Source organism: Equus przewalskii, chromosome 9 (genome assembly GCF_037783145.1).
Source record: "Equus przewalskii isolate Varuska chromosome 9, EquPr2, whole genome shotgun sequence".
In the NCBI taxonomy this organism is placed as follows: Eukaryota; Metazoa; Chordata; class Mammalia; order Perissodactyla; family Equidae; genus Equus; species Equus przewalskii.
Window position 1 is genome coordinate 52839792 of NC_091839.1, and position 72089 is coordinate 52911880.

Here is a 72089-nt window from a genome sequence, read left to right on the forward strand (position 1 = left end):
GTTTAAAATAATGTGTGTTGCAGGACCTGGAGCATTATAATTTCTCAGTAAACACTACAAACAAAATATGTCACCCATAAAACTGTATACCTATTAGGCTGACGGGCTTCCTCAGGAGCATCAGCCGTCACCACTGCAATCGCAGTCACAGTCAAAGCAACCGCAATCAATTCACCCAGAGAGGGTAGGCTATGATTTCAGAAACAGCACAGTGCAGCTGGGAGAGTTCGTGCTTAGCCCCACCACTCTCACTTTTAATCAAACAAAAGAAGTGTTTTGCAGCATACCTATGTTACCACACTTATTCTGTGGAAATTCAGTTTTGACACATATGTTTTGCTTTGCAATGACTTTCTCAAGAACATAAGCTGCCTTAATATGATAACTGTATAATAAACTGTGACTATTCCCAATATGCTAAAAATCCTCAATTATTTACAGATAAATTTGATAAATGTAAAAGTTGGAATATTAAGAGAATAAACTCATTGCCTAGACTTTTAAAGGTTTTAACCACAGATTCTAAGTATCACTACTGATTGTGGTCATCATACACTTAACAGTTTCTTTTCAATCTTTACTTATTCTCTGAAGTGTATTTCAGCCTGAGGTCTCTGAGCATTGATGCTAAGACATGGGCTTGGATGGAAATAGTTTACTTGAGAAATCATTCCAGGAAGGAGTAGTAAGTGGCAGAGGATGTAAAACAAGGAAGGATGGAGAACCTGTTCAACAAGGCTTTATGGTGATTGCCAGCTGCTCTAGACCAGTGCTCCACTCCATGAAACTTTCTGAGCAACCCAATGCCCATCTCAGAATGATACACTCATTGGCCTCCATTCATTGTTGATCAAAGAGGCCTCAGAAGTGGCTGTGAATTTCCAAGTGTTCGTATGTTAGTCCCTAGTGAGTTATCCCAGGTGTCCTAATTCACTATCTCAAAGAAGCACAGGAGCAAAAAGCAAGAGTCACGTGTCTTTGGTCCAAATGTAAAGAACTGTTGGGTGGATTTGAAGCTGGTTGAAGCTGTAGCAAAGGCAGGAGTAGGAAGAGGGAATGAAAGGATTTGAAAAGGGTTATAAGCGCTAATGCAATCAGATTATTGTGCTAATCAAGGATAGTAACCATAATATAGATTATATTATTTAGGTTAATTGAGGAAAACTCTTAATATCAAGGTTAAAACATCTTTCATAATTGGATTTATATAGAAAATTTTTATCTAAATACCAATTTATATTCTTCTTGAAGGACTATAATTCTTCATATTTTTCTACCTATGGGGCAATTTCTAGCATCTCTTATCAGTCACTTTCCATCCTTGCTTTCTAGTTGAAATTCCATAATGTTCTGTTTGGGGTGCAGTACATTCATTTTAACACTTTTAACTACAATGAGACAGCTTCCTTTGTAACTCTGTCCTAGATTTGACTTAGAATCCAATATTCTAATTAAAATTAAATGTTTCAGTTTTGCTTAATATACTACACAGGGGTTGCAAAGAAATGCCTACCCTTGTAGCCAATTTAAGCCTACATCTGAGTACTTTTTCAGTCTTACCAGCAGTGCAAGTTTATAGGCAGTCATCTTTCATCTTGAAAAATGAATCCAGCTGTGTTGCCACTAAGAACTGGTGGTGTGCAGTATGTTAAATAGCATGAAATTCAACTAAATCCTGATTACAATGTGCAAATAATGAGATTACTATAACTATGTTAAGCATGGTAAATTTATGGGATACATTTATTAGAAACATATTTTGTGCATTTTTAAAACAAAGTTTTCTCCATTATGAGATTGTTCGTCAAGATGGAAATTTGAAGAAAACCATAACAGGCCCTTTTAGGAGAGAGATCTCTCGTGTTGAAAAAGTACAGTGAGTTTTGGAGAAGCACAGTCTGTGACCATTGGGCTCATTTTTTAAATTAAGAATTTTTAAAATAGGTGTATGACTGGGATTAAAAAACAGTAGGTGTGTGATCTTGAATTTAGTTTAGATAAAATGATTGTAAAACTCCAGAACAGCATAGAACTAATACTTCAAGTTTTTCCCATCTTACATGAATATCTGGGTTCTGAGCAGCTCCACTTCCATGCACACTATACAGATCTATATAAGCTAATACGAACGTCCAATCGTGTCCACACCGAGAGTCCAATGTGATATGCCGATATGCACAAGACATAGCGACTAACAGAAGAACTGCATTCCCTGTACTCGTCATGCCAGTTGCACTTATAGTGCATTTAAATACCGCACAGAATTGAGTGCCATCAACAGAAATATTGGCAGCACTATGAAGTAGAATAACTGGGCAGTTTGCTCAGATAATCATTCATATTTTTAAGTCAAGATTATGGGAATAAAATCCGTATGTTCAATATGAGTTTAAGGAAACAAATGAACTTTGTCATATGACATTCGATTAATTGACTCTCTGTGAACACAATCTCCATGTCTCTAAACCAATTAAAATTACATTACCCTATATCTATAGTGATGGCCCTGAAGTAAGATGAAATGTGAAATCTGGCAGGTTTAAATTCCATAATATTTTACCAGATATCAACTACGAGTTGGTTTTATCTGTTTATTCATCCTTTATCATAAACAATGCTCTATAGTGTTCATTTTGTTAACGGGGGAAAATATGAGGGTCATAAATAGAAACTTTCCCAAATGTTCATTGTGTCAGAGCAAGTTTTTGAAATCAGATCCTCTTGGATCCACACCTTTTTCCGTTTCCACAGTATCACAACCCCCAGCAAATGATAAAAGTAATAAACTATTTGTTCAAATCATTAGAATAAAATGAATTGAAGAATTACCAAAGAGAATAAAGAAATTGGAGTATAATACAATAGGGGTAGACCTCTGGGAAAGATAAAGGACATTGAGACAAAGCAATCGGGCACTGGGAACATGTAGCTAAATATTTAAGAGAAAGAGCATGAGAGGTGCTTTCTGATCTACTTTGGCAAAAAGCCATATAGGTGGAGCAAAACCTTGTACGTTACAATGGAATTCTGCAGCTTTGGAATTCGAAGTGGCCCAAGTGAGAAGTTTTATAAAATTAACACAGAGTTATTTTATTGTATATTTTCATCCATATTGTCTCCTAGCAGTTTTTCACAGAAATGAGCTAATACTATAGTGATTGTAATTTTATTGTTATATATTTGTGGTGGAATGAAAGTTGGACCATTGTTATAAATTAAAACACTTGGTATTAATGAATTGAAGTTCAAGATATCTCATTACTTTATAATAAAATGATATAGATGAATATATATTTTGAGAATTTTGTATTTAGATATGGACACACTGATAATAAACAAGTGGATTTTTTAGGCAACAACGTGGCGTGTAATTTGATTAAGGGGCTAACTTAATTCAAAACAATTCCTAAATGTCTTAAGAACTATGTAGTACCTGAATGACCTCTTGAGAAATATTTGTTAGTGAGACTAAGGCGTGTGTGTATATGTGTGCGTGCTTGCATGTTTATATGTATGAGTATGTAAAGTTAACTGAAATCTGATTTTATAACATACATTGTATGCAACAGTAACATTTATAAATATACAGAATACATATTGTATTAACCAAAAATCTATATATTTAAAGTATATAATATGAAAATATATTTTTTGAAACATATTTTATTATAAACACACATATCATGTATATATATAAAGAGTGTAATTTTAGTTCTTAAGATTATGAGAACTCAAATTGCACCCTTTAATTATCTTTACATGTTTAAGTACCCAAGCATATGCAACACAATTAGTGACACAAAATTCCTCTTTGCTAAGTTTTTGTTATGGAGTGGGTCTAGCGAAAGGATATAGGATAGAACATAAGGAAGCGTTAAGGATTGCATATCTTAATCCTGTGGTATGGAGGTCCAAATGGAAAGAAGTGTTAGGGGAGAATTTACCGAAAAACAAAAACAAACAAACAAAAATACAAAATTTAATTTGATTTCAGGAGAAAGAACGGGAATTATAAGTGGAACTATAAGATCAACTTCTTGTGGTTATCGCTTCTCACTTAGTGAAGAAGTCTTGTAGTTAGTATATATCTTGCAAAGATTAAAACTTTCTCCAGTCTTGAAAAAAACTGTAACTTTTGGTGGAAATTTTGTCTTAGATATTTTTAAAAATCAATAATTTGGCTAAAGATATTACAAAGGGCAGAATGACATGTTAAGTGTGTTTATAAAAAGTAGCTTTCGCTTTGGGTGGGATGGTGTCAGAAAATAATTCAAAACAAGTACTTCTTGAAACTATGAAGAGACAGAAGAGGATCCTAGGCCCACTCTTTTCTACTTATTACCAAAATATAACATTTAATTATTTCCATTAAATATTTGCATTTTTATATATGCAAATTCAAACAGGGAGAAAGCAAAAAGAACCTTCTGGCTATCATTGAGGATCCCCTGAGCTTTCCCTCCAAACTGATAGGATTCTGTAAAATATCATTAGAGGATAAATAGCAATCTGGAGCTAACAGAAAAGCTTCTGGTGCTCATGTGAAAATTATAAGATAAAGTTCATTTGCCTGTAATCATCCACTAAAATGATACCCCAGGGATAGCTGAAAAATAATATATTCCAAATTGTTTACTTATTTTATTGAAATGATTCCTTTATGCATCATTCAACACACAGTCTAACGCCCTGAAAGAGACCTTTATCATCAGCTTGTACCAATTCCTCACGAATTCTGCTGGAAATAGAGTTTATGAAAATAGATCACACTATAGCACTGCTATAACATATAGCACTTAAGTCTCAAAATTAGGTTATTACTTACCTAGCAGTCATTGACTTCTTAACATGAGCCAGGGCCCTCTCATTATATCCTCACACCACATCTCTGGTGGCAGTACTTTCAACATTCTGTTTTTTTCAGTAAGCGGTGCACCCCACAAAAGACTCAAAGCCTGGGGCAGTATGGGACCACCCAGACCACGGGCTCTATTTTAGATACCAAGATCGAAGCAGCTGTCTCAGTTGCCTGTGGCTTTCTCTCTTCCTTTTAGCCCGTTCATTTTAACCCCAGAGTCACAACACACTGGTCTGAAATTTTGGAAGTCCTAGTTCTAATCTGGCTTTCCCACTTTCTATATGATTTTTGGCAAGTCCTTTGATCTTCATTTAAGACTATCTTGATTTCCCTCCCTGCTGAGAATGAGGTAGTTGGACTAGATGATTTTAACTTACAAAAAGGAAACTGAAAAATTGGTACCATTGTTTGTTGGGATGTAGTCTTTGCTTCTCAGGCAGAGCCATGTCCTAATGGATGAGACAGAAGAGTGAAAATTGAACCAGAGACGGGGTGCCAAGGGGATCTTCACATACCCCCCGGAAGTGGACTGGCAGCCAGCCCTCCCACTCAGAACTTTCCGGAGCCTGAAACCCAGCAGTCTCCTATCATAGACGGTGCCTTTCCCACAACCTTTGCTTAGACAAAGAGAGGCTTCTAATACATCTGCACTTGAGCTTCTTGGCTTTTCTAACAACTGCTCATTCTTGCCAGACTCCAGTAAGTCTTGCTTATTAATTAAACTTTATCTACATCCGTTCCTCCCACACTTACCTGAGGGGGAAAAAAAAAAGACAAGCTTGTGTAACAATGATTTCTGGTAAATATTTCAATTTGGAAGACTTTTTCTAGTTCTGCTTAAATTCCAGTTCTTTTTGGAGATATTTCTTAGGAAAAAAAAGTGAAACAAACAAAGAGCCAGAGGTAGTTGCTTTTGCTATTTTGATTGTGCGTTTCATCTGTTTTGGTAGTATTTGCGTGTTTTTAAGTGAAATAAATGTAGTTTTCTGAATTGGTTCTGATTTTTGTGTCCAAACAACACTGCCTCCTCCATGTAGACACAACAAAAGCTTCATGCAGAGGGACTGCGTGTTTGCTCATCAAGGTTGTCTCTGTCTTAGAAATAATGCTCTCAAATAATACAACCAATGCTGTCTGTGTCATAAGTCCAAGGAGTAGACTTCACTCTCTAGCCTGCTTTACTACAGTCATCTTTAACCACACGCTTCCCTAGTCTGTAGGGACAACACAGGCTCCTGCTTTTTCTCTTACTTCTCTTCATGATCCTCTCATGTCTTTCTTGCCGGCTTTCCTTCCTCAAGATGATCCTCAAATGATAGAATAGCTCATTTTTTTTTTCTTGGTATTCTTTTCTTATCAATCATAGATCTTTTCCCGAGGTGATTGATTCTCCTCCTTGCGTGTTTATTAGAATTCATGTGTGTGTTTACACACAATCCTGTATTTCCAAACTTCACCTCTCTTCCTAGTTTTGGATTTATATCTCTTAAGTGAATATTCCAAATTTCCGTTTGGATGAATCAAAGGACCTCCACGTACTATGTTCAAAACAGCCATCAAATGATTATACGTCAGCTCTTCCCCAACTTACCCTTCTTAATGTTGCCCATTTCAGCACATTCTGTCAGCATTCACTTATCTGTTTGAGCCAGAAAACTGAAAAATTTCATTAACAACTCCTTTTACCTCTCCCTCACCTCTTATCCAATTATATTACTTCCCCATTAACCTATTTGTCTACTTCTTTCTGTTGATATTGCCAGAATGTGGTTTTAAAAAAATTCCTTGTTTGATGTACTGTTTTATCTACTTAATTGTACTCTACACATCCATCCATTCTTACTCACTTCTTGATAGAGGAGTTTAAGTGATATTGGAAAATTAAAATTCACTCATGTGATGCTTGAAGTTTAGGATGATAAAATCATTGATTTCTCACTGACTGAAATAAAAAATCTAAAATTTTTAGAAAAGTCTATAATGATCATCTGATTTCATCCTTACCTCTTCTATATGACTTGTTCCCAGATGTTTATAATCCAGCCTTTCTGGCTACCACATAACATTTCAGACACACCTCTACTCATGGGCTTAGAACATCCTATGCTCGCTGCCCGGAAGAATTTTTAACTCATGTTTTGCACCATTGACTGATATTTTGTCTTATGTCTGCTAAAAACTCAAAGCATCACCTAGTAAAAATAAAATTCTTACCCTCCCAAAACCCAGAAATTTCACATTTTATATATTTGTGTAACAGCAGAATATTCAAGCAGTATTTTCAATAGCAGTTTAGCTGAATTTCCTTTAAATGGCCATAATTAATACTATCAATTTAAATTAAAATATCATCACAAAACAGTCAAAATGAATGAACTAAAACATGTTATAATCTGAATAAGTTCAAAAAGCATAATGTTAAGTTTAAAGTAAAATTACAGATATAAACTTAATTGCCTGATTTCTGCATAAACGCTAAATTAAGCAAACTAAATAAGATACGTATTTAATGATTCATCCATATTTGCTTAAACTATAAATAATCGCTTAATATAATTAACTTTCATTTTGCCAGAGTTAATATTTTGGTACACTGGTTGATGAAAAATAAAAAAATCCTTACTAAAGCTGTCCCAAGAATAATCTTGAAATTTCAAATTTCTGTAATCATTGTCTTTGCTATTTTGTGCCAAAGCCTTAGGAAGAGGATCTGTTAACATTATTACTGTTTTAGAGATAGGTGTTTGGATATATACTTTAAGATAAATAGAATATGTAGCAGATATAAACATAGACAAGCATTAAAGAATACAGCACATTCGTCTACAATTCCATGGCACTTAATACCCACATCTACTGCAGGTCTTCTTACACATAAATGCAATTTTTAAACTCATCTCATCATTATAAAAATTTGAGATCTCACAAGTCATGTTGTGGCTTTCATAATTTTCTTCCAAGTACCTGGTGTCTGGTGCATTGGAATTATAACAATTTGAGTTCCCACAAAATCAGATGAGTGCAAGTAGTTTATTTGGCAAGTGGAGTGGAAAAGTGATTCAGGAAGCAAAAGAAGAAATAAAAGACAAATTAACAAAAAGTTACACTGTGGACAGCTTAAGTCAGCTGATAAACTCTGTGAACCTCTGTGAAACCCATGCTTCAGAGATATCTTGCATGAAAGATTAGAGAACTGGGTTATTTATCTGCTGATTCCTTTTGGTCTTTGATTGGGGGCTTTTCCCTGGTACTTCCATCTGGCCCACAGGAGCAGAGTGGACCCAGAGACCCTACAGGTGCTGGACATTGGAATTGCAGTCTGAATAAACCGTAATGCTACTGTCCAAGGATGTGGGTAGGGACACTGACAGCATCCACTACAGTATTAATACATGAGTTCTCCACCATGCATTGTGGTTGTGCAAATATCAACTGCTATTTAAAACAAAGCACATGAATGGCTCAAATAGTTTTTCTTTTTATAATAAATTCTACTTAACCCTTATGGGTTTATTCTTTAAGAGTAAGAAAGTAACTATATAAATAAACAAAACAAATGAAATAGAAATGCACATGATCACACTCTGAATGTTTTTGGTTGTTTTATGCTGGATAATATTGTAAACAATCCATTTTGTAACCTGAATTTGCACAAAGTTCTTGTATAGTACATAATCTCAACATGTTGTATCCCAAATTTTTCCTGTCCATATTCCATGGATAGAGATGAAGCCACAGCAGTGTTAATAAACGCATTCTGCTACCACAGTTATCGAGCTATACAATCCAATGTAGGGCACTTTGCTGAAACTCAACTAAGTACTTCTGCTAGTGTACAGTTGTCTATTTTAGTGGATTAAGAATTTCTCACTCTCTAGAGTCATTCACATACCCGTGTTGTCCCTACTGTTCTCTGTTCTCTTCCACTGGAAATTTTCCAATTTCTTTGAGAGTTACTTGTGTTCTATTGGCAATTTTCTCTTCTTCCCAATACCATTAATCTTGCCCTAAAGACCTGTTTGTTATCTCTCCATGTATTTCAAATCTCTAAAATATCCCAAAGAGACATAAAAACGTTATTTTTCAACACACAGTATCGTCATGGAAACTCCTCCTCTAATGTTAGTCTTTACTCTCACAACTCCAAAATGTGGAGGAATTCAACATATAAGACCACATGAGGAATCTTCCTAAAGTATTATAAAAGATCAGATTGTCAAAACAAACCAGAAATATTTCTCAAACTTAAACTCTACTGATAAATTTCAACGACACAGTGAATCACAAGGCACAGGCAGAGTAGAAAGAGTTCAGGATCTGCCACGTGATTTCCCACATCCCTTCTTCAAGCAGCAGGTTTGCTCTGGGACCAAAATAACATGAAATCTATAAGCGTTACTAAAATAAAGACCTTTCTTCTAGAAAATACCATTGGCTTATTCGTCAAGAGGTCTGCCATTAGTTTATTAACAAGGAGATTTGATAGAATCATCAGCTGTCTTTCTCATGGGGGTCCTTCCAAAAAGAGGAAATGGAGTCAAGTCCTGCTGCTTAACCTCTTCCTTCAAGTACATTCTTTGCCCTTTGTCAATATAGCCTTTCCGTAAATTTCTTATGTATCTTTTCGTTATTTTTCTTACATATTCTTACATTTCTTCTTTGAGTATTTTCTGCAAAATATTATACAAAAGAGAAAGCCTGCAAAGACTCTGACATGTGCTAGGAGTGAACAACCTAATGTGGACTACGAATGCCTCCACAAAGCACAGTAATCACGAGTTTGTTTCTGCATTGGTCTTTTGCTACTGATTTACTAGGTCATTTACTCCTTTTGTTTTAATCATCCATAATTATTTAAATATTTTTAATATACTTAATGCATACTTCTTTTTACAGACAATGGTTATCCACAGGTATTTGAACAATTGTGAACTTCAAATAAACCTACCCACATATTTGCTTACCTTGAAGACCACATCGGCATGACTTTTTACTTTCCATTTAATTCTATCAGAAAACAACAGAAAATTTATTTAAGTAATGTATATCTGTGGCAGAGAGGATAAAGATTCCCTTCCCATACATTTAACACCAGTTAAAATGTACCACATATTCCCAAGGGCAGATTGTGACGAGAGTTCAGGTTAAGTTTGAATTCTATTTAGTTAGTCATTATGTAGTACCATCTGTTTACTTCCCATAAGGCAATGTGGTTTTGATCTTTGTCTGTCCAATATCAATTAATTGTAGCAAAGAAAAGATAGTAATTTTAGCAGGAATCTGGGATGTTAGAGACAACAATAAAAACCATAATAACCAGTGGTGACCTCCTAAAACTTAGCCTTAACATATTGTGTTATCATAATTTTGCTTTTTAGCTTCGCTCTTAAGTGCTCACAACCACTAACCTTCAAAATCATAATATCCGTGATTTCGTATCTAATAGTCCTTCCTTTGTGTGGATATAGGTCTTCCCCATCATTATTGCTGTATGGTCATCCAGCAGAGCAGGAGTTCTCAATCAGGGGCAATTTTGTTCCCCAGGGGAAATTTGGCAAAGTCTGGAGACATTTTTGTTAGTTACAACTGGGGTCTTGCTATTGACATCCAGTAAGTCAAAGCCAGGGACATTGATAAAATTCTACAGTGCACAGGAAAGTCACTCACCACGAAGAATTACCTGGTCGAAAATTTCAATAATAGGAAGGTTGATAAATCCTATATTAGAGTCATTATTCAGCGTCATTATTAATATCTTCATTTACGGCCTTATTATCCATCCAGACTGATTTTCAGCCCTGGCTGATCTCCCTTATCTTCTAGAATATAGATGCCTCTGATACTCTGAAGAGTGGTATTTTCGTTAATATGGTCGCCTGCCTCCAGGAACATTATTACAGCCTGACACAATACCCCATAAGCAGTTCCTAAAGTCCTCACAAAATATCTGAAACTATTGATTAAGCCTGTACACATAGTGTTGACTTTGAAAATTAATGAGGCATGCAATTTGAGAACATGATCTGGATTACGAAATGTTGTGTGCAGTCTGAGACTGTGTGCACCACAATTTTTCCATAAATGTTTTTGTATACCTCTAAATGGTCACTATAGGTAATATCAAGCCACAAATTCACACCCGAATACATCTGCTTAAAAGCTGTTCAAGTTCCATTTCCACTGTCCTTAAATAAATTTGATCCAAATTCACACTTGATATATTTAAATGAGCATGCTAAATTGTGAAATATCAGGCCAGCAGCTGTAATCTGCTTCTCATCATAGGCTTCTGTCTTAAAAATATGTAATTTTGATTTTTGGTTTTGTATAATGCATAAACTATACTTTTCATTACTGTCTATCCTGTATGATTCCTTGGTAGTACTTCACAGAATCATCTAAAAAATAGTCAGAATGGTAAATATTGGACATTAACTGTGAATCAAGCAATGGCTGAGACCCATAAGTCAAGTCTCTTCTGTATTCCAGAATATGTAAAAGGAATCTTTACCCAGAGCTTATAGATCAATAGTCCAATTTTCCTTTTCTGTAGGAAACAAGTCTGTAGGCTTCTCCCAGCATTGTCACCAGATCCTTAGGGGAGAGCTATGGGCATTATTCTCTGGCTCTGAGTTGCTCTCCTGAAAATAACATGATTGCATCCTTTACTGGGATTGTGACCTACTTTCAAGCATCACTCTCATTTGCTGTGATCTCTACTTATTTCTATTTTTACCTTTTTTCCATCCCCTCTTCCTCCTACCCCCACCCCAATTTTCCTCATGATCTAGCTTTCTAGTTCAGAGAAACAGTTTGCGCATAGAGCCAGCCATGACAACATCCTTGCTAATGCTTCTCCTTGGCTTACTTGCCTGGAAGACTCGGTAGGACTTGACAGATAAAGAATCAAATGACTCTCCCTCCTTCTTGGTAACAGCACTGAATACATATTTGATCCTCATTTGGCTACATGGGTGAAGTTATGACCATCCCAAGATACCTTTAGGAAAATGCACTGTCAATTTTAATGATGTTGATAGTCTATCGACTACATTGGGGGTATGCAAATTTAAACCAGGACCAGGTATCAACAGGTAAGACAACATTATCTTTTGTTAGATGGGAAAATCTGCATAGTTGTAAGAGTCCATCTTTCCTCACTCCCACGTTCCAACCTCCCACATTTACAAATCTTTCCAGTTGAGTCTTGGCCTTACTTCCTTTCATACGCAATCCAAAAGATTTAGATGGGATGCTAATCCTTGAAATATTTTCTATCTTATTATTAATTGGCAATATTTCAATTAAAATGTAATATTTTCAAGTAAGATGAAATTTCCGTAATTAATGTTTCTTTCTCCATTTCCTCATCTGAATGATGTTCACCATTCTAAACATTTCATTTTCTTTTCCAAGCTTGCTTCTGTTATGGGATAAATGAAGTCTCAGGTAGAATAAATCTATTCCAGACAACAGCAGTTTATAACCCACTGGGTTTACTAAGAGAAGTCCAGTGTGATTCCCTTGCCAGATGTGAGTTGGCCTTTGTCCTTGAGGAATTATTCCACAGCCCAGTTTCAAACAATTTCTTTCCTGTTGATATTAGCGCAGTTCCCTTTCACTCACTTGTTGGTGAGTTGTCTGGGTTTCCGTCTGCCCTCGCACGTCCTGAACCCAGATAACTAAGAAGGGACCAGAAAACTGCACCTTAGCCTTCATCACCATCTCTTAAGAGACAGCACTTGTTTATTTTGTTTTCTGCTTTATTTCTGGTGGGTGTCTACATAACCCAAGCTGATACTTCCTCTAAATTTATGTAGAGATTTTTGTAGCTGGCTTCTTTAACTTAGTAATACGTATTTAAGATGTATCTAAGTCTTTTTGCTGCTTGATAGTTCATTTCTTTTTATCTCTATCTGGTTTTGTTATTAATGTTGGCCTCATAAAATGAATTAGGAAGAGTTCCCGCTGCTTCTGTTTTCAGAAAGAGGTTATGGAGAATCTATGTGATTTCTTCCTTCAATTTTGGTAGAATTCACTGGTGAAAGCACATGGGTTGTTTCCTTTTTCAGAAAGGTATTATTTAATGATTCATATTCTTTAATAGAAATAGGTCTATCGAGATTATCTGTTTCTCCTGTGTGAGTTTTTGTAGTTTGTGTCTTTTAAGGAATCCATAGGTTTTATTTAAATTATCAAATTTTGGGGCAGAGAATTGTTCATAGTATTTCTTTATTATCCTTTTAAAGTCCAAAGAATCGCTACTCTCTTCCATTTCTGATATTGGTAAGTTGTGTGCCTTTTCTCTTTTTATCTTGATTAAACTGGCTAGAAGTTTGTCAATTTTACTGATCTTATTAAAGAACCAAGTTTTGGCTTTCTTATCTACTGCCTTCCTCTTTTAGTGTTCATTGATTTTGGCTCTAATTTTATTTCTTTCCTTCTCCTTGTTTTCGGCTTGAATTCTTCTTTCTCAAGTTTCCTGAGGTGGAAGCTTAGGATATTTTTCCATCTTTCTTCTTTTCTAATGCATGCTTTCCATGCTATAAATTTCCCTCCAAGCACTGCTTTTACTGCATCCACATATTTGGATAAGGCCTGTTTTCATTTTCTTTTAGTTTAAATGTTTAGGAAAAATTTTTGGAAACTTCTTCTTTGACCTATAGGTTATTTAGAAGTGTGTTGCTTAATCTCCAGATAATTGAGAATTTTCCCACTATCTTTCTGTTATTGATGACTAATTTAATTCCATAGTAGTCTAATGTTCCTTATATAATACCATCTTTAAAACATTGTTAAAGTGTGCATTATTGCTCAGAATGCACTCTATCTTGATGTATGTTTCATGTGGTCTTTAGAAGACTGTCTATTATGCTGTCATTGGATGGAATATTCTATAAGTGTCAGTTACATTAAGATGATTGATAGGGCTGTTCAGGTCAACTAACTCCTTGCTGACTTTCTATTCACTTGATCAATCATTTACTGAAAGAGAGGTGTTGAATTCTCTAAGAGCAATTTTGAATTTGTCAATTTTTCCTTGAAATTCTATCTGCATCATGTATTTTGATGCTGTCTTGTTAGATTCATACAGTCACTCACTGCATAATGATGTTTCAGTCAACAACGCACCACATATATGATGGTGGTTCCATAAGATTAGCCTTCCATATAGCCTCGGTTTGTAGTAGGCTATACCATCTAGGTTTGTGTAAGTGCACTCTGTGATGTTCACACAAAGATGAAATCACCTAAGGAACATTTCTCAGAACATATCCCCATCATTAAGTGATGCATGACTGTACATGGTTTAGAGGTATAATTACATGTATATATACATGCAGGCATGGATACATTTAAGTATAGTTCTATTTTCTTAAAGACTTGACTCCTTTATCTTTATGTAAAGTCCCTCTGTATCCCTGAGACTTTCCCTTGCTCTGAAGTCTGCTTTGTCTGAAATTAATATAAGTATTTCAGCTTTCTTTTGATTAATGTTAGCAAGGTATATCTTTCTCCATCCCTTTACTTTTAATCTGAGTCTTTATAGTTAGAGTGGGTTTCTTTTAACCATTACATAGTTTGATTCTTTCATTCATTCTGACAATTTTGGTCTTTTAATTGGTGTATTTAAATCAGGCACAGATGAAATGATTATTATATATCTAGATTAATATATAATATGTCTGTAACTTTTGTATTTATTGTATTTGCTCTTTGTTCCTTTTCCCCCTCTTTTTCTGCATTTGCATGTTTTAACTGAGTATTTCATGTGATTCCATTTTATGCTCTTAGCATGTAAATTATATTTCTTTTTAAAAATTTGGTTAGTGGTGCCCCTAGAGTTTGAAATGTACCTTGTTAATTAATCTATATCTCCCTTTAAATAAAACTATACTGCTTCACATGTAGTGTAGATACCTTATAACAGATTATTCCAGATTCCTCCCTCACATCTCCTACAGTATTGCTGGTATTCACTTCACTTAGTCGTATGTTATAATCACCCAATACATTGACTATAGTTTTACTTGAATTGCAATTTATCTTTTAGATCAGTTAAGAATTAAAAAAGTGAAAGATTTTACTTTTCTTTATTCCTTCTCCAATGCTCTTCCATTCTTTATGTGAATTGCAGGGTTTTTGCCTAGCTCATTTTGCTTCTCCCTGAGAAGTTTTTTGTTTGTTTGTTTTTAACATTTCTTTCTAGGTATTTCTGCACTGAATTCCCTCCATTTTTGTTTGAGAAAATTTTTTTTCTCCTTCTTTTTGAAAGATTGTATACTTGTGGAAAATTCTAGGTTTTTGGGTTTTTTTCCCAACAATTTAAGTATTTCACCTCACTCTCTTCTTGCTTGCCTGATTTCTGAGGAGAAATCTACTGTAATTTTTATTCCCATGCCTTAATAGGTAAGATGTCTCCCTCCCTCCAGCCTCTATCAACATTTTATTTCTATCTTTGGTTTTCTGCAGCTTCAATATTATATACTTGAGTGTAGAATTTTTGATATTTATCCTACTTCGTGTTCTCTGAGATTCCTGGATTTTTGCTTCTGTGCCTGTTGTTAATCTTGAAAATTTTCAGTCACTATTCAAATATTTCTCTTCTCAATGTCCTCTCTTTTCCCCTGTTGGTATTTCAATTATGTGTATGTTATACCTTTTTTAATTCCCCTACAGTTCTGGATGTCTTGTTATGTTTTTACTATTACCATTATTTTTATTATTTTCTTTCTTCTTTTTGGTTAGGAAAGTTTCTTTTGAACTATCTTTAAGCTGAGTGATTCTTTCCTTAACAACGTTCAGTCTACTGATGAGCCCATCAAAGATATTCATCACTCCTTATATGGTAATCCATAGAAGCATTTATCATTTATGTTAAGTATTTTTGATTCCAAACATTTCCTATTAATTATCAGAGTTTCCTTCTCTCTGTTTGTGTTATCCATCTGTTCTTGAATGATATCTGCTTTTTTCCGTTATAGCCCTTAACATGTTAATCATAACTGTTTTAAAATCCTTGTCAGATAATTCCAAAATCTGTGTCATATCCGAGTTCACTTATAATGATCACTTTGCATCTCAGGCTGTACTTTTTGTTTTGCCTTTTATCAAGTTTTGTAATTTTTTGCAGATGGCCAGTTATAATATGCTGGGTAAGGAATTGTAGCAACTAGTCCTTTAGTGTGAGGGTATGTTAATCTGGCCATGAGTTGAGATTTGTTTAATGTGTTGTAGTTGTACATGCCAGAGGCTTTAAATGTGTATCTGTCTGTTGCCCATCCTTTTATTCTTTCTTAAAATTTCCTTCTCTCTGCCTATATTACTCATCTGTTCTTGTTGCCTATGGGTTTCCTTAGGAATTGCTTCTCAGATACAGTCTGTGTTTTGCAGATCTTTAACTGTAATCTACACTTATTTTAGTGGAGTTCTGTTGGCATGGTGGTAAAGTGTGGGGGAGAGGAAATGTCCTATGATATTATAATAAATTATCAGTCTTTTAGTGAGCTGTAACAGTCTTTTAGTCCTTGAGCTGTAAACTGCACATGTATTTCCTATCTTCTTTTTTCTCCTTAGATGTGACAGGAAGCATAGAGTGGGCTGGATTTGGAGAAATGGCCTTACATCAGGTGGAATAAGGCTCTGGTAAAGTCTTTTCCCCTAGGTTTATTCTTCCTTTCCCCTTCCAGGGACATGAGAGGGTCTTTTTGGGCTCATCACCATGACAATCTGGTGGGATTCATGGAGGAAAACTTACACACGTGTGGAATTTTCCTAAGATTGTGACCCCTAGGAAGTTCCTCATCTCAAAATAATCCACACTGAGAATCTAGAATTTCATCAAAATTAGCATTTAAGTATTCCTACAATTTTACGGCTCTAGCTGATCTCTACTATGACTCTGAATTTGCAAATATCTCAAGATTTCTGGGTGGTGCTTTGGCACGTGACTTCAGCTCTCTAATGGGTCCATGAAAAGATATCGATTTTCAACTTGTTCAGCTTTTTCTTGTTGTTAGGATGGGAATGACAACTGCTAAGTTCTTTACATGACAGAGCTGAAACTGAAAGTATTATTCAAGTATTTTTCATTGTAAATCATGATTGTCATAATTTCATTTGAATATCCTCAAATTTAGATAGATAGAACAAATTTGCTACAACACTTTAATAGAGTGCTGATTAGAACATCTGCATTTCTCACAAATTTTATCATGTGCTATGAACTTCATAATAGGAATCCCATGAACAATCTTCTTTTTTTCATCTCATTCTTCAAAAGTCATTTAAAAGTTCTACATAACTGTACCTGTACTTTTGTATTCTCACTCTCCCCTTTGCCCCCTACCCTTTCATTTGATGGCATGTACCTATGCAGTTCCTTGTGAAGTAACTGAGAGAGCCTCAAGGGTATTCTCTTGGCTTCCCAAGAGTAAGTTTACATATACAAAACATCACTGGGGAGTGCTGATCACAACATCCATTAGCATCTGCATCAATAGCATTAAGTTGGTTTACTCCTGGTTATCAAAAGTCCAGTTTAAATTCACTTGTATTCATAGGATTCCACCCATGTAGGAAGGAACAGTGTGTACTTTGGGAAAAGTGGGGTGATTATTCCTCCCAGACAACCGTGTCTTAAACCACAACAGCAATTTAGTTCTCTTACCATGAGAAAGTTGAACAATTTTTTAAAGATGTTCTCTAGAGTCAATCTTTTTAAACAAAATGAGAGTTTTAGAAATATGCATGGCTTTGAATTTAACAACTATTTAGCCTTGCCATTGTACAAAGCTGAAGAAGATGGTTTAGGAAAGAAAATAGAGTTGTAGTATCATATCCCTGGAATAAAATGTTCTAACTTTTAAGTTTATCAACTGATGTTGAATTTCCAGATGTATTGACTCAACCTTGACATAAAATCCACAAGATCCCAATTACCATTAGTCTTACCTCTTTTGCCTTTGCTAATGTGAAGTCCCGGGTCTTCATGGGCAAAGGTGTCCGCTAATCAGCCACAAATACTCGAGTGAAGAAAACCAGTGACATGATTTTTAGAAGAAAAAGAAATATGGCAGACATAGTTAACAAAGTAACTTCATGTTCAGATTTTTCTTAGATTGCTTTTGTTTTATTAATGTCATCATTTCCTAAATTTTGTGAGTTTTCAATATAATATAAAATGACACAAGAATGTCGGATAACAAAAAGCATATGACAAAAACATGATCAGTAAAAAAATTGAAAAAACTTTCAAAAGTATCTTGAATACAAACAATATACTGGCTAGAATATATTTCACTTCTGTATTTATTAAAACTTTGAAGTTGGATAACTTATTCCATGGTTTAAAATCTGTGTTTAAGACATGCTTGTAATTTTACTGTGCTATATTTCCCTTCACTATTAGCCATGAGAGATTATTTCTGTGTTGGTATATATGCGTATGTGTATGGTTAGGCATGTGTGATTATGTCTATTCATCCAGTTGTCTCAGGTCATATTGAGAGCAAGTGTTTAATAAAGAAACATTTTATTTAAATGAATTTACATTCAAAATACGGCATGGAAATTTGGTACACCGCTTTAGCTTTTGTTTACAGCTTTTTACTTATAGGGTTTCCATTTTATGTAAATGAGTAAGAAAACATGATTTTGAACAGGTTATTCCCTCAGCCAAAGCTAGATGCATCAGGTAATTCATAGCATCTGCAACAGCAATGTTGAATCTTTTAAAATCACCTTTACTTATTTAACTGTAATATTTTCTGAATAATTTCCAAACCTTTTGATATTTACCCATATTCTCTATGCCTTGGTTATGTCCATTTTCAGGGAAAAGCAATATGTACTTGAGAAATGGTAAATGACAGGAAAATAACAAAGAATGGTAAGAAGCTGTCTTAGTTTTTCATTAAGACGTTTTCTCATAGGTTTTCACCAATCTTGATTTAGAAGATGAATCTTGAGAAGTAAATGTTTCCCTGAAATATAGCTTAAATCAACATGATGCTGCCAGGATTGTTCTCAGATTCTATAAGTGATGGTATGGTAATAAAAAGCACGTACTTTTTATTGTATTTATAGATGATGATATCATACTAAAAGCTTCCCTCAAGGATATTAACTAATTAGAAGTGATACAAAATATGGGATATTTTATATGAAAAGTGAAATATTAATGAACTTCACATCATATATGTGTTTACTTTTGCTGAAGTTTTTGTCGTTTACTTGTAAGAGACTCAGAACCTCCATTAATAAGCTTTCATTTCTAAGGACATATGGAGAAGTTAATATCATATGCAGTGTAATGTGTATTAAATTTTAAAAGTAAAAGAACATTGTCCTAATAATGTTTTTTTAAATACAGGTATTTTAGCAGCAAAGATTGCGGGATGAAACACTGAGAAATTAAGCTTATGATGCAAGAAACAGCTCAGAATGAAACTGGTCACAGAAAGCTGCTTTTCCCTTCGTCCCTGCTTTGCTTTTGTTTCTCCCTGCCTCTTTCTGACTACACTCCCAAATAAAAGTTGGTACAAGGCTAATCATTCATGCATGCATAAATTTGTTTATGTTTTGGCTAGAAATCAATTTAAAGTGTATCTTTTTCAGAGTAAGCATATCGAATAGTTTAACTTCACTAATAATTTAGGTGGAATGTCAAATTGCTGAATTTTTCAGTACATTGAAATCTGTTCACTAAATACTAAATTATCTACAATGTTTAAGCTGTTTTAGGGCAGGTCATGTTTTATTACCCAAAGTCATTGGCATGGTACTTCTCTCACAGTAGGCACTTAACAAATATTTATTTTATTAAGAAATGAATATAAGAGCTGCTTCAGAATTAAATTGATGTAGTAACTGGTATTTCTGACTGCATCTTGATTTTTGGTCAGTTTCTTTCAATGTTCTAAAGCTAAATAGAAAACTGGACATGATCGTCACCTCAAAAATTTGCAAATAAATGTATTTAGATTGCAATACAATGTAAGAGATAAGGCAAAGAACAGCTAAAGGACATTACATCAAGAAAAACATTAAATTAATATCCAACAGGAAATTAACATCTATATAAATAGCCTAGGGGTAAGCCGTTTGGCAGGTCTGAGTCAGGTTAGTGGAAGAAGAGAATGATGCCAACATCTGAGCTAGTCCTAACAAGGCCATTTTCTGTACCAGGAGGCTCCCGTTGTTGCATAGTCAACTAAAAGCTCTCCTCTAACTAGAAATCTATTGAGGGTTATGAATTAGGTACGTCCATCAGAACCCTTTCAGACATAGGTAGAGCTCTGCCTGACCTGAGTACACTTCTGTGCAGAATTTTTTCAAGAAAACTTATTTTATATTTAGAATGTGTGATACAGCTGTTTCGTCAGTCTCTGCTTTAGTGTTGGATATTCTATGAGGTCATATAAGTTTAATAGTACAGTATGTAGCATTTTTAGTCTAGATCTTTTCACTTATCATGATGCTTTTGTTGGTTGTTTTGTTTTGTTTGCTTGATATTTTTTATTTATTTTCTCTTGGTTTCTTGGATAATTGGATTTGTGTTTTGATGTCTTTTCTTATTTTGAAAAATTCTCTGCTGTTATTGATTTAGATATTTCTTTTGAACCTTTATCTCCCTCCTTGCATTCTGGAAATCCAATTACATATGTGTTAGACAGTTTGATATTGTATCACAGTTCTTGGAAACTCTGTCACTTTTTTTCTTACTCTCTTATTTCTTTGTATTTCAGTTGGGCAATTACTGTTGGTCTGTCTTTGAGTGCACTGATTCTTTCCTCATCTATGGCTGTTTCACTGATGGGCTCCCTGAAGGTATTCTCAATCTATTTTACCATATTTTAAATTTCTTGCTTCTATTTCACTCACTCTTATAATTTTTTTGTCTCGACTGAAATTCCCCATCTGTCCATGAATGTTGTATATTTTTTCCATACAAAGTCTAACATATCACTTACAGGTACTTAATTTCCAACATGTACGTTTTATCTGAATCTTGTTCTGTTAAATGATTTGTCTCCTATATTATTTATTATTATTCATTTATTTATTTTTGGTGAGGAAGATTGGCCCTGAACTAACATCTGTGCCAGTCTTCCTCTATTTTGTATGTGCGATGCCTCCACATCATGGTTTGATGAGCAGTGTGTAGGTCTGCACTAGTGATCTGAACCCACGAACCCTGGGCCACCAAAGCGGAGCACACAAACTTAACCACTACGCCACCGAGCTGGCCCCTCTTGATCTTGTTTTTGTCTTGCATTTTCATATGTCTCATAAGTTTTGGATTAAAGCCAATATTGTGTGTAGGATAATAGAGACTGAGGTAAACAGTATTTAATGTCTCACTTGCTGGGCCTCTGAGAAGCCAGTGCTTGCACCTCATCTCTTGCTTTTTCCTATATTTCAGCTTAATTCATTGTCTTTTGACTTCAGTTCTCTGACTGGTTGACAAATATGATTGCTTTTTCATTGTCTCTAGGTTTTCTCATTGTTCCTGTAAGCAAACGTATATTTACATCATCTATCTCTATCTGTGTCTATCCATCTATTTACTATCTGTCATCTGTCTATCTGATCATGTTGATTTTTACCCATCTCTCTTTTATTTAGCTGAATATGTTACTAATCTGATATTCCTTCACTGTTTCTGTCAGAACGTCTTAGATGCAGAACATATCACTGTATCAGAGTGCTTGATGTGATTTAATTGCCATTACTGGAGAGAAAGCATTTTTTATCAATGTGTATAACATTTTATCATTTATTCTGTTTCCACACACATTTCAGCCACTTCTATTCAAATAACTTTGCCGGCTTAAAGTAGTAAAAGAGGGAGAATTCAATAAAGTGGAATCTCAAGAAGATAACATCCAAGGTCTGTTTACACTAATGTTTTATAAGAGTTATGAGTTGTTTTTGCCTTTTTATGTTTGATTGGCAGGCTGCTGAATGTGGGAGACTTAAATGGTTACAAAGAAAGAAAACAGTTTAAACCAATTAAACATTTGCTCTTTTCTTGCTCACTTATATTTTTGTATAAAAATTTTTTAAAAGAAATCCATATCAGTTCTTATCATGTTGATAACATTCTTTACACTATTTAGTAGTTGTTACAGTTCAATTGCGTACTTTAAACAATGGTAGCACTAAGTCTATCTGTCGATTCAATCATATCTAAGAAATAGATTTATCTATTTCGTATATAAAACTCTTCACTGTAAAAACTTTAAAGTAAGAAATATTTAGATTTAAAAGATTTCAAAGTGGCTATTTGATTAAATTTCCCTCTTTGGCCATGAACTTGTCTACATTACTTGTTTCTTTAATGCACTTTAAAGCCAAAACTTATAAGGCATTAATCTTATCAGAGTAATAAAAATGAACACTGCATTCAGCATATAATTTATTACTCTGCATACCTCAGATTTTATAAAAATATGAGCCATTTTTTTCTTGATAAAATAAGAAAATTTGCTGTCAATATAAATGAATGCTGATTTTTATAAATGCCTATTAGAAGATTTCCTTAGAGGATTTGCAGTGTTGCCTGCAAAGGTGATACTTGACACAAATTATGATTTTACATTAATATGGTATTGTTAACTTAAAAAAATTCTTAATCAGTGGAAGTTAGCAAAACCTTTTCAGTCTCATTAAAGACTTTGTTTGCATGTGCCTCTTCTCTGTATTTTTAAATTAATATCTGTGGCTTCTAGAGAAAGTGACAATTAGCTCTCTATAATTTTGTGACAATGATTTAGGTTAATTACTATTAAACACATTTCAGCAGTCTTTTCAGATTTAATTAGAAAATGGCATCCACTCAATACAAGTGTTTAGTCTCAATTGAAATTTTTTTAACGTTATCTCTACATTTAATTCTGAGAAACATTTATTGCACATGAGATAATAAGCAAAGGCAAGAATACAATAAGCTTTAAAATTGTAACTTTTGAGAAAATGCTGACATTCTCCCAAATTTTCTCCCATTGTGAATCACTTGTCCTTTTGATTGCTAATATCTTTAATTGATAAAAATTTCATTAGGCCCTTTGAAATATCAAACAAATTCCTTTTTTTTTACATTTTATTTTTAAACTTCTGAATGTACTTCATCATGCTCACTCCCAGTAGGAAATTTTTTCCATCACCATACATATGTGCCCCTTTACCCCTTTCGCCCATCCCCTAATCCTCTTCCCCTCTGGTAACCACTAATCTGTTCTTTTTGTCCACGTGTTACTTTATCTTTCACATATGAGGGAAATCATGCAGCATTTATCTTTCTCTCTCTGGCTTATTTCACTTAACATCATACCCACAAGGTCCATCCATGTTGTTGCAAATGGGAGGATTTTTTCCTTTTATGGTTGAGCAGTATTCCATTGTGTGTGTGTGTATATATATACCACATCTTCTTTATCCATCCCTCTGTAGAAGGGCACTTGGGTTGCTTCCACATCTTTGCTATTGTGGATAATGCTGCAGTGAACATAGGGGTGCACAAGTCTCAGTCTCTTTGGATCATTGATTTCAAGTTCTCTGGATAAATACCCAGTAGTGAGATAGCTGGATCATATGGTATTTCTATTTTTAATTTTTTGAAAAATCCCCATACTTCCAACTAACTCTTGTTGCATCATTAAGTATCTAGGAATTAGACAGGAAAAAAAAATGTCACTTTTAAAAATATTTTGGAGTTCTTCTCAAATATCTAAGAAAATTCCCACAGTTGTGTGTAGAGTTAAGTAATATGTGAAGTAGAAATAATCCTTTCATCACTTTAGTCTAAAACCTAAGTAGTGGTTAAAAATGAAAACAACCCCCGAAAGAAATAAATTAAATTGCGGCCAAGGACCAAATCTAGATCACCAATATCTTTTCCCAGAAATTTCACATAAAAATTCTTCAGGAATGATAGGGTTAATTGAGATAACATCAGAGTTAGGCAAGAATTTGATCAAGTAAATTTGCATATGTCATGATAAAATATTTAGGTATTCTTCTAAGTATAATCTGGATTCTTTGAAGAATTTTACAGGAGTATTTTTTATCTGATTCGTGCTTGAGAAATATCACTGTGGTTGCTGTACGGATTGTGGATTGGGGGAGGGGAAGATATAAATAAAGACAGGCAGAAACATTAGGGAAAATTTGACACAGCAAAGTGATTGATGATGGTGTTTAGACTCAGGTTGTATCAACAGAGATAGATATATTGTCAGATTTGGATATACTTTGGAATTATAGCTAATAAGATAAAAAATTAGACTGTATTTGAGATACGTTAGAAAATTATGAGTCTAGTATGATACCTCATTTCTGTTCTGGTCTGAGTAACTTGGGAAATTGTGGCATTATTTACTGAAATGGAAAAATCTTAAGGATAAATAGAATTGGTGGCGGAGGTTTTGGTAAGAGAATGTAAATAATTTAGTTTTGTGCACAAATTGATTCTGTTATCTTTTTTAAATGTCCAAATGGAAGTATCCCATAGGCATTTGGATATATGAGGTTTATGCTCAATAGAAAATTCTAGGAGAAAGATAAAATGAACATACAGTTTATATTTTAAGTTATGGAAATTGATAAGAGATTACTTAGGGATGGGGTATGATGGCAACGATTCATACCCCCATTCATTGCTGATCAGAATATGAAATGATGAAGCCATTGCGGAAAACAGTTTGGGAGTCCACAATAAGTTAAACACATAGAATTTTCTTATGACCCAGAAATTTTTACTCTTTGATATATACCCCAAATAATTGAAAATAGGTGTTCAAATAAAAACTTGTACACAAAAGTTCACAACCATCGCTAGGCACAATAGCCATAAGGGAGAAACAACTCAAATGTCCATCGGCAGAGACTGAATGAACAAAATGTGGTATGTTAATACAACAGAACAATATTCAGTCTTAAAAAGGAATGAAGTACTGACACAAATAACAACACAAATGAACCCTGGAAACATGTTAAGTGAAAGAAGTCAGATACAAAAGGTCACATAATGTTTGATTCTACTTATGCGAAATACCCAGAATAGGTAAATTCATAGATACACAAAACAGGTAGTGGGTGACAGGGGCTGGAGTAGGAAGCAAACTGCTTACTGTGTATGGGCATTCTTTTGGGGATGATCAAAAAGTTCTTGAAATAGATAGCAGTGATGGTTGCACTTAATGCCACTTAATGATGGTACTTAATGCCACTGTAAATTTTACTTTTTCATACTTTTCCCTTTGGATTAAAAGCCTACTTTGTTCAGAGCCTCATCTTTTGACGAACAGTCATTGTAATTTGTACAGCTGATCTGAGCCACAAGTGTATGAAGACAATATTTTCTGAGACAAAAGACAAACAGCATGCTGTACAGTTTTGGGAATCAAACAAGCATTGATTTGAATTTTGGATTCATCCTTGCCACGCAGAGCCTGACTTTAGAGACTCAGTTTCTTCATCCATAAAATGAACCTATTAACACCCACTTTGCATTATCGCTATGATTGAACTCCCAATACAAAGTCTGGCATGTAGAGATTATATGCAATAAATTGTAATGTAACCATGATTATTATTTTCTCTGATTTGACTATTTATTTGGGAAATTTCATAAAGTCACAAAACGTAAATCTCTTTTTTTCCTTTTTTTATTGAGGTATAATTGACATATAATATTATATTAGTTTCAGATTTGCAATACAATTATTCTGCATTTGTATATATTGAAAAATGATCACCACTTGCTGCTTCTTTATTGTAAACTTTAAAATGGTAAACTTTATGTTATGTGTATTTTACCACCACAAAAAGAAAAAACGAACCTGTAACGTTAACCCCGTACAGTTTCTACATGGGACCCTGTTTCTGCTTTTCATTGTCTGTCTTTTTGGTGTGTCTTCTCCACTGCAAAGGCAGTGAGCGCTCGTGATTGTGCACATGCTGTTCGGATCAAGCCCAGAGGCAGCATTTCTCCCTGGAAAATTAAAATAGAAAATAAAAGTTAATTTTGTTCATTTTCTATGTGATCAAAACTGTAATGTGTAAACTTCAGATATGAGGATTCCATATTCTGTAGGCTATAGAACAGAAAATACAAACTTTAGAGAGACGAGAAAATAATGGAACTTGAGGGCGGAGAACCTTGACAGAAAAAGTAAGCATATGCAATGCCTGTATTCCTTATGGATTTTCATTTCTTGACTCTTTTCTTTTCTCACAATTGTCTCGGTTTCTTTAGACTACTGCATATCTTTTTGGTAAAATCCTCATTTTTCTTCAAATTTTCCCTATTACTATTGTAACTTGTAATTGAAATTTCGACAGACAACTCAAAGCATGAAGGCATGAAGATTCCTTCAAAGTTTAATCACCATGCATAAAAGTTAAAATGGAAACTTCTAAAGACCGTTCCACTACTTTTGAACTACCAACTGTGAAAATATTAAAAAGCTTTTGAGCGCAGACAGATGGAATATTTTTGAAGAGATTACATTGAATATAGCTAATGGTCTGCTCTAGACACAACCCTCTCCAAGGGAAGAAGGGTAGAAGGTGACATCTCTTTAACCTCTTGACAGTCCAATCAGGGAGCATTCTGTGGACCACTGGAGAGTGTACAATGTTGGCAGACATACACATAGAGATCTGACTCCCCAAACCTCTTCTTGGAAACACAGGGAGCAGGAGACAGTTCAAATAGATGCTTTGTTGCCTGAAAGTTACTGCCTTTGGAATATATGTTCTCCCCATGTGTGCTGGGAAATTTGAGGTTTTTACCAATAACTGGATGTGGGCCACATGGGAGAGAGAGGAAATATGAAGTCTTCTCGTGTTTTATCAAATAGGAACTGTTAAAGTGGTGGAGGGACACACGAGGTGACAAGTTGAGGTAACTTGGATTACTAGAATGCTGTAGAACAACACACCCCCAAAATTAAATATATAGAGAGATAGATAGATAAATAGATAATATCTTTATATATCTGCATGGATCAAGAGGATTGTAGAAGATTTCTCACAAGGAAACTAAAAAGAAGCCCATTAAGTGTCCAATAACAGAGTCAGTTTTAAACATCTGCAATATGCCAGTAGCTTATCAATATCAACATAAGTAGGAATTTTCCCATCCTTGACACTCCTTACTCATCCTGCTCAGACATCGTCCCCCTACTCTCTACAAGCTTTCAGCCTGAAGCAAGTTCAACATTATGACGGAAAAGAGTCTCAACCCAAACTAAATCTTGTATTGCACAAAACTGTGTTATACTTAAAGTTATCATCAGAGATTCTATTCCTTAATGGTGAGCAGAGAAATTGTGAACTTTTTCATAGTCTTTTTTCTAGGAACAGAAGATGAACATTATATCTTTTGAATTAATGTGAAAGGACTAAAAGAACACCCCAAAAATGGGTGAATTACAGCATGAGCCACGCTTATTCAACTTACCAATTATCATTGAAACCAAAGTGCGCTAACAAATCATGGAAAGCTGACTTCACCATAATTATTTATAGAATGCAAAAATAACTACTTTAAACATGTGTCAAAATAGTATAATCTCAATACTGAAAAAGAACATAGATGATATTTTATGTACAAAGATAAAAGTGAAAGTAAATATACTAGGTATTTAGAATGGTAAAAGCAATAGCGATTTTTACTCCCTTCTATTTCTTTACTTTGCAAAAGTGATAATGTTTTGTAAACAACTGTATAAAAGAATTAAGGAAAAGACCACTTAAAACACTCAATACAAAAGGACAACTGCTTAAAGGTAAGCAAACTGAAAACAGCAATTTTTAAAAACATAACCTAAAACTCTCACTTTAAGGTTTGGATGAAGTAATTCAAGTCATTTAAATAGGTGTTTGTTTATTGAAGGTCTGAACGCAATTAGATATCACAATATCAGCACTAATGGCAGCACTGTTCTATATGACTTTGAAAACCTGCTATATTTTCTAACCAAATATAATATAGCCTTAGGGCAGACACAACATGATAAAATTTTTCATGTCAATCTAAACTAGAGAAAAGAACAGTAACATTTTCAACGTAGAATAATAAACTGTACTAAAAATAGTCTACACAATATGGGATTCTGTTCACTGAATGAAACAATGAATGATTAAATAAGGTATAGCTATTATTATTTGAATTCACACTGCCTTTATACTATTGGCATCTGAGTCACATTTGATGGCCTATTAAATAGTAAAATAAGGAATTTACAACAGAGGTTTTCTTTAAAGTATTACTGGGAAAATCTACATTAATACGAGAGTAAATAAGTGTGATTGATGTACAGAAGAGTATAAGGAATCAGGTGTTTGTTTTATTAAATGCAACGCAAATGAAAAAGGAAAATATTGCAGTTTGAAATAAGTAAGATTGGAATAAATAATGAAGCACCTGAGAACTGTTGTTTTTTGTAAAAATGATTAATTAAAATTATGCAAAACATTAAACCCAGAGATAATACTTTTAAGAATCTGTCTTATGCAAACTGTCATACTTGTGTAAAGCTATATGTAGTTAAATGTTCACTGAAATATTGTTTATAATAGCAAAAACATAGACATACTAATATAAATGTCCATGTCAAGGGGAGTATTCAAATGCGAAATTTATAATACGCAATATCATGAAGTCTTTAAATACAATGAAGAAAGAAGATCTATATATATTTACAGTAAAACATTCTTAGACATGTGATTAAGTTTAATAAAGTCGTAACAATATTTCTCTTAAAACTAAATGCACAAAACAAATATACCTACTTATAGGAAAGGTTGTCTACTCAACTTTTAACAGTGGTATCTTCTATGATGGAGGAAGGAAGACAGTGAAGGAAGATTGCAGTTGTTTTATTTTTGGGCTCTATATTCTTGATTTTACTATATTATTCTCATATATTGTAGTGGGCTAGCCAGCACTTTGGACCCAGGAGCTGGTGTTTATCTGCAAGTGCCTATGAGCAAGGCCCTAGCTCTTTGTCTGTTCCAAACCTGAATCTCAGGCACTAGACCACAACCTCAGTAGGCTAGCCTGTGCCCTAGACCCTGGAACTGCTGTCAGTCCGTTAGTTCCTACACTTTAGACCCCAGTTCCATGACCGCTCCATAGGAATTCATGCATCAGACACGAATGCAACCACCTCCATGAGGGTACCCATAAGCCAGACCTGGCAACAAGAAGGATCCCCTCAGGCCTGACACTCCTCTATGGCAGAAAAAGAGATCAGAAGATCCCCAACAGCCTTCACCACCAAACACCTCATAGTTCTCACCATTGCTGCAGATACGGACCACCTTTACCATTCAGGACTCCTGAAATCTTGGCAAGTGACATTGCATAGTGACTATAACATTGGGGTTTCTCCAGAGCCAGAACAACCACTCTCTACCCATCCAATGCCCACACACCTGCCTACAGATAAAGACCGTTCTCCACCAAAACCAATCCATAGGTCTGAAAGAGATGACTACTCCATCAAATGCATAGACATCAACATGAGGATACAAGAAACATGAAATTTCAAGGAAATATGACATCACCAAAGGAATACAATAATTTTCCAGTAATTTACCCCACAGAAAAGAGATCTATGAATTACTGGACAAAAAATTCAAAATAATTGTTTTAAGGAAGCTCCGTAAGCTACAGAACACAGACAACACAACAAAATTATGAAAGTAATATACAAACAAAATGAGAAATTCAACAGAGAGATAGAAGTCATAAAAAAGAACTAAACAGAAATTCTGGAGCTGATGAGTGAAATGAAAAATGCAAATAAGAACATAAACAACAGACTTGATCAAACAGAAGAAATAATACGTAAACCCAAAGACAAGTCATTTGAAATGATTAAGTCAGAGGAGAAAAAAAGAGACAAATAGAGTGAAAAAGAGTGAGGAAACCTACATCAATTATGGGACATCATTAATAGAAACAATAATCACATTGTAGGAGTCTCAGAAGGAGAAGAAAGAGAAAGCGGTAGAAAGCTTATACAAAGAAATAATGGCTGAAAACATCCCTAATCTGGAAAAATATATGGACATCCATGTACATGAAGCTCGTAAGCACCCATAAACATTTAATTCAAAGAGGCATTTACTGAAACACATTATAATAATGCTGTCAAAAATCAAAGACAAAAAATTTGAAAGCGGCAAGAAAAAGAAATTTATTTCATATAAAGGAACCCCCATAAGGTTACCAAAATATTTCTCAGCAGAAACCTTGAAGGCCAGGAGAGTTTGGGAAGCTATATTCAAAGTGCTAAAAGGAGAAAAAAAAACTGACAAGTAAGTATAAATTACCCAGCAAAGCTGTTCTTCAGAAATGAAGGAGAGAGAAAGACATTATCAGACAACCAAAAGCTGAGAGAATTTGTCACGACTAGGCCTGCCTTATAAGAAATCCTAAAGAGATTTCCTCGAGCTTGAGTGAAAGGATGATAATCAGTAATGTGAAAACATATGAAAGTGTGAAACTCAATGGTAAAGGTAAGTGTATAGTCAAATTCAGAACATTCAAATACTACAATGGTTTGTGTAAATCACTTTTAACTCTAGTATAAAGATTAAACAACAAGAATGCTAATAAAAAAACTATGGCAACAATTTGCTACAGATACACAACATAAAACTATGCGAATTTTGATAAAAAAACCTAAAATGTTGGGAGGGTAAAAGGGAAACATTTTTGTATGTGATTGAAATTGTGTATTACCTTAAAATAGACTGTTACAACTTTCAGATGTTTTATGTTAGCTTCACGGTGACCACAAAGCAAAAACCTAAAGTAGAAAAAAAAAGATAAAGAAAAAGGAATCAAAGTATACCACTTTGGAAAATAGTCAGATCACAAAGGAAGACAGTAAGAGAAGTGAAAGAAAAAAAGAACTATAAGAAAGCAAGAAAAAAATTAACAAGATGGCAATAGTAAGTTCTTACCTATCAATAATTAATTGTAAATGGATTAAATTGTCCACTCAGAAAATTGAAGAATTGATTAAAAAAACAAGAATGGATAAAAAGAAATGAATGAATAAAAAATGGCAAAATAAAATAAGAATGTATAAGAAAATGACTCAATTATGTGTTGCCTCCAAGAAATGTAATTCAGCTTTAAAGATGTACATAGTCTGAAAGTAAAGGGATGGAAAAAGATATTCCAGGTAAATGGAAACAAACAACAATGCAATAATTGTAGGGGACTTTGATACTACACTTGCAACAATGGATAATCATCCAGGCAGATAACCAATAAGGAAATATTGGAATTGAACTACATTTTAGATCAAATGGTCCTAATAGTCACATACAGAACATTCCACCCAACAACAGCAGGATATACGTACTCCTCAAATGCATATGAAACATTCTCTAGGATAGATCATATGTTAGGCCACCAAACATGTTTTAACAAATTTAATAAGACTGAAATCATATCAAGATCTTTTCCAACCATGATAGTATAAAACAACAACAATTTAAAAAGGAAAATTGGAAAATTCAAAAATATCTGGAGATTAAACATGCTCCTAAACAACAAATGTGTCAAAGATGAAATCAAAAAGGAAATTAAACTATATCTTGAAAAAAGTAAAAATGAAACATAACATATCAAAACTTACAGAATACAGGAAAAGCATTTCTAAGGGAGAAATTTATAGTTAAAAAATTCATATTTAGAATAAAGAAAAATCTCACATAAAAGAACCTAACTTTGTACCTCAAGGCACTGGAAAAAGAACTAAGCCCAAAGTCATTAGAAGGAAGGAAATAACAGAGATGAGAGCAAAAATAAGTGAAATAGTGACCATAAAACAATAGAAAAGATTAACAAAACTGTGAGCTGGTTTTTTGAAAAGATAACAAAATTGACAAATCTTTTGCTAGATTAACCAAGAGAAAAGAGAGAAGACAAATAAAATCATAAATGAAAGAGGAGACATTACAAATGATGCCACAGAAACACAAGGATCATAAGCAATTACTATGAAGAATTATGTACCAAAAAATTGGATAACCTACAAGAAATGATTACATTCCTAGAAGCATACAACCTATCAAGGCTGAATCTGAAGAAATAGAAAATCTGAATAGATCTATAACTATTAAAGAAATTAAATCAGTAATAAAAAACTCCAACAACAACTATTAAAGAAATTAAATCAGTAATAAAAAACTCCAACAACAACAAAAGCCCAGGAGAAGATAGGCTCACTGCTGAATTCTAACAAGCATCAAAAGAAGAATTAATGCCAATCTTTCTCCAACTATTCCAAAAATTGAAGAGGAAGAACACTTGCAAACTCATTTTGCAAGAGCAGAATTATCCTCATACCAAAGCCAGACAAGACCATTACAAGAAAAGAAACCTACAACCTAATATCTCTGGTGAACCTACAGGCAAAAGGCCTCAACAAAATACTGTCAAACCAAATTCAACAGCACATTAAAAGAATCATACATCATGATCAAGTGGGACGTATTCCTGGGATGCAAGGATGGTTCACCATACATAAATCAATAAATGTAGTTCACCACATTAACAGAATGAAAGATAAAAATCATCAAGTCTCTCAGGAGATGCAGAAATAACATTTGACAAAATTCAACAAAATTGCATGATAAACACCCTCAACAAATTAGATATAGAAGAATGTACCTCAACTGAATGAAGGCCATTTATGACAAGCCCACAGCTAACATCATACTCCATGGTGAAAAGATAAAAGCTTTTCCTCTAAGATCAGTAACAAGACAAGGATGCCCACTCTCACCACTTCTATTCAACATAGGACTGGAAGTCCCAGCCTGAGCAATTAAGCAAGAAAATGAAATAAATGACATAGAAATATGAAAGGAAGAAGTTAAATTGTTTCTGTTTGCAGATGGCATGATCTTATATATAGAAAACCTAAATATACCACCAAAAAACTGTTAGAACTAATAAATGAATTTAGTACAGTGGTAGGAAACAAAATTAACATGCAAAAGTCAGTTCCATTTGTGTACAATAGCAACAAACTACCTGAAAGAGAAATTAGGAAGGAAATTCCATATATGATAGCACCAAAAATAACAAAATATTTAGGAATAAATTTAACCAAGGAGGTGAAAGATCAATACACTGAAAATTGAGATGCTGATGAAAGAAATTGAAGAAGACACAAACAGATGCAAAGATATCCTGTGTCATGAAGTAGAAGAATTAATATTGTTAAAATATCCATACTACCCAAAGCAATCTACAGATTCAATGCCATAACTATCAAAATTCCAATGACATCTCTCCCAATAATAGGAAAAAAATCCTGAAATTTCTATGGAAACACAGAAGACACCAAATAGCCAAAGCAATCTTGAGAAAGAGGTATTACACTTCCTGGTTTCAAACTATATTACAAAGCTATAGTTCAAAACAGTATGACACTGGCTTCAAAACAGACATACAGAGAGCAGGATATCTAAAAAATATAAGGAACTCATAACTCAATAGCAAAAAACCAAATAATTCAATTAAAATGGACAGAGGACCTGGATAGACATTTTTCCAAAAGAGATATACAAATGACCAACAAATACATGAAAAGTTGCTCAATAGCATTAATCCTTAGGGAAATGAAAATCAAAATTACAATATCATCTTACACCTGTTATTATGGCTATTAAAAAGAGAAGAGATAACTAGTGTTGGTAAGAATGTAGAGAAATGTGGCTCTTGTGCACTGTTGGTAGGAATGCAAAATGGTGCAGCCACTCTGGAAAAAGTATAGTTTCCTAAGAAATTAAGCATAGAACTACCATGTGATTCACCAATCCCAATTCTGGATATATATCCAATGAAAATGAAATCACTATCTTGAAGACACATCTTCACCCCTTTGTTTACTGCAGTACTGCTCACAACAGCCATGATATGGAAACAACCTAAGTGTCCATTGACACATGAATGGATAAACAAAACGTCATGTATACATACATATGTGTGTGTGTGTGTGTGTATATACACACAGTGGAATATTATTCATCCATAAAAAGGAAATCTGCCATTTGTGATAATACGAATGAATCTGGAGGGCATTATGCCAAAGTGAAATAAGCCAAAGAAAGACAAATAATCTATGATATCATTTGTACATGGAGTCTAAAAAAAAGGGGAACTCATAGAAACAGATGGTAGCATGGTAGACGCCAGGGACTGAGGGGGTGAAAGAAATGGGGACACATTGGTCAAAGATATAAATTTCAGTTATAAGATAAGTTCTGAGGATCTAACGTACAACATGGTGATTATAGTTACTAAGACTGTATTGTTGTATACTTGACATTTGCTAAGAGAGTAGACCTTATGTGTTCTCACCACACACACACACACACACACACACACAGAAAGGTGACTACATGCGGTAATGGATGTGCTAATTACCTTGATTGTAATAATCATTTCACAATGTATATGTATATGAAATCATCATGTTGTACACCCTAAACACATACAAATTTTATTTGTCAATCATACCTCAAGAAAGCTAGAAAAAAGGAATTTTAGACAGTTTATAAATAATTGAGTATAGCTAAGTTCCAATACAACCTTATTTATAGACACTAAATTTTGAGTTTCAAAAAAATAGTCAAATTAAAAAGTTACATTGTTTTTAAATGCAAGTGTAGATTACATAATCATACTTTATGTGTGTCTTGGATATATAAATTAATATGTGATGTATAATTCTATATTTTTCTTTCATTCATTCGTCGTGCTTCTTTTTATTATTTAGTTAAATTATTTTTCTTCAGAATTAAAATATAGACTTACTGGTCTTACATTCATTGACTTTCAACAAAATTTTATTGAGTGCCTACAATGTAATAGGCCTAGTGCTAAATAGCAAGACTTAAAAGTGATAATTATATAGTTTCTGACCTCGAGTAGCTCACAAGTTCACCAGGTATGGAGACGATACAGGTTCCACAATAACATGATATAGGTAACATCCCTGAAAAGGAACATCTGATGGTGAATAACAGTTAAACACTTCACTTTTATTTTGAAGGATAGATAGACTTTTTTAAGAAGGTCGCCCAGACAATAGCTATTCCTGGATATTCAAAGAAACTATATGCACATGGGGATGGACAACACAAAGATAATGAATACATATTTCTAATAATAAGGTGTATTATGAGGAAGGAATGCTGTGATGAGATTAAAATCAGTGAAGGCAGCCAGACTCAAAAGAGCTGTAGTTGGAATCTGGCTTTTGATCCTTGCAATATTGTGATTTAAAAGAAATATACATTTTATCATTCATATAACCTAAATATATTTCATATATATATATGGTCTTCCTCTACAGTTCCTGCCTCACATCTTTCAAAACCCTTAGAATTCCTTATTTATGTTAATGAAGATGACTTTTGGGCCTCACCCAAGGGCAAGGCCTGGTTGCCAGGAGAACTTGCCATGTGATCAGAGGATTAGAACTTTGTCACACCCCTTGATTTCTGGGTGGGGAGGGGCTTGAGTTTGAACCAATTGTCAATTGCAATGACTCAGTCAATCATGACTACATAATGAAGCCTCCCTAAAAACTGAAAAAAAGGACAGCTCCTCATTTTTTTGGAGAGTTTCCAGGTTGGTCAACACACGGAGGTGCTAGAAAACTGGTGCTGCCTGAGGAGGTACGGAAGCTCGGCATCCCTTCCCTCATATCTTGCCCTACACATCTCTTCCACTTGGATGCTCACCTGTATCCTTTATCATATCCTTTAAAAAGACTGGTAAATACAATCCAGGGTTTCCCTGGGTTCTGTGCCCCTTCTATAAAATTAATCAAACCCAAGGAGGAGGCCATGGGCATCTCTGATTTATAGCTATTCAGTCAGACGTACAGGTAACAACCTGGACTTGCGTGCGATTGGCATCCTGGATTGGAGGGGTTTGTTGGAACCTCCAGTTTGTAGCTGGTAGGTCAGAAGCTCAGGTAGCAACCTGGGCTTGTGGCTGGCATTTGAAGTGGAGGGTGGACTTGTGGGACTAGGGCACTACCTGTGGAATCTGATTCTATGTCTGGTTAGATAGTGTCAGAATTGACCTGAATTTATGATCTCCCACTAGCATCCAAGAACTGCTCATTAGTGTGGGGGAGCCTCCGTATACACATGTTGGAATTGGGTCCAGGAACCCTTAGCACCCCTTAGGCCCAAAGGTCCTAGCCTCTGTGTGGGCTAACATCATTTACTATTTGAGAGTCATGTCATTAGCAATTAGGTATAACAGTCATTAAGTTATACGTGATTATGAATAATTTACCTTTAGTTTTGTTGTTTCTCATAAACTAAAAATGATTGTATTAGTGTGATTTGAACACTATTATAAAACAAAAAGGCCTTAACTTATATTTCACAACTTAATAAATGATTTTATGTACTTTTGATATTTTGATTAACTCTTCTTTTTTGGTTCATCAGAATTCAAGGCAAGAAGAGCAAGCACTTCTCCCAATGTCTTTTTTACATGGGGCTAAATTTCTTTTTAAAGACAAGAAGGAAGGAAAGAGAGGAGAAGGGAAGGAGAAGAGAAAGGGAGAGAAGGGATTCCATTGTATGTATATAACAGACTGTTTTTCCATTCATCCATCCCATGGACACTTGGGTTGTCACAACAGGAATTAGATTAAGAAAATATAGAAACCTAAAGTATTTACTCTCTGAGGCATTATGTGTTCTTCTCACCACTTGTACAATCTCTTTGAAGGATATAATATATATAACAACACATTGAGTAAAACTAAAAAGATTTTTTTTGATGCCAAGAGCCATATTTAGTCCATTTAGGTGTCACTAAATCTTACCTACTGTTTACTAATGAGTATATTACTAAGTAGCTGACATACCTCAAGGACTTACCAATTGTTCCGTCTCATTTGATGCGATTTTGAAAATTGTCAAATCTGTAACTTCTAGTTTTTTTCCTCTGGCTATCTATGGACATCTCAGATGATTGTTAATAGGAATTGTACAAAGAATGAAATAATTCTTCTCTTTGTTTTCTTTATCATATGCCTTAAGTTTTACATCCTATGTCTTAAATGTTATTTTTCAATCTCTCTCCTGGTAGTTCATTCAGTAAGTGACACTACATCATAAAGGTCCTGGGCACCTCATGACCTGATGGAGACTGCAAATGCCGTGCCTTGACGAGGATTCTGAACTATGTAGATTTGGACATGGTCAATAAGGGAAGGACTTACTTTTGAACCAGTGATGGGATGGAAAAGGATCTGGATCATTCTTCGATACACATGAGACAACAGTTGTAAATACCAAACCAAAAGTGAACATTTTTCTTGTTAAATTCAAAATCACAGGATTTATATTCTGAGACATATTCTCCCTTAGGCCATCCACTTCTGATAATTAGTAACATGTTAACTAATCTCAGCAAAACGTCTGTTGCCTTGTCTTCTCCCCGCACCCCCGTCTCATATTTCTATTTCTTATTCCCCTTTTTGGTGAACAACTTAAGTGCTTTTAACTTATGAAAACTCTACTAACTGACAGAAGGCAGAACAGTCATTCTTTCAGACTACCCATTTTGTTAAAACACAAAAATAAAGCTTTTTATTTTCTCAGTTGTTTTCTTATAGACTTCTTTGAGGACACATCACATCAAGGAAGAATACAGTGGAAGGAACCACTTTGGAAGGCAGTGATTACACATGGAACCGTGAGTTACTTTTCTTTGGAATCCCTCCATTAAATCTGGCACAGTTCCTATCACATAACGGATTCCAAAAAATGAGGTAGAGAGGAAAGGCTATTTGCCCTCATACATTGATAAACTGAACTTTAAAATGCTTTTTTAAAACACTATGTATCCTCCAATTCATCTAAAGTACACAGAAAAAAAATTATGCAGCCTTTAAAAGAAACGTAAATTATGTTTAAATGGATAAAGCTTTTTTTAAAGATAGCCCATCATTATAATTACTTTAAAAATCCAACATAAAAAGCATGATAATGTAAACATGTTGTCTAATAAAAAATGTGTTGTGAAAGTAGCTTGAATAATTTAAAAAGGCACTATTGAATACTTTTTATGATATGGCTAGACATCTTGGAATTGATATACATTAATACTTTTTTTAAGACAGTGAATATATGGTCTCGGGGAGACCTGCATGATTGCTGTCTATAAGTCAATTTGAGCCACATGAGATTCTGATTTATTAAAAATATGTATTAATTATTTATATTTCAATTTTTCTATAACAACATGGTCTCAGAATGCAAACCAGCTATTTAATTCAGCTCAGCACTAAAGGATGAATTGTCCTTTGTCAGATGCATTGTCATCTCCAAAGTAGCACATTACTATGGGATGTTAAAACTAAGTTGTTTTAAAAAATCGTCTTTTTCTTTTCATAGGACATAATTCGCAAGTAGTACAAAATTATGCCATTCATATACTGTTTTGTTTGTACTTTCTCTTGTCTCACACTTAAAAATTAGCAATTACACATTAATAATCATATCAAATTTGATTTGGTTGAAAAAGTTTGAAACATAATAGAGAGCTGCAACTCTGCCCATCATTCCCTTTGCTACATTTTAACTATTCTCAGTGATACTGAAATTTTTAGTGGTATGCTTCAGTCAAATAGAAATTTATTACTTCATCAGAGCAAAAACACGTGGGGAGTGAAATCAACAACAAGCAAATCCACAAGAAGGTATGAGAATCTCCTGTACCTGATAGTAAAGTGTTAGATATATTTGTAGCACAGGCACTGGTAAAAGAATGGAAACAGTATCTGATGTTCTTTAGCATACTGAAAAAGTGACTATTGATGAAATTAGCTTTCTGTCTACCATCGAAGGACACGAAAATATGATTTTAATTTTAGAGGGCTCTGTTGTCTAGAAGTGTCTAATCACATTTAACCTGTCAGAAAAGGGGCAATGTTGTTTCTGTACTAAACCTGCCAATCCCTATTTGGCATATCTTTCATGCATCCATGCATCTCGCACTGTGAAATCATGGTGATGGTACATGATTAGAACTGTCAAAGTTTTATGTGCTCTTTTGAATTTATAATTTACCCCTTTTTAACTTGACAGGCGATGATTCTTTTTTATGTCTTTAAGACACGGATGAAAATATTTATATATTAACAAAATCCCACATTTCCCCACACTTTTTACAAATGATGAGTACACAAAAGTGACACTGTGTTTGAAGTCACACATCACAGCATTTGATTCATCTTTTTTCAGTCCTTCGCCTTGACAAGCGCTGATGGTTTGCTTCCTATCTTAGTAACTGCTGCAAGCTGTCACATCTACTTCCAATTAATACATATCTGTTACAGGCCAACAGCTCTAACAAATGCAAAGCTACAAAATATTTCTTCAACTTTCACTAACCAGGTGTTGCCATGGTATCTGGTCTAGCAGGCAAAGTGATGTGGCCTGTTCCTAACAAGTATATTGTCAATCATTAGACCTATATATTTTACTCACAGACAAAAGCTGTCAGTGTAATGATAGAACTTTGACTTACAATGTAAGTCATTGAAAAAACACATAAAAATATCAGTAAATATTTCATATACCTCTATACTGACTGATGTTAATTTCAGCCTTTTCGGGGGGAACCCTTCTTCAATTTAAAAACTTGGTCTTCAAGAATATTTTTCAAGCTTTCATAAATTCCAAATGTTATGCTACTTCATCATTAGTTTAGGCACATAAAAGCACTAAAGTTATTGGAATTTTACCAGTATATTTTAAATTTTGACTAAAAATTATTAAAAAGTAACCTAAAGAAGAATATTTTATTACTTTGTTGGGAAATTTCAAAGTGATATTTCAGGAAAGACAATATAGATAGATGATAGATAGATAGATAGATAGATATTGGATATTTTTAAGTAAGCAGATTTTGTCAATAAAGGCTCTTAAATCATTTTGACTAATGGTCTATGTTACTCATATCCAATTAAAAAATATCAATTAAGCACTTTACAACGAAAATGAATGAGTATAAGAAAAGAGGTTAAATTAAGTAAAGATGACATTCTTCATGTTGATGTAAAAAGAATTATTTCCCTTGCAAATTATATTGAAATGGTGCTAGGATCCAAAGTGGACATCTTCTTAGCACGTTAGTGTATATAAGAGAAAGAGAGATATGTAACTGTTTAGTTCTTCTCAGAGAAAGAGAACCTCAGTTTGATGGGCATAGCAGTATTAATTAAATTTTTCTTCCCATTGTGTCACAATCAGCAGATAAGTGTAAGTGGTTGTGTAAGAGAATGGAATCTGAACAAGGGGCTGACTGTAGCTGTGCTTGGGAATGTGAGGCTGGGAAAGATAACGTCTGTCTGAGTGTCTGTATCATTTCATAATTGATAATCTTTGCTTAAACAAATGAAATGAGTGGAAGAAAAAACTAAACCCCAATAGAAAGAAGACAGAGGAGAAAGAGGTCATATGATTGAGAATATGAATATAGCTAGTTTTAATAGAGTCAGAAAAAAAGAATACTAAGTTTTGCGCTGCCAGAAAACATATTTCATAAGTGGTTCATGTAGCTAAGTGCATTTTACTGAAGTGGAGTGCAGTTTAGAATTCTCACACAGTTCACTGTATTCATTCACTCATTTTTTCATAAATACTTAAGTCACTGTTATACTTCAAATCCTGTGTTCAACACTGGCTGAATAGTCACAGCATAATATAAATAATAACTCTATTCACTCACTCAAGAGATGATACTCACTAACCTCTGTTTGAGGAATTTGGATATATCAGTGACTAACAAAGTTACCTGCTCTCTCACAGTTATATTTTAGCATGGAGATGTAAACATTAAAAACTATCTATAAGTAAGTAAATGATAGAGGATATTATCAGGCAATGCATGCTATGGGAAACAAAGGGATAAAAAGAATGAGAAGTAGTAGGATTCAGAATATATTTTGAAGGTAATATATACAGGATTTTCTGCTTGGTTGATTTTAAGGGGAGAGAGAGAAAGAGAGAGAATATGACTCAAGGATAAGTGCAAGGTTTTTGGACCAAACACCTGGGAAGATGGCGCTTCCATCAACTAAGATGGAAATGTCTGCAAATGGAGATGGTTTTGGAGACCTATCAGTTCAGTTTTAGATACAATGAATTTGGCGTAGATATTATACATACAAGTGGAGATATTCTATAGGCGATAGGATATATGAGGCTGGAGTTTGGAGCAAGCTACTTGGAGATCTAAACTGGAGTGTTACCATCATAGAAATGCTGTTTAGAGTTATAAAACCGGATGAGTTTGTCATGTGAGTGTAGACTGAAATAAAAAAAGAGTTAAACTTATATTATGAATACAGGCTCCAAAAAAACATGTAGTATGTTTCATGTGTACAACACTGGGTAGGGGCTATAATAACAAGAAAATACTATGTTAGTAAGTTCCTCTTGACCAAAACATTAGAATTCTTTTTGAAGTAATAGCTTTTTTCATTAGTCATCATCAGGCAAAAGAATCATGAACATTTGTGGTGTTAACACATTTATCATTTATTTCAAGAATTTTTATTTAAATTATCAGTCTAATTTTTTAGAAGCAGTATATGGTAATATTCATCATTCTCACATGCCCATGTCTGACATGTGAATGCCTCTTAGAAGGATTATTTTTTATTGTTTTATTTCTTTATATTCAGATTACTATGCATGCCACAATATAAGAAAATATTTAATTTTTAAAATTAGAAATTATCTTAAAATAGACATTGTATAATTTGGGGGATATAAATAACACTATGTATTTATAATTCTTAACGCATTGATATTTTTACATATAATATTTAAAATTGTATATGAAATAACATATTCACTTGGAATTAATGCTACTTTTCTCTTTCATAAAGCATTTTTTAAAAGTTTTCATAGTCACTTTGACATTGTCTTTATCAACATTATAGCTATTTTCTGAGTGATCTAACACAGTGTTCTCAGGAATCTTATTTTAGGAACTGAAGAAAATATAAGTCTTGAAAATCCCCTATTCTCTGTTTACTGTCAAAAAGATTTTCAAGAAGAAATCTTTTCAGTTGTTGTACTTATCATAAGCGAAATATGGTCCTGTGGGACAACATTCTATGCTTGAGAAGTTTGTACAACAGTAACTGATGTGGATGGTTATTATTATTGATACAGTATTGATGGAAGTAGTAGGGATATTTATCATTGTGTTATGTTTAGTATGGGGTTGCTATTATATATAGAGTGAAAATCAGTAAACATTTCTTAAATTTGTGTAATTAAAGAAACAAAGTTATGCCAATTGTTGGTTTTGATTTTTCTAGTGTGTGGAATGATAAATTCCAATTTTCTGCCCAAGCCAATTTGAGTTGGATGAATTTCTAATTCATATTAAAGGCACATTGGGAACTAATTATAAGGCATTTATTTTTGTTTTCTTAAGGAACAGCTGTTTTAAAGTAATAGTTTACACTTGTAGTGTATAACTGAAGATAAAATCACAAAAAATAAACTTAAAATGTTTAATGATATAAACTTTTCTTTTTGAAATTGTGGATTTTCCTAACAGAGGATGTATTTATAAATGGCTATTGTTTGTCTTCATGGCACGGTTAAATCAATTTCAGGAGTTCCTACATAAAATATATTAGTAAAACCAAAATCGTCCAAAGAGTCATAAACTTTTTGGAAGTAGAATAAGAATGTGAAAAACAAATATTAGGGGATGGGTAAAGAAAGCCAAGAATCTTTGATTTTGTTTTTATTTTAAAAAATAGGTCTGCAATAAGGATTTTTTCCAACAAAACGTTAGATCTCAGTGTTTATGTCAACAAAATGGATGCTGCTTTGTTATAAAGGTATATGGCTTACAAATAATAATCACCACCTGTGTAGGATTTTATAGCATATAGGGCACTTTCTTATATATTATATAATTTGACATGTGCCATTTGAAATAAAATAAATGAAGAAACAAACTAGGGTTTAATTTTAATTTCTGATCTGTTAAGAAACTGACAAATTGATAAGATATAAGAAATAGTCCCTGCACGCATAAACACACAATTGGATATTTTTTAGGAAGATTAGCCCTGAGCTAACATCTGCTGCCAATCCTCCTCTTTTTGCTGAGGAAGACTGGCCCTGAGCCAACATCTATGGCCATCTTCCTCTACTTTATATGTGGGATACCTGCCACAGCATGGCTTGACAAGCTGTGCATAGGTCTGCACTTGGGACCTGAACCAGTGAACCCCTGGCCGCCAAAGTAGAAAGTGGAAACTTAATCACTGTGTCACCAGGTTGGCCCACACAATTCAATTTTTAATGTTAGTACAATTTTTCTCTTAAATGTGTCCAGGATTTTCACACATTTTGTAAATTAATATAAGTGGACTCCCTTTGCATTGCAAGTGTTACTTTCTCACACTGTTTGTAATTTTGAACAATTGTAAATAAATTTGTGGACCTACATAACTATCCTCGAAAGAGTCAAGATTGATTAATTTGAAGTATTCTAAAGAATTTATTATTTATATCTCATTTATTTTCCTTAAAGTCATACAAGTCTTCATTTAATGGATATGTAATTACACATTTCTAAGATATTAAACTACTTAAATTTCCTTTTAGGTTATTAGCTTTATGGTATTAAATAAATCTGATTGCATTTTTTGCGTGTCTTAATTTACTTGAAATGCATTTTGACGTGCTGGAACAATCTAGAGATATAAAGCCACAAGGCCTTTTCTTTCTGCTGTATGTATTTATAAAAGTTCTTTACACTTAGTGCTCAGCTTCAGAATCTTTATCAAAGAGACAATATAGCTCATTTAATTGAGTTGTTGTTAGAATAAGAATGACTTTTAAATGATTTTTTAAGCTAGTAAATAATATACAGATGTTAGACATTCTTATTACTCATAGGCTAAAGTAATTCTATGCTTTCACACCATCAGAAAAATAGCTTTGAGTTGTTATTCCACATACCAGTTTTGCGTATTTCATTATTTCTTTTCAACATGCTGTATCTTGAGAATCATGATTTACAATGAACAGGCAATTTGGTGTAATAGAAATAACACAGGCTTTGTACAAAACCTGTCTGCATTTTACTCTCTACTAAAACAAGTAGGGGCTTTGGCGTATTTGTTTAATCTTTTTGATTCTCATTTTAATTTGTGAAATGAAGAGAATCATGTCTATTTTAGAAAGTTATTGAAAAAACTTGTCCTTCCTTAGAAATTATTAAAACTCAAGTAGCCTGTATAAAAGTAGTGAAACACACTAGTGCTAACATAAATGAAAATGAAAACTGATTAGTATATAAATTGTGTGTGCATGTGTGTATACGGAATAAAGTTAATTTATAAAATAGACATAACATTCTTCAAATACAATGAAGCTCACTTATCCTACGTTTCTACTTTCTCACATATCCCTAATAGCCTTTCTTCCTTTTCTTCCCAGCTAAATTTGTGTCATCACACATTTGTGTACATCTTTTACTCTTTTGATCCTCTTTTACTTTCACAAACTAGCTTGTCAAAATCACAATTCTAATTAAAATAAATTTTCTGTCTATTCTACGTCTAACTATCTACTTAAGGCTAGAGAAATAACTATGCCAGGGAAGCTGTTCTCATTTTAAATTCATGACCATTAACTTCAAAAAATCACTTAATGTGTCCTGGAAAACACACTTTCCCTGGGCCACTTTTCCATTTGTCTACAGGGATATTTTATATGATCTTTTTCCTTAAGTCCCTGACACCTCATTTTCTACCCTCTCTCTCAGCAGATGATACTGCTTTCTACTACTCTCAGAAAATTAAGGTCATGAGACAGATCTCACAAGAAAATTCCTTCTATACCCGCTTCTTAATTCACTGGCACCTGTTCTGTTATCGAAGATGAGCTGTTTTTGCACCTATCTACAACAGCCCCTCTATGGCGCACCTTCTCTCGCTCAAGAGCCTAGCTAGGACTTTCCCCCTTTTCTCCTAGATCTTCAAGATTTCTTTGTCTAAGTGTTTGCATCAATGTACAGATATGCTGGTACCAATGCCACCAAAAATAAAAAATCCTTCCTTGACCCATCTTCTCTCCAGCTATTTCCCTATTTCTTTGTTTCACTTCACAGCAAAATTCCTGAAAATAATTTTCCATATTTAATATCTCCAATTCCTCTCTTTCCCTTCTCTTTTAAATTGATTCTAATAAGCATTTTCCTCCCATCAAACCCCTTTGGGTTTTTTTCTTCTTTACTCCAAACTCTCAATCACTGGAGTGTCTCAAGACTCAATCCTTGAACTTCCATCCTCTATGTACACTTAATAATTTAGTGAACTCAGTCTCAAAGCTTTAAATAATAGCTCTTTACTAACAACTACCAAATTTATATCTCCCACCTGAATTACAGGCTCTCCCCTGAATTCCAGACACATACATCCCCTGTCTAATATCTCACATGATATTCAAAGGTAACATGTGCAAAGAAAGTTCTGAATTTACCTTCCAAACCTTCTCCACCAATGATATTCCCCATCTCAATGGCAAATCCATCTTTCCGTTACCCCTGGTCCCAAATCTTGGACTCATCCTTCTCTTCTTGTTCCCTCACACTCTATAGTCAAGCTATCAGACATCCCATTGACTCTACCTCAAGAATCCGATCACCACTCGCGAGCTCTTTGGCTTCTACACCAGGCGAAGTCACTATCTCACATGTGAAATATTTCATGTCTACTCTGCTACCTCGTCTATTCTTACGCAAAGGCTGGATCGTCTTATTAAATATAAGTCATACTGTGTCCCTCTGTTCAAACCCTTTAGTACCTCTTGATTTATTTGATAATAGAAGCCAAATACTTAAAAATGTCCAACAAGGCCATAAGGAGTCTGATACTCCATCCGAATTCCTCTTTTCACTCTGTCTTTCCCACGTACACTACATCCTTGCTCTTCTTCAAACATCCCAGACATCACACTTCCTCTTCTTGGCATATTCTTTTCCCTGGTATAGCATCACATTACTGAAGTAAACAAAGGACAATTATGAAATAGAGCATTAAATGCAAGTATACCATGCTTCCCTGGTATAGCATCACTCTCTCACATCCTTAGATGAAATTTCATCTTCTCAATAAAGCCTCCTTGGATTATACTAGCAAAATTGCAAAACTCCCTTGAGCACTTCCAAATCTCTTTAGATTATTGTATTTCTGTAGCACTTAGCACTTCTAACACACTATATATTTTACTTATTTGCTATATTTATTGTTTATTGTTTATTACACTAGAATGTAAGTTCCACGTGTGCAGATGATTTTTGCCTATGTTATTCACTGATGCCTTGAACAGTATCTACCATGTGCTTAACAAATTTAATGGCTAGTTCATCTATATGGCTGCTGTTACAGTTGAGGGAACAGACACAGAGAGAGAAAGTAACTTGTCAGTGATAACACCAAGCATATGTAACAAATGGAGTATTGTGACTGCAGACAATTATATTACTGGCTATGGTGACTTTAATTGCTTCACTAGTCTTAAAACCAAATAATAAATCATAATTTCCATCATGTGTCTTTCTGCTCTGCTGCACTGTCACCTCACACTGTTGCATTGATTCTTTTTTGTTGTTGTTGAGGAAGATTAGTCCTGAGCTAACATCCCCCACCAATCCTCCTATTTTTGCTGAGGAAGACTGGCCCTAAGCTAACATTCAGGCCCATCTTCCTCTATTTTATATGTGGGACACCTGCCACAGCATGGTTTGACAAGCAGTGCCATGTCCACACCCAGGATCCAACCGGCAAACCCCAGGCAGCCAAAGCAGAACGTGTGAAATTAACTGCTGTGCCACCAGGCTGGCTTCTATTATTTTATTTTCTTCATCTGCTTCAAGTAATAAACTCTGTCAGGAAATATTTCGTGATTAAGGATATTTAGGGATTGTATATAAATTTGTGATATATTCTTTAAGCAAATATTACTAACACTGTTTGTTCGCATCTTAGGCAGCTCGTATCTGGAGTCAAATTTAGCTTTAGGTATCGAGAATTGTATGTGCTCCCAAGTCCTTGAATTCTCATGAGAGTTTTGCGAAATCTAAAGGAAGAACAGATCATTTATGACATGACATGAAATTCTGCATATCTTTTAAGAACCATCCTAAATGCCAGTTGGTTAAAGTTTTCCTGTTTGTCTCAGCTGGAAACATTCAGTGTCATCACTGAAGCCAATAACATTTTCACTCTTTTGTATTGAAAGGATCATATTTTTACTTGCATTATATTTATTTAAAAAAATCATCATACATTCCTAAGCATACATGAGAATAGATGTTTATTTTTGTGACTCACAGTACCTACTACATTGTATTCAAAGTAGGGCTTTAGTAAAAATTTGTTCCATTAAATATATTTTAAACAAGAGCAAAGTACACTCTGATTGTTTGGTGAGGTTAGTAAAATGAACCTGTTTATTTTTAACATGATGATCATGATCATCTGTTTTCTGCACCATCTCCCTCAACCAATGGAAAAGATGAGCCAATGCAACTGAGCAGTTCTGCGTGGGGAGAGTATTCAGTCTAACCAAACACTCTAAGGAAAATGTTTGTTCTGCTTGTCACAAGAAGAGAATTATAAATGAGCCATGTGATGCCCTGGCTTTTATTTCAGAATTTCACTGTTTGGTTGTTTCAGAAAAGCTTAAGAAATCGCTTCCAGGGTCAGAAATCTTTAAAATCCCATATACTTTTGGAGTTTTTACACCCTGGATAAAGTAGGATTTTAAGAGAAGTAACAAATAACATTTTAAATTCATTAAGCTTAAAAGTAGTTGAACTCTTCTTTGTAAGATTACTAAATAGAATGTTATAAAAAAAATAAAGAGCTTCTCATAAATTTTGGCAGTTAGTCAAAGAAAATCCTGAAGTTTTTGAAGTGCAGACTGTTTCATTTGCGGGATTACTAGCATTACAATGTTCTGTGAAAGATTCTGTTTTTCAAGTCTTGCATTAGAAAATTCGACTTAGAATATTACTTTCAAAATGCTCCTAACACTTGTAACTGAAGGATTAATATGAATTCGGATGCTTATTTTCAACTATAAAAGTGACACATTATCCCCTTAACCATTTTTTTTCATAATCATTCATCTGTCAACTATAGGAGCATTTGCTTTTTTTTTTTTTTTTTTTTATTTTGAGGAAGATTAGCCCTGAGCTAACTACTGCCAGTCCTCCTCTTTTTTTTTTTTGCTGAGGAAGCCTGGCTCTGAGCTAACATCCGTGCCCATCTTCCTCTAGTTTATACGTGGGACGCCTACCACAGCATGGCTGCCAAGCAGTGCCATGTCCGCACCCGGGATCCGAACCAGCGAACCCCGGGCCCGCCGAGAAGCGGAACGTGCGAACTTAACCGCTGCGCCACCGGGCCGGCCCCGGAGCATTTGCTTTTTGTTTGATATTATCAAGTGTGAATGTCACAAATGCATGAGTGGTGTATACTTTCTGTATTGTTTTTAATCTTGCTGGTCATGAGCCATCAGAACTCTGAAACGTTTCTGAAGTGAACAAAAGTCAATTATGTAATAGAGAATTAAATGCAAGAGAAATGTGAACTATTGGTCTCAATGATGAGGTTGCATTAATTCCAAAGATATGTTGAGTTCTAAACATTTAAAGAATATTTCTATTACTCATTTTCTATTCCAAATTTTAAATGTCATTTTATCGCTGCATGCATATTCTCAGGAGCTTTGGACTTTTCCGTCTCTTTGAGTTAGAATTATACATTTCAAAACATAAAGGCTTTTTAGAACTAAAAATGCAATATCAGTTTTAATATTTTACTAGAACCCCAACAAAAACAAGAGACTTTAGACTGTGCATGACATACTTGTCAGTTTTGAAAGTGTTATATAAACTACTACAAAGATGTAACAGAGTATTATGTCTAGAGTATCAGTAGTTTTATATTTTACTAATATGTATATCCTGACAATGATATATTTCCATCTTTGGAAAAACCCATTCTTTGCCATATGGTCCTTGGTTGCATTTAGTTTTCAGGTAAGTCACTATTTGTGATTATAGCTACATTTACAATGCTAAGAATGGAAGAAAAATCATAGAATGATTTAACTTAAAAATTTAACAAAATCTGTGTGTTTATTTTCTTCTGCTATAATCAATAGGTATAGCCTTGTTGTTTATCCTCTGGTTCAGCCTCCTTGTTTAGTACATAAGTGGAATCTCTTCATTGTAATGTCAATGCAATGACATTACATTGTTGTTTGGATGTTGTAAGTATTGGACTTTATGCCTCTAAAAAAAAGCTACTTATGATCCCTCCATCTATGGAGATCCAGTTAACAGTTTCACGACCTGAATTTCATAATCAAAGTATTTCTGTCTCATCAAGTTTTATTAATATTTCTTATGTTTTCTGGTTCTCTCTACTCTGGACTCCGTGGCCTCTGTACTTCTTCATGTCATTGCCAATGGGATTATTAAACTCAAATTAGCTTCCACAACAACAATCCCTCTTGGTATGCATTTGTATCTTCAAATTTTTGAGAACTTCTGCAGGCAGATGGAAAAGAGGTTTGCATCACAGTAATAAAACCAACAGTAAGGGACACTGCAAGCATCATGTTTCTTAAAATGTCTTTTGCTTTTGCAAATATTGAGAAATTTTAACATACTTGAATGTAATCTCCACTTGTCAGTCTATCAATTCCCCATTTTTCCCCATTCCTTCTCCATTATCTGGTGCCTCATTTTTTTCACTCTCATGATCTCAGGAGGAAAACAAAAATGCATGTATGTCATCCTGAAACTTGCTCATTCTTACCTTTGAAGTCAGAATGGGGAGGGTGTGGTATTTCAGCATCAATTTTTAGCATTTATCACTGCATCCATCTAAAACATTTAGTATGTTTATGAAATGAAATTGTGCTGAAACTTTTTTTCTATTTCATTGCGATTAAAACTGGGGTTGCATTTCTTTGAAAATAGCAAGTACACATGAATGTTTAAAAATTTTTTAAAACAATATTAGTTAACTGGTAGAAAGCAGTTTTAGAAATCTTGGAGTCAATTGTGTATACTGGGGAGAGTCTGCACTATCCTCAGAAGCACTTAAGTTTACAAGGGTTTTTTTTTTTTTTTTAAAGATTGGCACCTGAGCTAACAACTATTGCCAATCTTCCCTTTTTTTTTCCTTCTTCTTCTTCTCCCCAAAGCCCCCCGACCCAGTGCGTAGTTGGATATTCTAGTTGTGAATGCCTCTGGTTGTGCTATGTGGGACGCCGCCTCAGCATGGCTTGATGAGCGGTGCCATGTCTGCGCCCAGGATCCTAATGGGTGAAACCCTGGGCCGCCCAGGTGGGGGGCACGAACTTATCCACTTGGTCATGGGGCAGGCCCTGCAAGAGTACTTTGAACTAAAGTAGGTAATAGAATAGCTTCCAAGTTTTAAACAAAGTTCTGTTCCAAAGCTTGTTCACATTGACCAAGAACTTCAAGAGATAGTATCACTGACTATTATGTATATAGGTTTTTCTATTCAAAAAACATAACTTCCCACGATAAAAGATGACATATCTGAAACAATTATTTTCAAGACAGTGGACAGCAGGTGGTGGAGGGCAATGATGCCTGAGAGAGTAGAAACATTCATTGTGAGTCCTTCAATAACCCAGTTTTTGTCCTTGAGACAGTTTCTGGGCCATAGTGCACAGAGGCGAAATACTTCACTCCACTGCCTTCTTGCTTGCGTGGTTTCTTGGAGAAGTTGGATGTAATTCTTGTCTTTGTTCCTCTACGTGTAAGGTATCCCCCCCACCACGGCTTCTTTCAGGATTTTTTCTTTATCTTCGATTTTCTGTAATTTCAAAGTGACATGCTGAGGTGTGTTTTTTTGTTTGTTTTATTTTGTTTTTTGGGGCATTTTTCCTGCTTAGTGTTCTCTGAACTTCCTGGATCGTTGATTTGGTGTTTAACATGAATTTAGGAAAATACTTACTCCTTGTTTCAAATATTTCTTCTACTTTTTTCTCTCTCTCTTCTTCTTCTGGTATCCCTGTTTCATATGTTATACCTTTTATAGATGTCCCATGGTCCCTGAATATTCTGTTCTGTTTATATAGTCTTTATTCTCTTTGCTTTTTAGGTTTGAGGATTCTATTTATATACACTCTACCTGAGAGATTCTCTCCTCAACTGTGTCCAGTCTACTGGTAAGCTCATCAAAGGCATTCTTCATTTTTATCACAGAGTTTTTGATCTCTAGCCATTTTTTTTGGTTCCTTCTTAGGATTTCCATCTCTCACTTACATTGTCCATCTTTTCTCACACATTGCCTACACTATTCATTAGAGCCCTTAGCATATTAATCATAGTTGCTTTAAAATCCTAGTCTGATAATTCTAACATCCCTTCCATGTCTGTGCCTACTGCTTGCTCTGTCTCTTTAAATGTGTTTTCTGCCGTTGGTATGCCTTATGGCTTTTTCTTGATGGCTGGACATGCTCTACTGGGTCAAAGGAACAGCTGTAAACGGGCCTTCAGTAATGTGACGGTAAGGTGTGCGGGGAGAGAAAGCATTCTATGGTCCTGTGATTGGGTCTCAGTCTTTTGGTGAGTCTATGCCTCTGCACTGTGAACTTCACAAAATTTTCTCAATTTTTTTCTCTCCCCTTAGGTGGGACAGGACTGCTACAGTGGGCTGGAGCTGGGCATTTCGCCCCCCCCCCACCCCCCCAGTCAGTTAGGGTCTGGTAATACCCCAGCAGATTAGGCTCAGGTTAACTAGTTTCCCCTAAGGGCAAGTCTTGTTAAGCAAAGCAGAATGCTCTGGTAGACTTCAAAATGGTTCCTTTTCCCTTACCCCTGACAGAAGCCAGAGGGGATTTTTCTCCAATATTTACTGTGGAAACCTGGTCAAAGTCCAGGGAATAAATCTCACTGAATTATGGAGGCTTCCATAAGACTTGCGCCACCCGGAGATTTTAATTTGGAGACTTGTCCACACTGAGCCTCCGCAATTCATCAATTACTATTCAGATTTTCCTGTCCCAGCTCTCCTTCCTGTGGTGGTTTCTGCTCAAGAGCCTCTGCTCTGATAAGCTGTGGCCCCTCTTTATTCACCTGTCTGACTCTCCAATCTTGGGGGCAAGCGGGTAGTGTCCTTCCCTCTCTTAGGGATCCGAGAAGAGCTGCTGATTTTTCAGTGTGTTCAGCTTTTTACTTGTTGTTAGGATGAAGTGGAGACTTCCAAGTTTCTTCCTTGCCCAACCAGAAGCTGGAAGTCCCTTTCTCCCAGTTTTTGTGGTTAGTAATTTTAGGGTCTCTCACAGCCTGTAATCAAGGTGGCAGCTGGGATTACAGTCATTACAAGACTAGAGTGGAGAAGGTTTTACTCCCAAGCTCTCTCATGAGGTTGTTAGCAGGATTTTCAGTTTTTGTGATCTTAAAAATTCACATGGAAATGAAAAATATCTAGAACAGGTGAAACAATTCAGAAAAAGCAAGTGGAGTTAACACTACCTGATTTCAAGACTTATTATAAAGCTAAAGTTATAAAATCACTGTGGTGTTGAAATTAAGGGAAATACATACATCAGTAGAACAGAATGCAGAGTCCAGAAATAGACCCAGTCTTGTGTGGACCACTGATTTTTGAGAAAGGTGTACAGGCCATTTAGGGGAGAAGTGATCATCTTTTCATTACGTGGAAATGGAACAATTGAAATCCATATGCAAAAAATATGAAACTCTAAATTTGATTCAGAAATCACATTAGGAATCTGAAGACATACATTTACAAACGCTTTCATACATTTCATGCTTTACTTTTATGAACCATCTTTAGTTTGACCCTTGTATTAAAGTAACAGCTTTGCCTTTGGGTTCGTGTTCAGGTTTTGGTCAGTCCTAATTCTTAAGTAGGTTCCTCCTACTCTACTTCTGCCCCAGAGGTCTTTTTACCGTTTTTAAAAGTCTAACTCTAGTGAGCACTATATTAATATTTTATCTCTAACTAAATGTGTATCCGTAGCTATCCATTTGTTTTCGCTGTCATATTGAATTTCAATGTATTCCTAGCATAAATAGTGACAAAAAATTGAAGAATTCTATAACTTCGGATAATCTTCTTGTGACGGTCCTCATTATTTATTTTTAAAAATTACAAGAAATAGGGTCTGGTCCAGTGATGCAGCAGATAAGTGCGCACTTTCCACTTCATCAGCCCGGGGTTTGCCGTTTGGGATCTTGGGTGTGGACATGACATGGCTTGGCACGCCATGCTGTGGTAGGCATCCCACATATAAAGTAAAGGAAGATGGGAATGGATGTTAGCTCAGGGCCAGTCTTCCTCAGTGAAAAGAGGAGGATTGGCAGCAGTTAGCTCAGGGCTAATCTTCCTAAAAAAAAAAAAATTTACAAGAAATAAAACTATTGGGACACGATAGGGCATTAGGTAATTTCATGTGAGCTATTCTCTTAATCTAAAGCATTTAACAAAAAATTCCCTCATTGAAAATAAGAACATAATTTTAATTAATTTGTAAGATTAGACATATATTTTTTGGCAATTTTCACGAATCTTGAGTTTTCTGTCTTTTACAATATTATAAAGAAACATCTTTTTGTTAAAAATACATTGGATTTATGAAATACCTGTGGTTTAGATATGATAGCTATCATTTTGCTCTGGAAAAAATTCTAAATAAAAATTTTGGTCTATGGAGCTCTATGCCTTTTATTCTAAAATGTTTTAAAGTTAAATACCAAGTAGATCATTACAACAACAAATGTGCTGGTCCTATTACTTGGATGTGAACATCTGTTTTGACCTTAATGTCATAAACATCCTGAGCTTAGGACCAAATATATTCTTTTAAGATATAAAAAAATAGTTGGCTGTTGAGAGCAAAGAATGGAAAAGGAAAGATAATTTAGTCATTTCAAATGCAAATTCACATGCATGTAATTCTCATTTGCATGCATGCAATTTCAAAATGACTTTATGTGTTTGATGAGGACAGACTAAGAATCATTTGGTATAGAAAAGCATCTGCTACACATACACAGGAATATTATTCAACTTGAAGAAAAATTTACTACATGCATCAAATTGACATTATAGACACTGTAAAACAACAAATAATGAGATATTATCAAAGGAATTGCGTTTCTTTAAGGACGCTTACAATGATAAATGTAGCCATGTAAAAAATATTTCACTCATCTGTTTTTATATAAATTTGCATATATCCCATATATTTTACTTTTTTTGGGTATTCCATGATTTAAAAGTTAGCAGTGGGAAGAAAACCAGGCTTTTATATTGTTATTTACAAAACTGTGTTTTGTATTTTTGATAAGGGTCTTTATTTCTTAGCTTCTCAGTCTCTAACTCTAAACATCTTACTGTCTGCAGCCGGATGCTCTGGAAAATGTTCTATTTCTTAACCAGAAAATTTCAATGTCAACTTGTTCAATCCAAAATACACTGTGACACATTAGGAAAAATAGAAATTAGGCTAAGGAGTTGAACAAGCAAACAGAAAATACAATGATACTTAGGAAAGAGAAGTTATTATTTCTAAGGAGCAGACTTATTACTTAAAAAAAATATAGGGGCTGGCCCTGTTGCCAAGTGGTTAAGTTCACGTGCTCTGCTTAGGCAGCCCAGGATTCGCCGGTTCGGATCCTGGGTGCGGACCTACACACCACTTATCAAGCCATGCTGTGACGGCCCCACATAGTAGAACTAGAATGACACACAACTATGATATACAACCCTGTACTGGGGCTTGGGGAGAAAAAAACAAGAAGATTGGCAACAGATGTTAGCTCGGGGCCAATCTTCCTCACCAAAAAAAAAAAATATATATATATATATATGGTAAAGTTATTTCCCAAATTATTCAAAATGAGCCTATCATATTTTTATCACACACGGACGAATATGTCTACCTTTAAATTTATTCTTCTGCCCTGGATTACTTTGTAATTTAGCATGGATGATTTGTGCAGACACTATAATAGGCAATCTGTATGTAAACAGTTAAACACTAGGATTATGAAACACAGCTGGAAAAGAAAAATACACATACACACATTGCAAACTGAGTGATAAAAACCCTATTTACCATAAACGTTTATAGAGGGAAGGTATCACTGAGAGCAGCATTGGTTTAAGAAAAAAGTGACAGAAAAACAAAACCATCTTCTAACTAGTTCTCAATTGTAGGAAAATATTGCTCTGTTTCTCTACCTGGAACAACATGGTGAATCAGAATATTAGACTAAGAGTTAGAAATTAGTATTCTATTTTCAACTCTACCCTCTGTTAGATTTGTGGGTTTAGGTGTGGTTCACCACCCAGATTTCTCTTCACAGAAGGACTTGTCATTCCAATTGGGATCTGCACTAGGGTTTGACTCTGCTGCAGAGAATGACCTCACCCAAGGTTGTGCTTTTCCTTTGTGGTCCATATCCATTGATGGATCAACACTGTCAATCCCAGTGTAGGACAATGCTGACGGAACATATTCATTCCAGAGGTTCTCACAAGGTTGGCCGAATTTGTCATACCTGTATCAGTTTGACCTCTCCCTCTGCCTGGTGCTGCTTCCACCCCCATCCTTCCAGAGGTGTTGATCCTTAATTAATACCCAGCATGATAATCTCTGTCTCAGCTGCTGTTTCCACAGAAACAAACTAGTGACAGTAATTCTCAGGAGTAGTACAAGAAAGAAGGTGACAATATTTGTAACTGTATCCTTTGCCAGTCTCCCAGCTAGTAATGAGGAACCCTTCATTGGTGATGAGTGGAACAGAGAGAGCCCCTGACACAAGTTGGTGGTCCACTTGTTAAAAGTCTACAGGTAGTGAATTGGCTGAGTGTAACAGTGAAAAGGAATGTGGTGGCTGGTGCCATTTATCAGACATTTGAGAGGCACCAGGGAAATAGTAAATGTAAAGACGATGGGATAGGATAGGTATTGCTAAGCACCATTGATACCCTGCAAAAATGTAACGAAGAACTGCAGGAGATTAAGAGGTAATTGAAAAGCAAGTGTGAAAGCCAGAGGGTCCTCTTGGCAGGTGTAAAGTGACTCTCATCCTGCAGCTGGAGGGCAGGCAAAGCAGAGGCCAAGCCAAGGACTTAATAGTTCAGGTGGCTGAGGGGCAGAAAAAGTTAAAAACTCAACTAAGTCAGGTTTGCTATGCCAAGGTCAAGCCCATTGTTAGGGAAATATAGGACCCTAACTTGACGCATGCCCCCAAATGTTGAATCCTTAGCTGCCTGAAAGCTCTGAGCCTGCAGAAGTTGCCCAGTCCTCCCCACTGAGAGCTAACATAGCCTTCTTATTGAAAGTCAAGGAAGAGCCTCCTTCCCTGCAAGGAAACTGCCCCAAACAGTCTGGCAGCTCCACAAAGGGTTACATTTAAAGTCACCATGTGACCCAGCAATTTTAGTCCTTGGTATAATCGCAAGAGACCTGAAAATATATGTCCACACAAAAGCTTGTACACTAATATCATGGCAGCAGTTTTCATAATGGCCAAAAAGTAGAAACAATCCAAATTTCCAACTGATGAAGGGATAAAAAAATGTGCTTTTTCTATCCATTTATAAAACAGAATAGCCATGCAATGGAATAAAAATTAATGAGGTACTGGGGCCAGCTCAATGGCAGAGTGGTTAAGTTTGTGTGCTTGGCTTTAGCAACCTGGATTTCACTGGTTCGGATCCTGGGTGCAGAACTACATACCGCTTATCAAGCCAAGCTGTGGTGGTGTCCCACATACAAAATAGAGGAAGACTGGCATAGATGTTAGCTCAGGGACAATCTTCTCCACCAAAAAAAAAAAATTATATATATATATACTCTGTAAGAAAGATTTGTCCTCTTTTCTCCTTCATTTATTTATTCAATCATATATTTATATAATTATAGACTCATGGATTTTCTTTTAATTTGGGTTATAATCCAATACTATCAGTATTTACTTTTTTGCTCAAATTTTTTCAATTATGGCCACCGTGAGCTTTAGCAGGCTACTCGGAGCTCCTGTGCTTTTTGACATGTACCTTTTTTTCCCAGCACTTCCTTACTTTCTGTTGCTGCAAGAATTCCAGGCTCATTTTGTATTTTCCTTACCTTTTATAGAGAATTAGCCATTTCTCTAAGGAGATCTGGTTTCTTTAATTGAAGAATATTGAGAAACCAAGGACTGGGTGCATGGTGTGCTGTCACTGATTCTTGCCCTCTGAGTGGACGAAGCTGGGAAATGCATGTCTGTATAACAAAACACGTACACTAATTTCTGTAACTATCTATCTATCTATATATTAAAATTAAATTGTTGAGGAGAAGATCCAAGATGGCGCTGTGAGTAGTCCTCTTTCTCTCTCCCCCTTTGAGTATACAATTATTTGGACACTCATCACTTAACAAAGGATATCCAGATAGCATCTCAGGACGTCTGAGAGACCCACGCAACTATACATCGGAAGGCGGACGGACTTCCCTCCGGGAGGAGGTGGAGATAGGTGAAAACTCTCCGACCCCAACCGAACAGCCTAGTACCTGCAAGCGGCTTTCTTCCAACGGATGCCCCCAGAAGATCAACACATACCTAGGGCAGGAGTGAGCACACACCAGAGGAGCAACAGTGGAAACAGGTGACCAGAACCCTACCTAAACCCCCCACAATTACTCCTAAACGCAGAGGGAAACTCTAGAGTTACACACTTGAGCCCCTGGGGAGAGTCTCGCCCCACCATTGGCGGGGAGATCCCTCCTGGTGTCCACGACGCCTGGAGGGTCCCAGAGAGAATCACAGAGGGCGAGGCGACCCCAAGCTGCCATTGCCTGCCTGGCAGGGCAAGGGATTGCCAGAGATCTCGGAGAGGACTGGGGCTGGGTGAAGCTCCAGAGGCCGGCTCAGTGGCCTGGGGGGGAAGCTCCAGAGTTCCGCCTGGGCAGCAGACAAAACTCTTTGTCTGCCATTAGCGGAGGGGCCACACCCAGCATCCAGAACACCGGGAGGGTCCCGGAGAGGAGAATATCACGCAGGGCAGCAGCTGACCAGCTACCACTGAAATCAGGATCTCTGGCTATCCCCCAGTCAGGGCAAAGGGCTCACCGAGTTCCTGGGGAACAGGACTGGGGCTGGGTGGAGTGCCAGCGACCCAGCTCCATAGCCTAGGGGGAAACCCTACAGGCTCACAGCAGCCTCAGCGAAAGCCTCTGCACAGCACTAGTAGAGAGCACCCATCTGGCAGCCACAAGGCTGGAAGACCCCGGGACAAAAGTAGCATAGCTAGGTGAGCTAACCACAGACTGTAGAAGATGCCAATAGCTCTGCTGCGACCCATAGTGGACAAGTGAGATTTTGTGGGTGCCGACAGTGATGGAGTGGCAAATATAAGTGATCCTACCCCTGGCCGCTGGAAAAGCCCATAACACCATTGCAGACCTCAAGGAGGGAGCACATCTAGTGGGCTGCAACAGTAGGCACCAGCAGCCTGAAGCCCCCCTGTGACGGCCCCCACTGCAGAAGAGGGAATCCAAAGGACCACTGTGACTACGAAGAGGGGTCCAGGCCCAGTTAGCAACGGCGGATAGGGTTCCTGGTTGGTGCAGTATAAACAGCTGCTCCCCCACCACACCAGCAGAAACAAGTGGAAGGAGCAACTAATCTCTATCTCTATGAGGAGGCACAAATCTACAACATCAAGCAATATGAAAAAAATACATTAAATCTCCAGAACAGAAGGAAAACAACAAATACACAAACAACAATCCCAAAGAAAATGAAATACATAACATAAATGACGATGACTTCAAAACAGCCATCATTAAAATACTCAAGGAGTTAAGAGAGAATTCAGATAGACAAGTCAACGAGTTCAGGAGCTATGTCACAAAAGAGTTTGATATGATAAAGAAGAACCAAACAGAAATACTGGAAATGAAGAACACAATAGAGGAGATTAAGAAAAATCTAGATGCACTGAACAGTAGGGCCGATAATATGGAGGAAAGAATTAACAATTTGGAAGATGGGAATATAGAAATGCTGCAGGCAGAGGAGGAGAGAGAAGTAAGACTAAAAAGAAATGAAGAAACTCTCCAAGAATTATCAGACACAATTAGGAGATGCAACGTAAGGATTATAGGTATACCAGAGGGAGAAGAGAAGGAGAAAGGGGCAGAAAGCCTATTCAAAGAAATAATGGCTGAGAACTTCCCAAATCTGGTGAGAGAGATGGATCTTCAGGTGGCAGAAGCCAATAGATCTCCAAACTTTATCAATGCAAGAAGACCAACCCCACGGCATATGGTAGTGAAGCTAGCAAAAGTCAACGACAAGGAGAAAATACTAAGGACAGCCAGGCAAAAGAAACTAACCTACAAAGGAACGCCCATCAGGCTATCAGCAGATTTCTCAGCAGAAACTTTACAGGCTAGAAGAGAGTAAATGATATATTCAAAAATCTGAAGGACAAAAACCTACAGCCGAGAATTCTCTACCCAGTGAAAATATCCTTCAAATACGATGGAGAAATAAAATCTTTCCCAGATAAACAAAAATTAAGGGAGTTCATTGCCACAAAACCTCCTCTTCAGGAAATCCTCAGGAAAACCCTCATTCCTGAAAAATCAGAAAAAGGAAAGGGGCTACAAAACCAAGAGCAGAGGAGATAAGTAGAAGGACAACAACAGAGAGTAGCAGCTCTTCATCAGAACAGATTAAACCATGGGACGAGAAACAAAGGAAATTGAAGAAAACCGGAAAACAAGACATAAAATGGTAGTGGTAGGCCCCCACATCTCAATAATTGCTCTAAATGTAAATGGATTGAACTCCCCAATCAAAAGACACAGAATGGCAGGATGGATCAAAGAACAAGACCCAACAATATGATGCCTCCAGGAAACACACCTCAGCCCCAAAGACAAACACAGACTCAGAGTAAAGGGATGGACAACAATACTCCAAGCTAATAATGGACAAAAGAAAGCAGGTGTCGCTATACTAATATCAGACAAGGTAGACTTCAAAGCAAAACAGATAAAGAAAGACAAAGAGGGACAATACATAATGATAAAAGGGACTCTCCACCAAGAAGACATAACACTTATAAATATATACACACCCAATACAGGAGCACCAAAATTTGTAAAGCAACTCTTAATAGAACTAAAAGAAGACATCAACAACAATACAATAATAGTACAGGACCTCAACACACCATTAACACCAATGGACAGAACATCCAGACAGAAAATCAACAAGGAAATAATAGAATTAAATGAAAAATTAGACCAGATGGACCTAATAGATATATATAGAACACTTCCTCCAAAAACAGCAGATTACACATTCTTCTCAAATGCACATGGAACATTCTCAAGGATTGACCATATTTTGGGAAACAAAGCAAACATCAATAAATACAAGAGAGTTGAAATAATATCAAGCATCTTTTCTGATCATAATGCTATGAAACTAGAAATCAACTACAAGAAAAAAGCAGAGAAAGGTGCAAAAATGTGGAGACTAAACAACACGCTTCTGAACAAACAATGGATTATTGAAGAAATTAAAGAAGAAATCAAATATTATCTGGAGACAAATTAAAATGAGAACATGACATACCAAATCATCTGGGATGCAGCAAAAGCAGTCCTAAGAGGGAAATTCATCGCAATACAGGCTTACCTCACTAAACAAGAAAAAGCTCACATAAGCAACCTCAAACGACACCTAACAGAACTAGAAAAAGAACAACAAACAAAGCCCAGAGTCAGCAGAAGGAGGGAAATAATAAAAATAAGAGCAGAAATAAACAATATTGAAACAAAAAAGACAGTAGAAAGGATCAATGAAACAAAGAGTTGGTTCTTCGAAAGAATTAACAAAATTGACAAACCTTTAGCCAGACTCACCAAGAAAAGAAGAGAGAAATCGCAAATTAATAAAATTAGGAATGAGAGAGGAGCAATCACAACAGATACCAATGAAATACAAGGGATCATAAGAGAATACTATGAAAAACTATATGCCAACAAATTGAACAACCTGGAAGAAATGGACAACTTCCTAGACTCCTACAACCTCCCCAAACTGAATCAGGAAGAAATGGAGAATCTGAATAGGCCAATCACAAGTAAGGAAATAGAAACAGTAATCAAAAACCTCCCCAAAAATAAGAGTCCAAGACCAGACGGCTTCTCTGGAGAATTCTACCAAACATTCAAAGAAGACTTAATACCTATTCTTCTCAAACTATTCCAGAAAATTGAGAAAGATGGAGTACTCCCGAACACATTCCGTGAAGCCAACATCACTCTGATCCCCAAACCTGACAAGGACAACACAAAGAAGGAGAACTACAGGCCGATATCGCTGATGAACATAGATGAAAAATTCTCAACAAAATTCTGGCAAACCGAATACAGCAATACATCAAAAAGATTATACACCATGATCAAGTGGGATTTATACCAGAGACACAGGGATGGTTCAACATCCACAAGTCAATCAACGTGATACACTACATCAACAAAATGAAAAACAAAAACCACATGATCATCTCAATAGATGCAGAGAAAGCATTCGACAAGATCCAACACCCATTTATGATAAAAACCCTCAATAAAATGGGTATAGAAGGAAAGTACCTCAACATAATAAAGGCCATATATGACAGACCCACAGCCAACATCATACTCAATGGACAAAAACTGAAAGCCATCCCTCTGAGGACAGGAACAAGACAAGGGTGCCCACTTTCACCACTCCTATTCAACATAGTACTGGAGGTGCTGGCCAGAGCAATTTGGCAGGAAAAAGAAATAAAAGGAATCCAAATAGGTAATGAAGAAGTAAAACTCTTGCTGTTTGCAGATGACATGATCTTATATATAGAAAACCCCAAAGAATCCATAGAAAAACTATTAGAAATAATCAACAACTACAGCAAAGTAGCAGGGTATAAAATCAACATACATAAATCAGTAGCATTTCTATACACTAACAATGAACTAACAGAAAAAGAACTCAAGAACTCAATCCCATTCACAATCGCAATGAAAAGAATAAAATACCTTGGGATAAACTTAACCAAGGAAGTCAAGGATCTATACAATGAAAACTACAAGACTTTCTTGAAAGAAATTGACGACGACATAAAGATATGGAAAGACATTCCATGAACATGGATTGGAAGAATAAACATAGTTAAAATGTCCATACTACCTAAAGCAATCTACAGATTCAATGCTATCCCAATCAGAATCCCAAGAACATTCTTCACAGAAATTGAACAAAGAATCCTAAAATTCATATGGGGCAACAAAAGACCGTGAATTGCTAAAGCAATCCTGAGCAAGAAAAACAAAGCCGGCTGAATCACAATCCCCGATTTCAAAACATACTACAAAGCTACAGTGATCAAAACAGCATGGTACTGGTACAAAAACAGGTCCACAGATCAATGGAACAGAATTGAAAGCCCAGAGATAAAACCACACATCTATGGACAGCTAATCTTCGACAAAGGAGCAGAGGGCCTACAATGGAGAAAAGAAAGTCTCTTCAACAAATGGTGCTGGGAAAACTGGACAGCCACATGCAAAAGATTGAAAATTGACCATTCTTTTTCACCACACACCAAAATAAACTCAAAATGGATCAAAGACCTAAAGATTATCCCTGAAACAATAAGTCTTCTGGAAGAGAATATAGGCAGTACACTCTTTGACATCAGTTTCAAAAGAATCTTTTCGGATGCTATAACTCCTCAGTTGAGGGAAACAATAGAAAGAATAAACAAACGGGACTTCATCAGACTAAAGAGCTTCTTTAAGGCAAAGGAAAATAGGATTGAAACAAAAAAACAGCTCACTAATCGGGAAAAAATATTTACAAGCCACTTATCCGACAAAGGGTTAATCTCCATAATATACAAAGAACTCACACGGCTTAACAACAAAAAAACAAACAACCCGATCAAAAAATGGGCAGAGGACATGAACAGACATTTCTCAAAAGAAGATATAAATATGGCCAATAGACACATGTAAAGATGTTCATCATCGCTAATCATCAGGGAAATGCAAATCAAAACTACACTAAGATATCACCTTACACCCGTTAGATTGGCAAAAACATCCAAAACCAAGAGCGACAAATGTTGGAGAGGTTGTGGAGAAAAAGGAACCCTCATACACTGTTGGTGGGAATACAAACTGGTACAGCCACTATGGAAAACAGTATGGAGATTTCTCAAAAAGTTAAAAATAGAAATACCCTATGACCCAGCCATCCCATTACTGGGTATCTATCCTAAGAACCTGAAATCAGAAATCCCAAGAGTCCCTTGCACCCCTATGTTCATCGCAGCATTATTTACAATAGCCAAGACATGGAACCAACCTACTTGCCCAGAAACTGATGATTGGATAAAGAAGATATGGTATATATACACAATGGAATACTACTCAGCCATAAAAAAAGACAAACAAAATTGACCCATTCGCAGCAACGTGGATGGACCTCGAGGGTATTATGTTAAGCAAAATAAGCCAGTCAGAGAAAGACGAACTCTATATGACTCCACTCATAGGTGGAAGTTAACATATTGACAAGGAGATCTGATCGGTGGTTACCAGGGAAAAGGGGGGGGTGGGGGAGGGCACAAAGGGGGAAGAGGTGTACCCACAACATGACTACCAATAATGTACAACTGAAATCTCACAAGGTTGTAATCTATCATAACATTAATAAAAAAAATTAAATTGTTTATACTAACATTTCCGACTTTAATCTTCCAAAACAAGGTTCATTCTAATCTTTTCTCTCTTGAGCATTTGTAAGTTTTTCTCTGGCCATTAGGAATTGGGCTCCTATTATCTATAAGTAATTTACTTCTTTGTTCAATCTTAGTAGACATGTAGTTTCATGATTGCCCAGTGTTTATGCATAGATCTTTTTGTCTTTAGCTTTATGATATCCAATCAAAAGAATCTTTACCAAAGTTATTTAGATCAGGTCCTTTTCTTCCCCTTCCATTCAGTAATGTTATGTCGTATATTTGTAAGAGAGTTGGATTAAGTTTTTACAGTCTGTATTTGATTCTGGGATCCCTGATATTCTAGATGATTTTCTTTTGTAATCAGCTGTAGTGGAGGAAAATTTCTCCTTCTCTCTTAGGGTCCCTGCTGGGTTGGAAAATTAAACTGACAAAGACAGATTAAGAGGAGAAAAGCATAAAATGTATTTAATGTAAGCTTTACATGGCATAGGAGGATGCATAAAGAAATGAAGATCCAAATAAACGTTAGACCCGTGTACTTTGATGCTAGCTTTGATGAAGAGTACACAGTCCTCAAGGAGTAGGATAGGTTAAGGAGTGTGAGGGAATTGTAGTAAACTGGGGAAACTTAGAGAGGCTCCTTTGTTAGTATTCTTCTCTGGAGACAAGGATGCTCCTTTCCTTTGGGTTCAGGGAAGACAGCTCTCACTTGAGGGTATTATGAGTTGTTTCAGGGAAGAAAGAGGAAAGAGCAGGGGAGAGGGAGTAGGTGAGAGTGAGCTTCCTGCTTCTGCTGTTTTCTCAAACTCCTTTAGCTTACCATATTCACTATGCCAAGGGCCATAATTTTGGGTAGCGTGTCCTAAACCCCATCCCAACATTCAATCAAGTCATTCTTTGTGATGTTACAATTGACAAATGCACTGAGTCCTGTATTCATCACCCAATGCCACACACTACAGTTCCATCCCCCTAAATTTTCCACGTTTGCTGCTCCTTTGCAATGAATCCCTCTCCCCGCCGCTCTTCCAACCCCTGGCAACTACTTAACCTGTTTTATATCTCTATGGTTCTACCTCTTGGATTGGAGTGTGATTTGGCATCCCTCTTTCTGCCCCCTGCCTCCACCACAGTCTTTCCCAGCTGCAGTTAGTTTCTCCCTACTGACCTAAGGCTCACAGTCTCGCACACACACATACACACCCACCCTCCTCCTCACCAGACACAAAGTAAGGCTCTTGTTCCACAGAAGAGATAGACAGGGGAAGAATCTGGGTTGAGTTTCTCGCTCCTCTTGCAAGGCTGCCATTCCTCTTGGTCTGAAGCATAGAAGACGTTTCTCAGAAATGATTTTGTAAAGATTCAAGAAAAATACTCTGTATTTTTCAACCCCTCCCTCCAGGGATTTCACATTATCCTGCCAGCCTGTACTTGGCCTTCAATAATTTGTCAGCAATTCTAGTTATACTCTGAGTTTAGTTGTGTCTATCCCAATAAGTGTGAACCTGCTCCCTCCCTTTAAACCCTGTCTTTTCTTAGATTTGGGGCCAGTCATTTGCTCTGCTGTCGATCATGAATTTGAAGTGAGTTCAGCTTGTTTTCTATAATAAGATGGGAGGAGTCCCACCATTTAGCTGTGTACATCTTTGAGCAGAAGACAGATGTTCTCAGTTCTATGGTTTTTCCTTCACTGCTACCAATTTACAGTTGCTATGCAAAGCAGGACTCTGTATTCTTAAGACTTATGCTTAGAGTGAAAACAAATATGCCTAATCCAGCCCCACTGGTATAAATTACACAAACTCTGTCCTTGCTTCTGAGTAAAATTTTCCTCACTTCTGCCTGTGTGCTTAGATCTGCAAAGTAAAATTGCCAAATTGAGTTTTACTCTATTTAGATTGTTTAAGTCTTTTAAAATACATCTTATTTATCACTTTCTTCCTTCTTAGATCAGTTTCCCATTTCTTTTTAATATGATGAGAAAAGTAAATGTCTATGCTCTTTCCATTGTAATTTCTGTAGATTAGATTAACTTCAGGAAGATAAGCCCTTCTATGGAAAGTTTTACATAAGGTAACATCAAGGAATGTGATTGTTGAGTAACAGAAAACTGGAAAGTTAATGATAACAGTACTTTGCATTTGCAATTTATTTTAAAATCCAAGAAAACAACCCTAAATGATTTGTAAAACATATAGTTTAAGGTAGTTATGTAATTTCTTGAGGTCATATATCATCTGTCAAGGCTGAAGTCTAGACTACAGCAAGATTCTGACTTATAATTTAATCAGCTGAGTTTTTATTTTTTTTACTAAAAACCATGAATTGTAAGTAAAGTTATTTATCTTCAATAAATATTCAAAAATAAATTTGAGTAGGGAAAGGAGCCAAGTACACATATCTCTTTTTTGCCAATCGAGTGCAAAATATCCCTTTACTTTAGCAAATAAGATTCCATATTTCTAAGAGACTTTGTCTTTCAAGGAAAATTTTAAATTGGAGAATTTGAATGAAGACCTATTATTGCATATCTGCAGATAGATCCAAATAAAGTAAAAATGTCTCACTTTCATGTCTAATTCAGCAAAATCTCTAAAAGTATAACAACTTAACGGTTACAAAGTATATAGTTTTCTATTACTACTGTAACCGCTTAGCACAAATTTAGTGACTTAAAATAACACAGATTTATTATCCTACAGTTTCAAAGGTCGTCAGTCCAAAATCAGTCAAGTCAGTAGGGCTGGTTCCTTCTGAAGGCACTTAGAGTTTAACACTCATCCTTCCTTTTGCCAGCTTCCAAAGGCTGACTTTTTGACTGGTGGTCCCTTCTTCAATCTTCAGATCCTGCCGTGTAATCTCTTCCACCTCTCTTCTGCTTCCATTCTCACATTTCCTTCTCTGTCTTTGACTCCTCTGCCTCCCACTTTTAAGAACCCCTGTCATTGCATTGGCCTTACTGGGTAATTCAACATAATCTCTCCATCTCAAAAACTGAAATTTAATTACCTCTAGAAAGTCTATTTTGTCATAAAGGTAAAATATTCATAGGTTCTAGGTATTGGAAAATGGGCATCTTTGTGGGACCATTGTTCTGCCTGCCATATGTAATTTAATAGTTTAATTTAGATACTCAACAAAAGATGAAGATGCACTGGAGAACAATATTTAAGTTTTATTTGTGTTTCTTAGAAAAATATCATCAGTGACTTTTTTACTATTAAATAAAAGGTAAGTGCTATTATACCTGTGTGTGTGTGTGTGTAAGCTAATATAGACTGCCTTACCAACAGTGCCTCACACTATATTCAACCAATGATGAGAGGTCCAGCAGATTTTATACAGGTTTCCTAAGCAAGAATGAGTGAAATGAAAGTAGTATATACATAATGTTCTTCTATTGGAAAGCAGTCATTCTGCATTTGAATTTTTGGGGAGAAACAGCTAGGATGGCAAGTAAAATGTATTGAATAAGGGGAACAATTGCATATGTAATATTTGGTTATATAGAATATCCTGGGACTTGTTTGACATCTGTGCCCTTTGATCCTGTATATTCAGAGACCTGACTAAATTGTGCAATTAGCGAACATCCTTAACTTCAAAAGTATAGAGGGGCTCATCCTCTCCTAATTTGAAATGTGCATAATTTCAGTTCCTTGGAAAATGAAAAGTAGTCTTGGCAGTGATGGTTTTCATTAAGATTGCTGTATCTTAAGAACTCTGTAGAGTTGAACTCCCAAATACTTAAATGTATATTATATAGAAAGGAGACTAAACTCAAAATACATCATCACTTTACCCTCTGAGTTAGCTCAAATTATGTGTTTGGTTTTATTTCAAATGGTTTCTTTGTCTTTTAAGAATAAGACAGATATTTTTTAAGGGGAGACGATAAGATATCTTTGCAATTTAATTATCTCTTTTTCCTCCAATCTCTTCAACTGATAAGTATTAAAGTGAATCAGTCATTTAAAATTCATTTAAAATCATTCAAAGCATTGATCTAAAAGTTTTTCTCTTTGTTCCTGTATTCTTAGCTATGTTAATTTGAAACTTGTTAAATTTCTATACTTAAAGCCTAAGGCATTGTCTTCACAACAAAAAGAGATTTTTATATTGCTGTGTTGTTTTGATATGCTATAATCTCAGCCTCTCCCTAACTCAGCCATTGACTCCACATGAATTGCATATCTAGCTATGGTTTTACATTTTTTCTGTATTTATTTAATATATTTCCCACTGGGATTTTGCATATTGCACATGACAGTGAAAACTGTCAATCATGTAAGGGAATAGTTATTTATTATTTAATTTGTTCATTATTCTTTTTATTTACTCGCTTGTTTATTTATTAATTACGTTATTTTTACAACGTGGCATTTAGCTGCTAAAATAAAAGAGTATAACTCAAAAAAACCTTATCACTAGAATAGCTATGGGGTGAATTAAAATAAAACTAATATTGCTATTTTATGAATAAAACAAATATTTCATGCCCATGAATCACAACCATAACCACATGAATCATTAAAAGTAAATAATGTCTGCAAATCTTTAGAAAAATTGTATAGTATCAGAAACTAAGTCAAAGTAAAGAGTCAACTTGATATGCCAAATGTTCTTAAGAGATATATCCCTAGTTATAAATGGTACTTATAAGTATATATAGCTTTAATTTTGCCATTATTTTGAGTTTATATATTTTCATCATACTTCTTTGTTAACACTTGACCTCTTGTCACCAATAGTACTCTTGATGGCACTTTGATTGATATTGGTTGGCCATATCCACCCACAGGTGAAATTGTTAAGAATTAAATTAGAAGATAATTTAGTTAATAATGATTATGGTATAGATAAAATTTGTATTTTATTTGTAAACATTTTATAAAGTCATTAAATGCGGGACTTCCTCAAGTTTTAATTTGTAGACTCACATTTATTCTTGCTCCGTGCTCTTCCTCAGTGACTTTATGCACATTTGGACTTCACAAACCATTGTGAAAAGATTTCATACACATTTATGTCTTTGACAGCATCTTTTCATTCAAAAGCACCTAGAAAACCATATGACCGAAATCAAACAAGGATAGTGTGTTAGTTCAAAATGTATTTTAAAAAACTTTCATCTCAAATAAGCAAATAGAAATAACATTTAGCTAAGTATGCTATTGTGGCTTATTTGTATAATCGTCCCTTCTAGACATCCAAGTTCCTCGCAATTAGAGACGAACAATTTGTCAAATGTGATGCTCTCTGAATAGTATGAAAGGATTGAGAATATTGTTTATTTGAGATTTATAGCAAGAAAAGGTTAGTCTTAATAATTCCAAAAAGAAAATCATATTTTTAGGATCTCCAAGGACATCTCATTTGCAGTGAACACTCGTTTTCAAGTATTATTTTCTAATCAAGCAATCAACAATGTAAATAAAAAATAATTGAATAATCAATATATACATATAAAAAGTTTAAAATATTTTCTACATTTATTATTAAATGAGAAAAATACAATTCTAGGTAATAAATTTTATGTAATGGGACTTCAAAAAATACAAATATTTGTATATGTATGTAAAGACTGCAAAACATTAGCTGATTGAAAAATTGTTTCCCGTTTATTTGTTGTTTCTATCCCCAACTATGGAAAATGACTATGATTTCAAAAAGATTTCAGCAGGGATGAATTTAATGAACTAGTCAGGCTATCAGTGTGTGGATATGTCAAGAATGTTAAATTTACATGAAAGACAAGAATTTTCTACTGAATTGTGATTTAGAAAGTTATAAAAAGAAGCTTTTATTTTATTCATCAATATTGTCTGTTTTTTAACACAAATATAAATTAACATGTTTGTAAGTAAGGAAAGAAAGTTTATGTTAGTTCCCAAATAAAAATAGTGACATTCTTTCTTCAATCCATATAACTGTTTTCTTACATTTCTAAATGCCTTTTAGTCTATGAGAATGTATTTTCTTTTTGATTTTGACCATTTTAAAGACAATATCATCTGTTTTAAATTTAGTGTAAATTAGTAAACTGTAACATAGTGAGTGTCTATTTTATATAATGATTTAATCATCTGATTACTTATGTCAGAGCTTTTTGGATTTTATTTCTGAAAAGAAGTCAGAAGATCAAAAAAAAAAAAAAAAAATCACCCAGGGGCCAGCCCAGTGGCACAGCCGTTAAGTGCACACATTCCGCTTTGGCGGCCCGGGGTTCACCAGTTCTGATCCCGGTGCAGACATGGCACCGCTTGGCAAGCCATGCTGTGGCAGGCATCCCACATAAGTAGAGGAAGATGGGCACGGATGTTAGCTCAGGGCCAGCCTTCCTCAGCAAAAACAGGAAGATTGGCGGCAGATATTAGCTTAGGGCTAATTTTCCTCAAGAAAAAAAAAAAAAAGACATATTTGCACTACTCATACAACCCATATTGACATTTAAGTAAAAGATAAGCAACATGTATATTGTAAGAAAATTAAAATATAATAGAATAATATAAAATATCTTAACAGTAAGTCTCCCATCACTCTTTTAAAAAAAATAGATCTTCTGTAAACAAAGTTTCTTAGGTATATTTCTATGAAAAATGAATATAACAGTTATCCATTTATTTTCATAAAAGGAAATACGCCATGGAGATTGATTTGCACCTTGTGTTTATGTGTTTAATAATGTAGCTTAGAGAAAATTTTATAACCGAACTTAATTGTTAACCTCATTACTTTAAATAGGGATGGACATTTTAAGTTTTTTTTGAGCAGTGATGAAACAAACAGCTTTATACATTCATTTATCATAATTTGATGAGTGAATCCGTAGGTTTATCTCTTAAGTCAGAATGATTACAATTTTTATTATGATGGATATTGCCAAGTGTGACGGATTATAGCATTGTTCCAAATATTTCTGGTTGTCCCTATAAATCTTATCCTAATCCCTGAGTATAGATGATGGGAGAATAGGAGTGAAATGGATTCCATGTTTTAGAAAAATTTCAAGGATGCTGAGTCTCACCCGGAGAAGTAAGGAGTGCTGTGTAGCAGCTTAAAGGGGCTGAGGAGGCTGACATACTTTTAAGGTCAGAAAAGATATCCCCTATGATATGATATTTAGGGTGAACTAAAAGAATGAGGAGGGATAAAATATGGAACAAGAAAGTTCATGTTACCTTAAGAGGTACATAGTGATTACAGAGTCAACCTTTATATTTATATGCAATCACAAAGAAATAACAGTGAATATGACCAATAACCTTTATAAATTTTTCTGGTCAAATAATATTTTCACAAGCTGTGGTCTTTTATTTCATCTCCTGTTTAATATCTCTTAAATCAAAGTTCCTAGTTTTTAAATAATATCTTGCAAATTTGAAAAAATATAAACAATTTCAAATTCTTCAACTAGTACGTAAACACATAAAGAAGGGTAAGTTTGCTAGGCTGTAAGAAAAAGGCTCAAAATGATGGCCAAGGCCTGTCTAGTTTTTGCTATATTTAAAGTTCATCTTGGAAACCAGGATTAAAAACATCTTCAATTTGTGTTTGGAAAAAAAGATAAAAATTATAATCCCTGAGTTTGGGGAATTATAAAAGACGAAGTCCTTTAAAGAAAATTGGTCCTGTATCTAAGATTCATATAGCTCTGTTGACTTGGCAGTTTGTATAATAAAATGAAAATACTTTACCAAAAATTATACTTACATTATGCAAGCAAGTTAACACTTTGAAATAACTGAGCTCATTTTCTGCCAACTTAAAATACAGCTGTTATAATGCTTATACAGAGTTTATTTGAAAGCTTTTATTGAAGGAGCTAGAGTATATGTATATGGCTTACCAGAACTAGATAGAAACTCTCATTCCTTTCATTCATATAGTGACTGTCTACAAATGTTACTATACACCAGATACTCGGCTATCTAGTGAAATTTCTGAAATTTGACTACTCATTTTTTTCCTTTCCAAGATCACATGTTTTTTTAAAAAAAGCTCAACTTCTCATGAGTGGGAAGTTTGAAAGCAGAGATGAATTAATAAACATCCCAGTCTTTTGGTGCAATTAAAAAAGAGAGGGAAGAGAACTCTTTTACTCGATTAGAATATCAAGCACTATTTTCTCAATCATAATATACTACATAGGTGCTAATTTTTGTAATATTTTAAACCAGAGAGTTCAAAATTTAATTCCAACTAGAATATACCAAATTCAGGCCTAAAAGGGTATTTGATATTTGCAAGTTACAGTTTATTTAAGTCTAGCAGCA